Source organism: Gopherus evgoodei, chromosome 2, assembly GCF_007399415.2.
Source record: "Gopherus evgoodei ecotype Sinaloan lineage chromosome 2, rGopEvg1_v1.p, whole genome shotgun sequence".
NCBI lineage: Eukaryota > Metazoa > Chordata > Testudines > Testudinidae > Gopherus > Gopherus evgoodei.
In genome coordinates this window covers 296,354,717-296,424,862 of record NC_044323.1, presented here as the reverse complement: position 1 = coordinate 296,424,862, position 70,146 = coordinate 296,354,717, and the positions used below count along the sequence as shown (strand labels likewise).

Genomic DNA, 70,146 nt, shown 5'->3' with positions numbered 1-70,146 from the left:
TGCCGACCCCATGCCTAGGCCTGGGGAGATTCTAGACAAGCTGAGGGCGATGGAGAACTTGGCCCTGGCAGACACTGATAACATGTGCATCTTTAGCCAGACCTGGGAGGAACAGGTGTCCCAGGTGAAGAGGGGGCTGGGCTGCCTCAAGGAGGTGGGACTGACATTAAAAGCTGGTAAGTGCAAGGGGGGGTGGCAGAGGTGTTGTGTCTGGGCCACAAAGTGGGAAGCAGCTGCCCAAGCCCAGAGCTGGCAAAGGCCAAGATGGGGGCTCTTAACCAAGGGAGCCCGAATTGCAGCCCAGGGTGCTGGGAGAAGACCCCGTCCCAGTTTGAACCCCAGTGGTATTGGGGATAGCAAAAGGACTCACACCGAGGAATGGGAGAGATGCTGGGGCACCATAGGAACGTTGGTGGTTTCGAACTTCCCCAGGTCACTGGCTGAAGTGACCTCGCTCAGTTCGGTCTCGAAGGGGGGAGAGATGTGACAAACTGGGAAAGTTCTTAATGTTTTCTCTGAATACTGTGTTGGTGCCTCAGTGTCCCCATGGCAGTTCTTAAGTATCTGGCAGAGCAAAGGGCCAGTGCATCTAAATGCCTGACCCTCTGTCTCCTAGCAACTGATGGCCTGGGCCCCCCCCCCTGCAAAGGTGCCAGCTGAAGGTGTTGGAGACAAAGGGATCAGGTGACCTCCTGGCCCGGGAAAGGGGCTGAGGAGAGAGGAGGGGCTGGGAGGGGTTGTTAGTCTGGAGTTGGCTGAGGTCGAGGAGTGAAGTGCAGATGTGGGGGGGGGCTGGCTCACTGCCCCCCAGAATGGACCCGGCCAGTCCGGTTCGCTGTATCTACAAGCTCTGTTTTAGACCCTGTTCCTGTCATCGAATAAACCTCTGTGTTACTGGCTGGCTGAGAGTCACGTCTGACTGCGAAGTGGGGGTGCAGGACCCTGTGGCTTCCCCAGGACCCCGCTGGGGTGGAGTCGCTGTGGGAAGCACACGGAGGGGCAGAGGATGCTGAATGCTCCAAGGAGAGACCCAGGAGGTGAAGACGTGTGAGCTTCTTGCCCTGAACAAGTCTGCTCCAAGGGAGAGGAGGCTCCCCAAAGTCCTGCCTGGCTTGGTGGGGAGCAGTTCCAGAGCATCACCCGGGGACTCCGTGACACCTGGCCAGTGCATCCGAGTACAGATTGCTTTCCAAAGCGGTCACAGTGGTGCACTGTGGGATACCCGCCGGAGGCCAATACCGTCGATTTGCGGCCACACTAACCCTAATCTGACATGGCAATACCGATTTCAGTGCTACTCCCCTCGTCGGGGAGGAGTACAGAAACCAGTTTTAAGAGCTCTTTATATCGATATAAAGGGCCTCGTTGTGTGGACGGGTGCAGGGTTAAATCGGTTTAACGCTGCTAAATTCGGTATAAACGCGTAGTGTAGACCAGGCCTAAGGTGCCATAAGGATTCCTCATTGTTTTTGCTGATACAGACTAACCCAGCTACCTCTCTGAAACCAGCAGAGCTGCCTGTGTGTGTCTGGGGGCTGGGGGGGAACTGAGGGCTGGGATAGACGGGGCTGCAGATCGGGGTTGAGGGGCACCAGCAGAGCTTTGTGTGTGTGTCTCTTGTGTGAGGGGCGGGGGGAGCTGAGGGCCGGGATGGCCAGGGCTGCAGGTCGGGGATGAGGGGCACCAGCAGAGCTGTGTCTGTGTGTGTGTGGTGGGGGGGGGGGTGGAGCTGAAGGCCGAGATGTCCGGGGCTGCAGGTCGTGGATGAGGGGCACCAGCAGAGCTGGGGGGGGGGGCGGAAGGCAGGGTTCTGAGGGCCGGGATGACCGGGGCTGCAGGTCGGGGATGAGGGGCACCAGCAGAGCTGTATGTGTGTGTCTCTGTATGGGGGGGGAGCTGAGGGCTGGGATGGCCAGGGCTGCAGGTTGGGGATGAGGGGCACCAGCAGAGCTGGGGGGGGGGGCGGGGGATGGCGGGGTGCTGAGGGCCGGGATGGCCGTGGCTGCAGGTCGGGGATGAGGGGCACCAGCAGAGCTGTATGTGTGTGTCTCTGTATGGGGGGGGAGCTGAGGGCCGGGATGGCCAGGGCTGCAGGTTGGGGATGAAGGGCACCAGCAGAGCTGTGGAGGGGGTGAGTTGTGCTGAGGGCTGGGATGCCCAGGGCTGCAGGTTGGGGATGAGGGGCATCAGCAGAGCTGCATGTGAAGCCCACACAGCCCCTCCTACACTTTGCTGGTTCTAAGCCCTGCTATTCATCCCTCATTTTCGTGAGTGCTAAAAATACCCTGCAGGCCGGGCAGAGCAGGGAAAGTGCAAGGTCTTGGGACCGGCTCCCTCTGATCTATTCATAGCTCCCCCCACCCCCACCCCCCCAGCGATGTTCCTCTCCACAGCAGGGTCAAGAGAAAGGGCAGCTGCCGGGGCTCTCCCTGCCAGCCCTGGCAGGGTGCAGAGGGGAGTGTGAGCAGAGCAGTGCATTGTGGGTTAGTTTCCCATGGATGGGGTCTCCCCCATGGCATCGGGGCTCACACGCAGGTTCTGCAGGAGTCATCGCCTGACAGGAGGGTTCTGCCTGTTCCCATGACACTGCCACGGCCCGGCAGCAGGAGAAGCTGGTAAAGGAGCTGTGGGGCCTGGCCTGAGCAGGCAGCAGCCCTGGCACCTGCACAGTGTAACCCTGGTCCTCCAGGGGTTCCCGACTGAGAGAGGAACTGATGGGACATGGACGCTGCATCCCTGGATGGCGACAATCACTGAGGGGTGGTGGGCGGGGATCGAACCAGGTCCCATCAGGCACCGCCAGCCCCAGCGACAGGCCTGGCCCCTCCAGGAAAAGCCAGCAACTGCCTGCTCCCGTGCCAGGGGCGTTACAGTGCACAGCATGGGGCCGTGCCACACGCACAAACGGCTTTCTGGGGTGGAGAATCGGGGGCAAGGTTAACACTGGCCTGGCCTGGGCTGCCCCAATCTGGCTCCCTAGTCTGGGCTCCAGCTCCATTGAATCCAGGGCATCCAGAGTGGGAGCGCTGCCCCAACGCACCTGTCCCTCTGTCCCCCAAACCCACCCATCCCCCAACACACCTGTCCCTCCACCCCCCAATGCACTCTTCCCTCCATCCTCCAACAGCACCCATCCCTCTGTCCCCCAATGCACCCGTCCCTCCGTCCCCACCACAGCACCCATCCCTCCATCCAGGACTGTCATTAACATCCCGCAGGTGTGTGAGGCAGTTTGCAGGCAAGTCCAGGTGAATGGCCCTGCCCCAGGCTGCTGGCAGGCCAAGGGGTGTCCCCAGCTCCCACTGCCCCCACAGAGGCTGTGAAGGGTGGGGATGGTCCCCCAAGACCTCGCTCCAGACTCAGTCGATGAGCTGGTAACTCCGCGTGTCACTGCAGGTCACAGAGCTGCCATGTGCAGACATGAATTGGATCATCCCAGGCAGGGGCGGCTCTAGGCCCCAGCACGCCAAGCGCATGCTTGGGGCGGAAAGCCACAGGTGGCGCCCTGCCGGTCACCGCGAGGGCGGCAGGCAGGCTGCCTTCGGCAGTGTGATGTTATTAATATAAACTGGGACCATATAGAACATGGTTTGCAACCAAGGTCTTGTAGTGGCACCAAATCTTATGTAAAGGGGGTCATATAAGGTGCCTAAGACCAGGTTAGGGGTTGCTGGTTATGATTATACTGTCTGTATGTCTGTATCATTTTGTAGTTGAAGTTATAAGTATTGGCTCTATACTGTCTGTATTTCAACTTTGTGCTGTGATTCTGGGAGACATCCCAGACAAGTTGATGTTAGCTCTGCCTAGCCTGCTTGATGGCCCATTAAGGACCATCAGCTACACAATTGACCCATTGAGAGGAGGCAGATACGCCTTGTGACTCAGCAGGGTGTGCAGGGACTTGCCCATGTGACTCCAGACTCCATTTTGCTGTAATTTTCCACAGTAAGAACAAAGAAGTGTTCTTACACCTGGAAGAGCCTATGTAGGGCTGATGCCTCATCTCCATCTTGTCTTCAATCCTGCTTCCTACCTCTGGAGGGACTTTGCTACAAACTGAAGCTCTGAACAAAGGACTGAATGACCCATCCCAGTGGGGGATGTTCTCCAGAGACTTGATTTGAACCTGCAGTTTACTCCATCACTGCTACAAGCCTGAACTAAGAACTTTGCCATTACTGTATGGAATTGATTCCATTTAACCAATTCTAGCTCTCATCTCTACCTTCTTCCCCTTATGAATAAACCTTTAGATTTTAGGTTCTAAAGGATTGGCAACAGCGTGATTTGTGAGTAAGATCTAATGTGTATATTGACCTGGGTCTGGGGCTTGATTCTTTGGGATCGAGTGAACCTTTTCCTTTTATTGGGGTGCTGGTTTTCATAACCATTCATCCCAGGACGAGTGGGACTGGTGGTGATACTGGGAGACTGGAGTGTCTAAGGAAATTGCTTGTGTGACTTGTGGTTAGCCAGTGGGGTGAAACCGAAGTCCTTTTGTCTGGCTGGTTTGATTTGCCTTAGAGGTGGAAAAACCCCAGCCTGGGACTGTAACTGCCCTGTTTGAGCAATTGGTCCTGATTTGGCACTCTCAGTTGGGTCCTGCCAGAACCGCATTGTCACAGGTGGCATGCCTGCGGAGGGTCCGCTGGTCCCGCGGCTTCGGCAGACCTCCCGCAGGTGTGCTGCTGAATCCATGGGACCGCGGACCTCCTGCAGGCAAGCTGCCGAAGGCAGCCTGCCTGCCACGCTTGGAGCAGCAAAATACCTAGAGCCGCCCCTGATCCCAGCGCAGGAGCCATCCTCCTCCGGCATTGCATGGCACCGCGGCTTTTCCACCCCTGGCATATGGGGGGTGAGCCTGGGGCAGTGCCCGCCAGTCCTCAGCTCCCACCTGGCCTTCGAGGCTGCTGATGTAATTACAATGGCCCCGAGGCAGCTTGAACGAAGCCAGGGGACCAGCCTGGCACAAGCTGCCCAGAATCGGAGGCTCCCTGGCCCTGAGCTGCACTGTGTGCTCCCGGTATTGCTGAGGTCCTGCTGCCACAGAGGGGAGAGCCAGGGTCTCAGCTGGGATTTCCCAGGGGCTTTAATCCTAGGGTCTCCCCCGTGCCTGTCGGGGCCTCCTGGCAGCATGAGAAAGGTGTTTTAGGGGAGATGTGGGGGGAGGAGCCAGACCTTTCTCCATCTCAGCATCGTGCAGGGCCCAGCCAGGGTGTCCCCAGTCCCAGCAGGCTCCCGGCTCTGGCCTGTAGGGCACGGCCTCCTGGCCTGTCCCCGTTGTTCTGCGTGGCCTTGGCAGCTGCTCTCTCCCCCCCAGCAGGAGGCGGCGGGGTGCTCTTCTTTCCCAGCTCTGGGATGCACGGGGCACTGCCCTGTCTGGAGCAGCTGCTCAGCGCGGTGGAGGGCAGGCAGAGGTGGGACGAAGTGGCAATGTTCTGGCTGTGTCTGTGAATGCTGAGTGGGGAGTATTGACCTGGGAAGGCTGCAGGGGAGTTTTGCTGGAACGGCCTTGCGGAAGGGAGCAGGGCCAGCGCTTCCATTTAGGCAGCCTAGGCAATCGCCTAGGGCGCCAGGATTATTGGGGGGCGGCATTTTGCCAGGGGGGGCGGCAGGCGGCTCCGGTGGAGCTGCCTGTGGAGGGTCTCCTGGTGCCGCGGCTCCAGTGGAGCTGCCGCAGGCATTTCTGCGGACGGTTCGCTTCTCCCACGGCTCCAGTGGACCTCCCACAGGCACGGCTGTGGCAGCTCCACTGGAGCCGCGGACTAGGGGACCCTCCACAAGCACGACTGCGGCAGGTCCACCAGAGCTGCGGGACCAGCGCGCGGGGCGGCGAAATGGCCATGCGCCTAGGGCGCTAAAAATACTAGCGCCGGTCCTGGAAGGGAGGACACCTGAGCATGTAACAGAAAACCCAGGATGGGGGTTGGAGGCCAGGTAACACCTCTGCCTGAGATACTGGACAAAGGCTGGGGGAGGAGCCGGGGGGAGGCTGAGTGAGAGGCTGGGGGGAGTTTCAGTTTGGAGCTGGCTGGGAAATGGAAGGGAGCGCCCGGACGGGGCTTGGGCTTCCCAACGGAGCTGTGGCCTCCCTGGTGGCCCCAGATGGACCTAACTAAAGGGGGTCCTGTTGTCTGTACCAGCAAGACCCATTTTGGACTGTGTCCCTGTCGTCTAAATAAATCTTCTGTTTTACCGGCTGGCTGAGAGTCACAGTGAATCGCAGGAAACCGGGGGTGCTGGGCCTTGACTCCCTCACACTCCGTGACAGGGTAATCGGACTGACGGGAGCCTTGCAATCAGCCAGACCAGGACGCAAATATTTAACCCCCAGAAAGCTGGAGATCCCTGCTACCTGGCTTATGGGACATGGAGTCCTAGACATGGCGGGGGGGGGGGAAGGCCTTTAAATAGCCCCCACCCTAGGCTGGCTTCGACCCCACGCTAGGTCAGTATAATACACAGCCCGCTGTTGGGGTGGATGCGTGTCGTGCTGCGCATCTCCCAAAGGCCACAGAGAGCTCGCTGGTGAGGGCAGAGGGGTCCAAGCAGAGCGGGACGCCGGCTGTGGGAGCCGCCATGGGGGCCAGCAGCATTGAGCGAGTCCTGGCGTCACCGACCATTCAGATCTTTCAAGGCCCTGTCAGAGACACAGCCAAGGAAAGCAGGTTGCGGCTGCGAGGGATGATGTCCTGAGATAAGAGCTCTAAATATACCAGGCCATGGGGGGACAGTGGCGGCCTGCCAGGCCTGGCTGCTGGCTGGTGCCCAGGATGGGATGGATCCGTTCAGCCAGGCCTTGGGCACCCATGTCACCTCCACAGGCTGGCCAAGAAATGAACCCTGCTGTGATGGAAATACATGTGGCCTGCACGGCTGCTTCCACTAGCCATGGTGCCAGGCTGGCCAGCACCCTCTGCCAGCCAGATGCCACATGGGCAGGGAATCTAGTCTGCAAGCCAGGGTGCGGAGGAGCATGGGCAGGAGGCAGATGCACAGTGCAAGGGACTTGGCTCTCCCACACAGAGAGAACATAAGACAGAAGCTGTAAACCAGAGGTCAGTTCAGAGTTTAATATCCAGCAGACTGCTCACGTCTGAACAACCAGACTGGATCAGACCCAGGGTCCATCCAGCCCAGTGACCTGTCCACCATCAGCGCCCAGTGCCAGGTGCCCCAGAGGGGGTCCTCCCTCCATTCCCCCCAATGCATCCCTCTCCATCCCCCCAATGCACCCCTCCCTCTGTCCCTCCAACACACCTGTCCCTCCATCTCCCCAGACACCCATCACTCCATTCCCCCAACACACCTGTACCTCTGTCCCCCCCAACACCTCTGTCCCTCCCTCCAAGACACCTGTCCCTCTGTCCCCCAATGCACCCATCACACCATCCCCCCAGTGCACCCATCCCTCTGTCCCTGCAACACACCTGTCCCTCCATCTCCCCAGACATCCATCACTCCATTCCCTCAACACACCTGTCCCTCTGTCCCCCCCAGCACCTCTGTCCCTCCCTATGTCCCCCAATGCACCCATCACACCATCCCCCCAGTGCACCCCTCCCTCTGTCCCTCCAACACACCTGTCCCTCCATCCCCCCAGACACCCATCACTCCATTCCCCCAACACACCTGTCCCTCCCTCCATCCCCCAGTGCACCCCTCCCTCTGTCCCTCCAACACACCCGTCCCTCCATCCCCCCAGACACCCATCACTCCATTCCCCCAACACATCTGTCCCTACGTCCCCCCAACGCCTTTGTCCCTCCGTCCATCCCCCAGTGCACCCATCCCTCTGTCCCCCCAACACACCTGTCACTTCATTCCCCCAACACACCTGTCCCTCTGTCCCTTCCAACACCTTTGTTCCTCCCTCTGTCCCGCAATGCACCCATCACTCCATCCCCCCAATGCACCCCTCTTCATTCCCCCAGTGTACCCCTCCCTCTGTCTCTCCAACACGTGTCCCTCCATTCCCCCAGACACCCATCACTCCATTCCCTCAACACACCTGTCCCTCTGTCCCCCCCAACTCCTCTGTCCCTCCATCCATCTCCCAGTGCACCCCTCCCTCTGTCCCCCCAACACCTCCATCCATCATGTGTGTGTGTGTGTGTGAGAGAGGGAGAGAGAGTGATACAGCCTGGCATGTGTGGTACAGCCTGTGAGTGTCTGGTACCTCCAGGAGGTGCCTGGTACACCTTGCAGGTGCTTGGTGCAGCCTGGAGTTGTGTGATACAGCCTGGCGTGGATGATGCTGCCTACGAGTGCACTGTACAGTGTAGGGTTTTGTGATACTATCTGGGGGTACGTGGCACAGTCTGCAGGAATCTGGTACAGCTGGAGGTGCCTCGCACAGGCTGTGGGGGGGCATGGCACAGCCAGCAGGGTCTAGGGGGATCTGTGCGCTCAGGCCCAGCCCAAGTGATGCAGGCAGGCCCCCTGATCTGGTCCCCAGAGACCTGTGACCATGTCTTCTCATTCTCCTTTTCATCCGCCATTCCCCTGGCCCTCAGCTCCAGCCTGCAATCTGGTCACCCACAGATTGTGGTGGGTTATAAACAACACACGTGATGTAATTCTTCTCCTTTGCTCTGCGCTGATTGTTTCCCTTGTTTCCTATGGGGGATTCGCTTGGTTTTCCTATGGGTTGCATGCAGAGGGGGTGGGACTCAGTTTCCCTGGGTGTTACAGGTTTAACGAGGTGAGGGGAGAGGGAGTTTGTTGGTACACAGGACCGGAGAGGGAACTAGGGACCCCAGCCGATGGCCTGGAGGATGGAGACCCCAGCGACTGGTTACCTGGTGACCCAGCACAGGAGTCACAGCTGGTTCTGGCCAGTGGGAGGACAATGGGCTGTGAAGAGAGGACCCCGGTGACCTGACCAGCCAGTTCCAGCCAGAGGGGGCCCAGGAGACCCTGTTAACCTGGAGAGAAGACAATGGACAGAGGAGGCTTGGTGCTGGGGATATCCAATGCTCAGCTGGGAAGCAGGAGGTTCGGGGCAGGAGGGTGGGAGCAGGCAAAGCCCACCTGGCTGCAGGGGGACTGGGATGTGCTGGGCTGAGGGAGGCCAGGCCTGAGGCCTGAGAGTTTCCTGTGCTGGGTTCAACTCTCAATAAAGCCTCCTGTTTTGCGCTGGCTGGGAGTCACTCTGGGCTAGAGAACAGGGGGCATCAACCCCTTCGGGGGTGAGGATGCCCGGGGGTCCAGAGTGAGGAGACTCCCTGGGGGGGCCTACACCAGAGACAGACGCGCTAAGGCTCAGAGAGGTGCAGCTCCAGGAGGTGGAGGGGCCTGACCCCAGGAGAGAGTGGCCCCCCAAGAAGGGCTGTCACATTGAAAGGGGTTCCCCCACAGACAGCAAGGGGCCAAGAGTGGGCACAATCTGTGAGTCCATGACACCGATACAGCCTCAGCTGGAGGATTGTCTCCAGTTCTGGGTGCTGCATTTCAGGAAAGATATGGACAAACTGGAGACAGTCCAGAGAAGAGCAACAAAAATGATAAAAGGGCTAGAAAACATGAGCTCTGAGGGAAGGTCAGGGCCACCCAGAGGATTCAAGGGGCCTGGGGCAAAGTAATTTTGGGGGCCCCTTCCATAAAAAAATAAGCTGCAATACTATAGAATACTATATTCTCATGGGGGCTGTCATAAACAGATGGTTAAGGGTTAATGCCTCTTTTACCTGTAAAGGGTTAAGAAGCTCAGTAAACCTGGCTGACACCTGACCAGAGGACCAATCTGGGGAGAAGATACTTTCAAATCTTGGTGGAGGGAAGTCTTTGTTGTGCTGTTTGTTTTGTTCTTTGTTCGCTCTTGGGGCTAAGAGGGACCAGACGTCAATCCAGGCTCTCCAAATCTTTCTGAATCAGTCTCTCATGTTTCAAACTTGTAAGTAACAGCCAGGCAAGGCGTGTTAGTCTTATTTTTGTTTTCTCACCTTGTAAATGTTCCTTTTTGCTGAGAGGATTTTACCTCTGTTTGCTGTAACTTTGAACCTAAGGCTAGAGGGGTTCCTCTGGGCTATATAAATCTGATTACCCTGTAAAGTATTTTCCATCCTGATTTTACAGAAATGATTTTTACCTTTCTTTCTTTAATTAAAAGCTTTCTTTTTAAGAACCTGATTGATTTTTTCTTGTTTTAAGATCCAAGGGGATTGGATCTGGACTCACCAGGAATTGGTGGGGGAAGGGAGAGGGGGATGGTTAAATTCTCCTTATGTTAAGATCCAAGGGGTTGGATCGGTGTTCACCAGGAACTTGGTGAAAAAGCCTCTCAAGGCTGCCCAGTGAGGGGAAGGTTTTGAGGGGACAGGAAGTGCTCCAGACACTGAAATTTCTGGCTGGTGGCAGTGTTACCAGATCTAAGCTAGTAGTTAAGCTTAGAAGTGTCCATGCAGGTCCCCATATCTGTACCCTAAAGTTCAGAGGGGGGGAGGAACCTTGACATGGTGAGCAGCGGGGAGGGATTTTTTAGGAACCAAAAGCCAGTAGGATTTTTTTTCTCTCCTTTCTAGCTGCCTAGAAAGCAGCCTGAAGGCAGAGGTGTTAAGGGTTTTTAACAAGGGTCTTTGTTAAGAGGAGGCTTCAAGCTGTGAGCCAGCAGCCAGCAAAGGGAATTTACAAGCTGAATTGTTTTCTTTCTTTCTACCTCTCGGGTATAGCTAGTTAGAAAGTCTCCGTTAACCAAGCAGCCCTGAGCTGAGTGAGCTGCAGGGGGGTGTGGCCAGCACAAGAAAGCAGGAACATGAAATCCAGTGGCGCAACTAACAAACTAGAGCTGGCTAGGCTGGAAGCAACAGAGAAAGACAATGAACATAAGAGACGGATGGAACTAAAACAATTAGAAATTAATGCAGAAATAGCCAGAGAAGAAGCGGCCCACAAGAGAGCTACGGAGATGAAACAAAAAGAGATGGAGGAAAAGGAAAAAGAGAGAGAAAGAGAAGAGAAAGCCAAAGAGGCTAACCACTGGAGGGCTATGGAGATCCAGAGGGAGGCCCACCAGCAGGCCCTGGAGTTAGCAAGGGCTAAGCAGGATGTACCAGCCAACCCTAACAACCCTTCTCCAGGTACTGTTTCCCATCCCAGAAAATTCCCCACCTACAAGGCACAGGATGATACTGAGGCCTTCTTAGAAAATTTTGAAAGGACTTGCCATGGGTACAACATCTCTGAAGACCAGTACATGATAGAGCTGAGGCCACAGCTCAATGGACCCTTAGCAGAGGTGGCGGCTGAAATGCCTAAGGAGAACATGAACGATTACAAACTGTTTCAAACCAAGGCCAGAATCAGAATGGGGCTAACACCTGAGCATGCCCCTCGGCAATTCAGAGCCCTAAGGTGGAAACCAGATGTGTCATTTACCCAACACGCCTACCACATTGGAAAGAATTGGGATGTCTGGATATCAGGAGCAAGTGCTAACTCTCTGGAAGAGCTGTCCCTCCTAATGGAAATGGAGCAGTTCTTAGAGAGGTGTTCCTGAGGAAGTAGAAAGGTACATCCTAGATGGGAAGCCCAAAACTGTAACCGAGGCGGGGGAGATTGGAGCCAGATGGGTGGAAGTGGCAGAAAAGAAAAAAACTACTAGCAAGGGGAGCAAATATCAGAGGGGGCAAATAGACAATAAACCCTATCACCGAGGGCAACCCAAGACCCCACCTACAACCCCAGGAAAGCCCCAGACACCCTATTGTCCCACCTCACCAGTCTCCAGCAACCCACCTCGACCCAGTAACCAGTCAGCTGAGCGATGTTTTAAATGTAATGAACTGGGACATATAAAGGCCCACTGCCCCAAGAACCCAAACCAATTACAGTTCATTACACCACAATCACACCAAAGATCCCCAGACACAGATGCCTCTCAAATACCCTCGGAGTGAAGGGAAAACTTTAGAGTGGGCGGAAAGAAGGTTATCGCGTGGAGAGACACGGGGGCACAAGTGTCAGCTATCCACCAATCCTTAGTGGACCCCAAATTCATCAACCCAGAGGCCCAAGTGACAATTCACCCATTCATGTCAAAATCTGTAAACTTGCCTACAGCTGAACTGCCTGTCCAGTACAAGGGCTGGTCAGGAATGTGGACTTTTGCAGTCTATGACAATTATCCCATCCCCATGCTACTGGGGGAAGACTTGGCCAACCATGTGAAGCTGGCCAAGAGGATAGGAATTGTCACACGCAGCCAGGCCAAGCAAGCTGCCACACCCACCCCTGTTTCTGAGCTGTCCACAAGGGCCCCGTCTGTGTTACCAGAGACCCAGAGGTGGTGGAACCGGATCCCCTGCCAACGACTGCAACAGCCATAGTGCATCCAGTCCCAGAACCGGAACTGGAAAAGCAACCAGCACCAGAACCATTGCCAGCACTGACGACTGCGCTTGTAAACCCATCTACAACTCCAAAGCCAGAGGGCACCAGCAGGCCTGAACAGGCAGAACCAGTGGACAACCCTACCCAAGAGGCTCAGCCAGAGCCTGAAATATCACATAGTGCACCAGCGGAGAGCGGTTCACAATTAACGAAAACAACCCCATCACCTACATCGCTTCCAGAGGGACCAAGCCCAAGTCCACAGTCTAAGGAAGAACTGGTGTCTCCAGCTTCAAGGAACAGTTCCAGACTGAGCAGGAAGCAGATGACAGCCTTCAGAAAGCTTGGATGGCGGCACAGAGCACCCAACCGCCTCTCAGCTCTTCTAACAGATCCGGTTTGTTATAGAACAAGGACTTTTATACAAGGAGACTCTTTCTGGTGGACACCAGGAAGACTGGCATCCTCAAAGACAGTTGGTGGTTCCAACTAAGTACTGGGAAAAGCTCTTAAGCTTAGCCCATGATCATCCCAGTGGCCATTCTGGGGTGAATAGAACCAAAGACTGTTTGGGGAAGTCCTTCTACTGGGAGGGAATGGGCAAGGACGTTGCTAATTATGTCCGATCTTGTGAGGTGTGCCAACGAGTGGGAAAGCCCCAAAACCAGGTCAAAGCCCCTCTCCAGCCACTCCCCATAATTGAGGTCCCATTTCAGCGAGTAGCTGTGAATATTCTGGGTCCTTTCCCAAAAAAGACTCCCAGAGGAAAGCAGTACATACTGACTTTCATGGACTTTGCTAACCAATGGCCAAAAGCAGTAGCTCTAAGCAACACCAGGGCTAAAACTGTATGCCAGGCCTTAGCAGACATTTTTGCTAGAGTAGGTTGGCCCTCCGACATCCTTACAGATTCGGGAACTAATTTCCTGGCAGGGATCATGAAAAATCTGTGGGAAGCTCATGGGGTGAATCACTTGGTTGCCACCCCTTACCACCATCAAACCAATGGCCTGGTGGAAAGGTTTAATGGAACTTTGGGGGCCATGATACGTAAATTCGTAAATGAACACTCCAATGATTTGGACCTAGTGTTGCAGCAGTTGCTTTTTGCCTACGGGGCTGTACCACATCCCAGTTTAGGGTTTTCACCATTTGAACTTGTGTATGGTCACGAGGTTAAGGGGCCATTACAGTTGGTGAAGCAGCAATGGGAGGGGTTTACGCCTTCTTCAGGAACTAACATTCTGGACTTTGTAAGCAACCTACAAAGCACCCTCCGACACTCTTTAGCCCTTGCTAGAGAGAACCTAAAGGATGCTCAGGAAGAGCAAAAGGCCTGGTATGACAGACATGCCAGAGAACGTTCCTTCAAAGTAGGGGACCAGGTTATGGTCTTCAAGGCGCTATAGGCCCATAAGATGGAAGCATCATGGGAAGGGCCATTCATGGTCCAAGAGCACCTGGGAGCTGTCAACTATCTCATAGCATTCCCCACTTCAACCCTAAAGCCTAAAGTGTACCATGTTAATTCTCTAAAGCCTTTTTATTCCAGAGACTTAAAGGTTTGTCAGTTTACAGCCCAGGGAGGAGATGACGCTGAGGGGCCTGAAGGTGTCTACTACGACGGAAAAAGTGATGGTGACGTGGAAGAGGTGAACCTCTCCGCAACCCTTGGACGTCTGCAGCGACAGCAGATCAAGAAGCTGTACACTAGCTTTGCGCCAATGTTCTCAGCCACCCTAGGGCGGACTGAATGGGCATACCACTCCATTGACACAGGTAATGCTCACCCAATTAGAACCCCATCCTACCGGGTGTCTCCTCATGCCCAAGCTGCTGTAGAACAGGAGATCCAAAACATGCTACAGATGGGTATAATCTGCTCCTCTACCAGTGCATGGGCATCTCCAGTGGTTCTAGTTCCCAAACCAGATGGGAAAATACGCTTTTGCGTGGACTACCGTAAGCTAAATGCGGTAACTCGTCCGGACAACTATCCAATGCCACGCACCGATGAGCTATTGGAAAAGTTGGGATGGGCCCAGTTCATCTCTACAATAGACTTAACCAAGGGGTACTGGCAAGTACCGCTAGATGAACCCGCCAAAGAAAGGTCTGCCTTCATCACCCATGCAGGGGAGTATGAATTTAATGTGCTTCCTTTCGGGCTGCGAAATGCACCCACCACCTTCCAAAGACTCGTAGATGGTCTCCTAGCAGGATTGGGAGAATCTGCAGTTGCCTACCTCAATGATGTGGCCATTTTTTCTGATTCATGGGCAGAACACCTGGAGCACTGCAAAAAGTCTTTGAGCGCATCAGGCAGGCCGGACTAACTGTTAAGGCTAAAAAGTGTCAAATAAGCCAAAACAGAGTGATTTACCTTGGACACCAGGTGGGTCAAGGAACGATAACTCCCCTACAGGCCAAGGTGGATGTTATCCAAAAGTGGCCTGTCCCAAAGTCAAAGAAACAGGTCCAATCCTTCTTAGGCTTGGCCGGATATTACAGGCGATTTGTACCACACTACAGCCAAATTGCTGCCCCACTAACAGACCTGACCAGAAAGACACAGCCCAACGCAGGTAAGTGGACTGATGAGTGTCAGAAGGCCTTTAACCAGCTTAAGGCAATACTCATGTCTGACCCTGTGCTAAGGGCCCCAGACTTTGACAAACCATTCCTAGTAATCACAGATGCATCTGAGCATGGTGTAGGAGCAGTTTTAATGCAGGAAGGACCAGATCAAGAATTTCATCCTGTCGTGTTTCTCAGCAAGAAACTGTCTGAGAGGGAAAGCCACTGGTCAATCTGTGTAAAAGAATGCTACGCCATTGTGTATGCCCTGGAAAAGCTACGCCCATACGTTTGAGGACGGTGGTTCCAGCTACAAACTGACCATGCTGCGCTAAAGTGGCTTCATACTGCCAAGGGAAACAACAAAAAACTTCTTCAATGGAGTTTAGCTCTCCAAGATTTTGATTTCGAAATTCAACACATTTCAGGAGCTTCTAACAAAGTAGCTGATGCACTCTCCCGTGAGAGTTTCCCAGAATAAGCTGGTTAAAAATTGTCCTTGAAATGTGGAAAATCTTGTAGTTTTACATAATTAGTAAAGGTGCATGTGTTTTACTAATCTGTTTATTCTAAAGTTCTAGGAAGAAATCACCACCAGTGTGGTTCCACACTGTCTGAGATTTGGGGGGCATGTCATAAACAGATAGTTAAGGGTTAATGCCTTTTTTACCTGTAAAGGGTTAAGAAGCTCAGTGAACCTGGCTGACACCTGACCAGAGGACCAATAAGGGGACAAGATACTTTCAAATCTTGGTGAAGGGAAGTCTTTGTTTGTGCTCTTTGTTTTGGGAGTTGTTCGCTCTTGTGACTAAGAGGGACCAGACGTCAAACCAAATCCAAATCCAAATCTTTCTGAATCAGTCTCTCATGTTTCAAACTTGTAAGTAACAGCCAGGCAAGGCGTGTTAGTCTTATTTTTGTTTTCTCAACTTGTAAATGTTCTTTTTTGCTGAGAGGATTTTACCTCTGTTTGCTGTAACTTTGAACCTAAGGCTAGAGGGGTTTCCTCTGGGCTATATAAATCTGATTACCCTGTAAAGTATTTTCCATCCTGATTTTACAGAAATGATTTTTACCTTTCTTTCTTTAATTAAAAGCTTTCTTTTTAAGAACCTGATTGATTTTTCCTTGTTTTAAGATCCAAGGGGATTGGATCTGGACTCACCAGGAATTGGTGGGGGAAGGGAGAGGGGGATGGTTAAATTCTCCTTATGTTAAGATCCAAGGGGTTGGATCAGTGTTCACCAGGAACTTGGTGAAAAAGCCTCTCAAGGCTGCCCAGTGAGGGGAAGGTTTTGGGGGGACAGGAAGTGCTCCAGACACTGAAATTTCTGGCTGGTGGCAGTGTTACCAGATCTAAGCTAGTAATTAAGCTTAGAAGTGTCCATGCAGGTCCCCATATCTGTACCCTAAAGTTCAGAGGGGGGGAGGAACCTTGACAGGGGCCCTGTGGGGCCCGGGGCAAATTGAGCGGCCCTGGGGAAGGTTGAAAACTTTGGATTTGTTTAGTCTGGAGAAGAGAAGACTGAAAGGGGACATAATGGTTTTCTTGTACATTAAACGTTGTTACAAGGAAGAGGGAGAAAAAATTGTTCTTGTTAACTCCTGAGGACAGGGCCAGAAGCAATGGGCTTAAATTGCAGCAAGGGAGGGTGAGGTTGGACATTAGGAAAAACTTCCTACCTGTCAGGGCGGTGAAGCACTGGAATAAATTGCCCAGGGAGGTTGTGGAATCTCCATCCTTGGAGATGTTTAAGAGCAGGTTGGACAAACACCAGTCAGGGATGGGCTAGATAATAAGAGCATAAGAACGGCCAGACAGGGTCAGACCAAAGGTCCATCCAGCCCTGTGTCCTGTCTGCTGCCAGTGGCCAATGCCAGGTTCCCCAGAGGGAATGAACAGAACAGGGAATCATCAAGTGACCCATCCCCTGTCGCCCATTTCCAGCTTCTGGCAAACAGAGGCTAAGGACACCATCCCTGCCCAGCCTGGCTAATAGCGGTTGATGAACCCAGCCTCCATGAACGTATCTAGCTCTTTGTTGAGATACTTGGTCCTGCTCTGCACAACTAGCTCCTGACATGGCTGGGGTCACCCCAAGGCAGTTCCAGTTCTTGCCCTGCTCCCCCCAGCCACCCCTAGATCTGTCCTTGCTGCTGTGTGTGTGAGCGTGAGTCTGGGAGTGTGTCAGTGCAAGGCCGTGCTGCTGGGTGTGCAGACAAGGCTGGGTGTGCCCACGGACTTGTGTGTGTTGTGTATGTGTGTGTACCCTGTGAGGGTACCCATGTGCTGTGTGTGTGTTCACTGTGTGTGTGTGTGTGTGTGTGCTCTGTATGTGTGCATGCAGGTGCTCTCTGTGTGTGTGTGTGAGTGTGTGTGTGTGTGAGATCTGTGTGTGAGTGCGGTGAGTGCTCTGTGTGTGTGTGAGTGTGTGTGTGTGTGTGTGTGAGATCTGTGTGTGAGTGTGGTGAGTGCACTGTGTGTGTGTGCATGGTGTATATGTGAAGTGTGATGTGTGTACGCTCTGTGGGTGTGTGTGTGGCTGTGTGTGAGTGGGCGCGTGCCCTGTGCGCGCACACACACACACACACACACACACACACACACCGGGGCTCTGTTGACACCTCCCGGCCCAGTGGAAGCCCAGAGCCCCGCAGTCACCGGCCGCCTCCGCCGCGGACACGGGCCCCACCTGGCGGCCGGATCTGTAACTGCAGCTCCACACTAACGACCTTGACAAGCGCCGGGGGGCTGGCGAGGGGCAGGGGAAGGGGCCGGGCGAGCCGGGGCTCGGGGGCGTTGGACCGGCCGGAGGGCGCTGGGGAACCCACCCCACACAGCTCCAAATGCCCCTCAGTCCCCACCTGCAGCCCCCAGCCCAGCCCTGGGCTCCTCCCCACCCCCAGGTCTGCCAGTGCCCCTCACTCCCGACCCACAGCCCCATAGCCCATCCATGGGCTCTCCCTCACCCCCAGCTCTGCCAGTGCCCCTCACTCCCGACCCACAGCCCCATAGCCCATCCATGGGCTCCTCCTCACCCCCAGCTCTGCCAGTGCCCCTCACTCCCGACCCACAGCCCCATAGCCCATCCATGGGCTCTCCCTCACGCCCAGCTCTGCCAGTGCCCCTCACTCCCGACCCACAGCCACAGAGCCCATCCATGGGCTCTCCCTCACCCCCAGCTCTGCCAGTGCCCCTCACTCCCGACCCACAGCCCCATAGCCCATCCATGGGCTCTCCCCCAGCCCCAGCTCTGCCGGTGCCCCTCACTCCTGACCCACACCCCCCTGCTATCCCAGCCCTGGGCTCCCCCTCACCCCCAGCTCTGCTGGTGCCCCTCACTCCTGACCTGCAGCCCCCTAGCCCATCCCTGGGCCCCCCCCCACCCCCAGCTCTGCCGGTGCCCCTCACTCCCAACCCACAGCCCCCTAGCCCAGCCCTGGGCTCCTGCCCACCCCCAGCTCTGCCGGTGCCCCTCACTTCCGACCCGCAGCCCCCTGCTAGCCCAGCCCTAGGCTCTCCCTCACCCCCAGCTCTGCCGGTGCCCCTCACTCCTGACCAGCAGTCCCCTAGCCCAGCCCAGGGCTCCCCCCACATATCTGCCACTGCCCCTCACTCCCGATCCGCAGCCCCCTAGCCCAGCCCTGGGCTCCCCTCCCACCCCCAGCTCCTGCCGGTGCCCCTCACTCCTGCCCACAGCCCCCTAGCCCAACCCTGGGCTCCGCCCACCCCCAGCTCTGCCGGTGCCCCTCACTTCCGACCGCAGCCCCCTGCTAGCCCAGCCCTAGGCTCTCCCTCCACCCCGCTGCCCCTCACCTCCCTGACCAGCAGCCCCCTAGCCCGCCCAGGGGCCTCCCCCAACATATCGGCCACTGCCCACATCCCTCCGACCCGCAGCCGGCCTAGCCCAAGCCCTGGGCTCCCCCTCACCCCCAGCTCTGCCAGTGCCCTCACTCCTGACCCACAGCCCCCTGCTATCCACCCCTAGGCTCTCCCTCATCCCCAGCTCCGCCTTGTGCCCCTCACTCCTGACCAGAAGCCCCCTAGCCCAGCTCTGGGCTCCCCCCACATAATCTGCCAATGCCCCTCACTCCCGATCCGCAGCCCCCTAGACCAGCCCTGGGCTCCCCTCATCCCAAGCTCTGCCGGTGCCCCTCACGTCCTGACCCACAGCCCCCTAGCCCAGCTCTGGGCTTCTCCCCACATATACTGCCACTGCCCCTCACTCCCGAACCCACAGCCCCCTAGCCGCAGCCTGCGGCTCCCCCCACCCACAGCTCTGCCGTGGCCACCTCACTTCCGCCCACAGCCCCCTGCTATCCAGCCCTGGCTCCCCTCCACCCCCAGCTCTGCCGGTGCCCCTCACTCCCAACCCACAGCCCCCTAGCCCAGCCCTGGGCTCCCCTCAGCCCCAGCTCTGCCGGTGCCCCTCACTCCCGACCCGCAGCCCCCTAGCCCAGCCCTGGGCTCCCCCTCAGCCCCAGCTCTGCCGGTGCCCCTCACTCCCGACCCACAGCCCCCTGCTAGCCCAGCTCTGGGCTCCCCTCCACCCCCAGCTCTGCCGGTGCCCCTCACTCCTGACCTGCATCCTCCTGCTAGCCCATCCCTGGGCTCCCCTCCCACCCCCAGCTCTGCCGGTGCCCCTCATGCCTGACTCACATCCCCCTAGCCCTGCCCTGGGCTCCTCCCCACCCCCAGCTCTGCCGGTGCCCCTCACTCCTGACCTGCAGCCCCCTAGCCCATCCCTGGGCTCCTCCCCACCCACAGCTCTGCCGGTGCCCCTCACTCCCAACCCACAGCCCCCTAGCCCAGACCTGGGCTCCCCCCCACCCCCAGCTCTGCCGGTGCCTCTCACTCCCGACCCACAGCCCCCTAGCCCAGCCCTGGGCTCCCCTCCACCCCCAGCTCTGCCGGTGCCCCTCACTCCCGACCCACAGCCCCCTAGCCCAGCCCTGGGCTCCCCTCCACCCCCAGCTCTGCCGGTGCCCCTCACTCCCGACCCACAGCCCCCTAGCCCAGCCCTGGGCTCCCCCCCACCCCCAGCTCTGCCGGTGCCCCTCACTCCCGACCCACAGCCCCCTAGCTCAGCCCTGGGCTCCCCCCCGCCCCCAGCTCTGCCGGTGCTCCTCACTCCCGACCCTCAGGCCCTGCCAGCCCAGCCCTGAGTCCCCCCTGGCCCAGCTTGGCAGTGCTCTTTGGCCCTGACCCACAGCTCCCTGCTCCCCACACCCCAAGGTCTGCAGTGCCCTTGGCTCCCTGACACTGCACAGGCTACACAAGCCATTCAGAGCTTTCTCCGGCTGTCCTCAGCTCTCTGGGCTTGGCCATCTGCCCTAGAAACACACCTGACCCGAAGCACCCGATTACAACACGAATGCTTGTCCCAGAATCACTGGTAGGGGAGACAGGCCTATGGGACTTGGTGCTGGGTTACGGAACGTGATCCAGGTGCCGTCTACACTACAAGCTGCAACTGTGTTGTGACCAGCGCCCCCGATCCAGCTGTATCTGCAGAGCAGATGGGGCCATTGTCCAGGCTGTAATGAAGAGGGACTTCAAGCCCTTGTGGGTCCTGCTGGCCTCACTCCCCCTTGCTCGGGCACTCCCACAGACACATACATGCCCACGTGGCCACGTCCACAGGTGTGTGCAGACACACCTAAATGCTCACACCACAGTTACCAACTTTCACCTAGTAAATAAGCACCCGACTTTCACACTAACACAAAAATCAAGCTAATCCCATTTCAAAACCAGCCAATCGCTAAGAACCCCAACATTTTGTGTGACTAGATCCCCGGGCGTGTAGTTTGGGACTGGTGGGCCGCTGTGCACCCTGACTCTCTCCCCCACTTGCCCCTGCTTGCCGGGAGCCAACCAAAGACTAGAAGTAACAAGGTACACCCAGCAGCAAGCTACAAGCCAAAAACTAGCCAATAAGCAACTCACAAGCCAATTAAGGCAAAACCAAGCCCAATTTCTGTGTTTTTTCTTGCGGGTTTGGCATGTCTGGCTCACACACCGGTCATTGTGTCGTCCCGTCCCCCCCCACCAGCTGTGGCCATTCGGGACCCCCTGGCTGCCAGAGGCCAGTGGGGGACAAGGACTGAACAAGCCTGAGCAGCAGAACTCCTCTCTAGACACCGTCCCACCCCTGCAGAGAGAGAGAGAGAGAGAGAGAGAGAGAGAGTGTGTGTGTGTGTGTGTGTGTGTGTGTGTGTGTCTGCGGGGTGGCCAGCCAGCACCAGGCCAGGCAGGTTCATACACCTGACGGCTCCAGCCACATCCTGAGGCACCCGCGCAGGTCCCTGCAGAGCCGGGCTGGCCGGAGAGGCAGCCAGGAGATTACGGGTACGGGGCCTAAGCTGGTTAATAAGTGTCTGTGGCTGATGCAAAGTGAGAAGGGTTAATCCTGTTTCCTGATTAGCGCAGGCAGCCCCAGCTGGAAGCCCAGCCCTGCACCCAGGCGCTGGCTCAGACATGGGTGAGCTGGGGCACTGGGGCGCTGAACAAGGAGGATGTCTCCAGTCCCAGCCCCTGGAGGTGCCTTCACCCATCGCCCCCTCCGCCCGGCCTGGGAGAGTTTAAAGGCTCTGGCTGGAGGGAAGGCCTCAGAGGAGCCTGGGCAACTGAGCTGATGTGCCATGCGACTGGCTGTGAGCCACGGGGAGCAGCCAGGCAGCATTAGGAGGGGGCGAAGTCAGGGCTTAATTTGTACTGAAAGTGGAGCTGGGCTCAAACAGTCGTTATACTTTCTTAACTGACCCAGCAAACCCAGCAGTGCCGGGGCTCTGGACCACCAGGCCCGGAGGTGCTGGGCTCTGAACCAAATGGATGGAACTGGCAGAAAGCAAGAAAGCTACTGTCAAGGGGATTACCCCAGGGGGCACACAGACCATAAACCCTACAACCGAGGACAGCCAAAGACCCCACATACCACCCAAGTAAAGCCACAGACACCCTACCCTTCCACCTCACCAGTCTCCAGTAACTCACCTCGGCCCAGTGACCCATCAGATGGAAGATGCTTTAAGTGTAATGAACTGGGACATATAAAGGCCAACTGCCCAAAGAACCCAAACCAAGTGCAAGTCATTACACCACCATCACCCCAAAGATCCCCAGGCCCGGATGCCTCTCAAATACCCTTGGAGCGAAGGGAAAATTTGAGAGCGAGCGGAAAGAAGGTTATTGCGTGGAGAGACACGGGGCACAAGTGTCAGCTATCCACCAATCCTTCGTTGACCCCAAATTCATCAACCCAAAGACCAAAGTGACAATTTACCCCTTCATGTCACAAGCTGTAGACTTGCCTACAGCTGAACTGCCTGTCCAGTACAAAGGCTGGTCAGGAATGTGGACTTTTGCAGTCTATGACAATTATCCTACCCCCATGCTACTGGGGGAAGACTTGGCCAACCAGGTGAAGCGGGCCAAGAGAGTGGGAATGGTTACACGTAGCCAAACCAGGCAAGCTTCCAGACCCATTCCTGTTCCTGAGCCGTCCACAGGGGCCCCGTCTGTGTTACCAGAGACCCAGACAGAGGTCGTGGACCCGGATTCCATGCCAACCACTGAAACAGCCACAGCACCTCCAGTCCCAGGTCCGGAACTGGAACAGCAACCAGCACCAGCAATTGCAACCACATCTTCAAACTCAACGCCAGTGGGTGCCAGCGAGCCAGAACTGGCAGAAGCAACAGACAGCCATACCCAAAAGGCTCAGCCAGAGCCTGAAATACCCTCAGGTGCACCAGCGGAGAGCGGTTCACCAGCAATGGAAACAACCCCATCACCTACATCGCTTCCAGAGGGACCAAGCCCAAGTCCACAGTCTGAGGAAGAACTGGTGACCCCAGCCTCAAGGGAACAGTTCCAGACTGAGCAGGAAGCGGATGACAGCCTTCAGAAAGCTTGGGCGGCAGCACGGAGCACCCCACCGCCTCTCAGCTCTTCTAATCGATCCCGGTTTGTTATAGACCAAGGACTTTTATACAAGGAAATTCTTTCTGGTGGACACTGGGAAGAATGGCAGCCGCAAAAACAGTTGCTGGTTCCAACTAAGTACCGGGGGAAGCTCTTAAGCTTAGCCCATGATCATCCCAGTGGCCATGCTGGGGTGAACAGAACCAAGGACCGGTTGGGGAAGTCCTTCCACTGGGAGGGGATGGGCAAGGATGTTGCCAAGTATGTCCGGTCTTGTGAGGTATGCCAAAGAGTAGGTAAGCCTCAAGACCAGGTCAAGGCCCCTCTCCAGCCACTCCCCATAATTGAGGTCCCATTTCAGCGAGTAGCTGTGGATATTCTGGGCCCTTTCCCAAAAAAGACGCCCAGAGGAAAGCAGTACGTACTGACTTTAGTGGACTTTGCTACCCGATGGCCAGAAGCAGTAGCTCTAGGCAACACCAGGGCTAACACTGTGTGCCTGGCCCTAACAGACATCTTTGCCAGGGTAGGTTGGCCCTCCGACATCCTTACAGATTCAGGGTCTTATTTCCTGGCAGGGACCATGGAAAAACTGTGGAAAACTCATGGGGTGAATCACTTGGTTGCCACCCCGTACCACCATCAAACCAATGGCCTGGTGGAAAGGTTCAATGGAACTTTGGGGGCCATGATACGAAAATTCATCAACGAATTCTCCAATAATTGGGACCTAGTGTTGTAGCAGTTGCTGTTTGCCTACAGGGCTGTACCACATCCCAGTTTAGGGTTTTCACCATTTGAACTTGTGTATGGTCACGAGGTTAAGGGGCCATTACAGTTGGTGAAGCAGCAATGGGAGGGGTTTACGCCTTCTCCAGGAACTAACATTCTGGACTTTGTAAGCAACCTACAAAGCACCCTCCAACACTCTTTAGCCCTTGCTAGAGAGAACCTAAAGGATGCTCAGGAAGAGCAAAAGGCCTGGTATGACAGACATGCCAGAGAACGTTCTTTCAAGGTAGGAGACCAGGTTATGGTCTTGAAGGCGCAACAGGCCCATAAGATGGAAGCATCATGGGAAGGGCCATTCACGGTCCAAGAGCACCTGGAAACTGTAAACTACCTCATAGCATTTCCCAATTCCTCACTAAAGCCTAAAGTGTACCATGTTAATTCTCTCAAGCCTTTCTATTCCAGAGACTTACAGGTTTGTCAGTTTACAGTCCAGGGAGATGATGCTGAGTGGCCTGACGGTGTCTACTATGACGGGAAAAAAGACGGTGGCGTGGAAGAGGTGAACCTCTCAACCACCCTGGAACGTCTGCAGCGGCGACAAATCAAGGAGCTGTGCACTAGCTTTGCCCCATTGTTCTCAGCCACCCCAGGACGGACTGAACGGGCAAACCACTCCATTGATACAGGTAATGCTCACCCAATCAGAACCCCACCCTACCGGGTGTCTCCTCATGCCCAAGCTGCTATAGAACGGGAGATCCAGAACATGCTACAGATGGGTATAATCCGCTCATCTACCAGTGCATGGGCATCTCCAGTGGTTCTGGTACCCAAACCAGATGGGGAAATACGCTTTTGCGTGGACTACCGTAAGCTAAATGCGGTAACTCGTCCGGACAACTATCCAATGCCACGCACCGATGAGCTATTGGAGAAGTTGGGACGTGCCCAGTTCATCTCTACAATAGACTTAACCAAGGGGTACTGGCAAGTACTGCTAGATGAACCTGCCAAGGAGAGGTCAGCATTCGTCACCCATGCGGGGGTGTATGAATTCAATGTCCTTCCTTTCGGCCTTCGAAATGCACCCGCCACCTTCCAGAGGCTGGTAGATGGCCTACTAGCTGGACTGGGAGAATTTGCAGTTGCCTACCTCGATGATGTGGCCATTTTTTCAGACTCCTGGCCCGAACACCTACTACACCTGGAAAAGGTCTTTGAGCGCATCAGGCAGGCCGGACTAACTGTTAAGGCCAAAAAGTGTCAAATAGGCCAAAACAGAGTGACTTACCTGGGGCACCAGGTGGGTCGAGGAACCATAAACCCCCTACAGGCCAAGGTGGATGCTATCCAAAAGTGGCCTGTCCCATGGTCCAAGAAGCAGGTCCAATCCTTCTTAGGCTTGGCCAGATACTACAGGCGATTTGTACCACACTACAGCCAAATCGCTGCCCCATTGACCGACCTGACCAAAAAGACCCAGCCAAATGCCGTTAAGTGGACTGATGAGTGTCAAAAGGCCTTTACCCAGCTTAAGGCGATGCTCATGTCTGAACCTGTGCTCAGGGCCCCGGACTTTGACAAGCCATTCCTAGTAACCACGGATGCATCTGAGCGTGGTATAGGAGCAGTGCTCATGCAGGAAGCAACAGATCACAACTTCCATCCTGTCGTGTTTCTCAGCAAGAAACTGTCTGAGAGGGAAAGTCACTGGTCAGTCAGTGAAAAGGAATGCTATGCCATTGTGTACGCCCTGGAAAAGCTACGCCCATATGTTTGGGGACGGCGGTTCCAACTACAAACTGACCATGCTGCACTAAAGTGGCTTCATACTGCCAAGGGGAACAACAAGAAACTTCTTCGTTGGAGTTTAGCTCTCCAAGATTTTGATTTTGAAATTCAGCACATCACAGGAGCTTCTAACAAAGTAGCTGATGCTCTCTCCCGTGAGAGTTTCCCAGAATTCAGTAGTTAAAAAGTGTTCTTAAAATGTAGAAGTCTGTTAGTTATATACTTAGTAGTATATGTAAAGGTGCATGTGTTGTATTAATCTGTTTATTTTCAAGTTCTAGAAGGAAATCGCCGCCAGTGAGCTTCCCCACTGTCTGCAATTTGGGGGGCGTGTCATAAACAGATAGCTAAGGGTTAATGTCTCTTTCACCTGAAGCACCTGACCAGACGACCAATCAGGAAACCAGATTTTTTCAACTCTGGGTGGAGGGAAGTTTGTGTCTGAGTCTTTGTTTTCTGTCTGCCTGCTTTCTCTGAGCTTTGGAGAAGTAGTTCTGTTTTCTAATCTTCTGTTTCTAAGTGTAAGGACAAAGAGATCAGATAGTAAGTTATATGGTTTCTTTTCTTTGGTATTTGCATGAATATAAGTGCTGGAGTGCTTTGATTTGTATTCTTTTTGAATAAGGCTGTTTATTCAATATTCTTTTAAGCAATTGACCCTGTATTGTGTCACCTTAATTCAGAGAGACCATTTGTATGTATTTTTCTTTCTTTTTATATAAAGCTTTCTTTTAAGACCTGTTGGAGTTTTTCTTTACTTCAGGAAAATTGAGTCTGTACTCACCAGGGAATTGGTGGGAGGAAGAAATCAGGGGAGATCTGTGTGTGTTGAATTTGCTAGCCTGATTTTGCATTTCCTCTGGGTGAAGAGGAAAGTGCTTTTGTTTCCAGGACTGGAAACGGAGAGGGGGAGTCACTCTGTTTGGATTCACAGAGCTTGTGTCTGTGTATCTCTCCAGGAGCACCTGGAGGGGGGAAGGGAAAAAGGATTATTTCCCTTTGTTGTGAGACTCAAGGGATTTGGGTCTTGGGGTCCCCAGGGAAGGTTTTTCAGGGGGACCAGAGTGCCCCAAAACACTCTAATTTTTTGGGTGGTGGCAGCAAGTACCAGGTCCAAGCTGGTAACTAAGCTTGGAGGTTTTCATGCTAACCTCCATATTTTGGACGCTAAGGTCCAAATCTGGGACTAAGGTTATGACACCCCCTCCGCCCAGCCTGGGTGAGTTTAAAGGCTCTGGCTGGAGGGAAGGCCTCAGAGGAGCCTGGGCAACTGAGCTGATGTGCCATGCGACTGGCTGTGAGCCACGGGGAGCAGCCAGGCAGCATTAGGAGGGGGCGAAGTCAGGGCTTAATTTGTACTGAAAGTGGAGCTGGGCTCAAACAGTCGTTATACTTTCATAACTGACCCAGCAAACCCAGCAGTGCCGGGGCTCTGAACCGCCAGGCCCGGAGGTGCTGGGCTCTGAACTGCCAGACCCAGAGGTTTCGGGAAGCTCTGAACTGCCAGGCCCAGAGGTGCTCGGCTCCGAACTGCCAAACCCACAGGTGCCGGGCTCCGAACCGCCAGGCCTGGAGGTGTCGGGGGGCTCTGAACCACCAGGCCCAGAGGTGCCGGGCTCTGAACTGCCAAACCTGGAGGTGCCGGGCTCTGAACTGCCAGGCCCAGAGATGCCAGGGCTCTGAACTGCCAAACCCGGAGGTGCCGGGGCTCTGAACTGCCAAACTCGGAGGTGCCGGGGCTCTGAACTGCCAGGCCCAGAGGTGTCAGGGGGCTCTGAACCGCTAGTCCCAGATGTGCTGGGGCACTGAGCTGCCAGGCCCGGAGGTGTTGGAGGGCTCTGAACTGCCAGGCACAAAGGTGCTGGGGCACTGAACTGCCAGACCCAGAGGTGCCAGGGGGCTCCGAACCGCCAGGCCCGGAGGTGCCGGGGCTCCGAACCGCCAGACCGAGAGGTGCCAGGGCTCTGAACCGCCAGGCCCGGAGGTGCCGGGGCTCCGAACCGCCAGGCCCGGAGGTGTGGGGGGGCTCTGAACTGCCAGGCCCAGAGGTGCCAGGGCTCTGAACTGCCAGGCCCAGAGGTGCCGGGGCACTTACCTGCCAGGCCCAGAGGTGCCGGGCTCCGAACTGCCAAACCCAGAGGTGCTGGGGCTCCGAACTGCCAGGCCCGGAGGTGCCGGGGCTCTGAACTGCCAGGCCTGGAGGTGTCGGGGGGCTCTTAACTGCCAGGCTCAGAGGTGCCGTGGCTCTGAACTGCCAGGCCCAGAGGTGCTGGGGCACTAAACTGCCAGGCCCAGAGGTGCCAGGCTCTGAACTGCCAAACCCAGAGGTGCCGGGCTCTGATCCACCAGACCCGGAGTTGTGGGCTCTGAACCGCCAGGCCCGGAGGTGCCAGGGCTCTGAGCTGCCAAACCCAGAGGTGCCGGGGCTCTGAACTGCCAGGCCCAGAGGTGCCAAGCTCTGAACTGCCAGGCCTAAAGGTGCCGGGGCTATGAACTGCCAAACCTGGAGGTGCCGGGCTCTGAACTACCAGATCCAGAGGTGTTGGGGGGCTCTGAACTCCTAGGCCCAGAGGTGCCGGGGCTCCGAACTACCAGGCCTGGAAGTGCTGGTGCTCCGAACCGCCAGGCCCAGAGGTGCCGGGGCTCTGATCTGCTAGGCCCGGAGGTGCTGGGGCTCCGAACCGCCAGGTGCAGAGGTGCCGGGGCTCTGAACCGCCAGGCCCGGAGGTGCCGGGGCTCTGAACCGCCAGGCCCAGAGGTGCCAGGGCACTGAGCTGCCAGGCCCGGAGGTGCCGGGGTTCTGAACTGCTGGGCCCAGAGCTGCTGGGCTCTGAACCGCCAGGCCCAGAGGTGCCGGGGCTCTGAATGGCCAAGCCCGGAAGTGTCTGGGGTCGGCCCTGACAAGCCCTGGCACTAATGAAGCCCTGGGCTAAGTTCTGCAGCTGTGGGGTCTGAGGCTGCTGGGGTGAGAATCTCAGTGTGGGGCACCTGCCATGCTGGGCAGGGGGAGGATGCAGGCTTCTACCGGGGGGGGGGGGGGGCAGAGGGCGTGCCCCGGACATTTTGCCCCCTCAGGGCTTATTTGGGGTCACTGAAATCTGGCCCTGAGGAAGGGAACATTGTAATTCTCCCAGAGAGAAATTCGGCCAGATGCCAGGGAGACATGAGGGATATCTGCAAAGTCCCATGAAATAGTTCCTTTCCTCAGGTTGTCAGGGTCTCATACTGAGCCAGCACCCTGTACCACAGCGCCTCCTTGCACTGACCTGGGGAATTGGGGCCAGCAGGGACCGAGAGTGGGAGACCAGCCACAAGTGGGCCCCATGGGGACGAGAAGCTGCCATCACAAGGGGCAGTTGCAGGGCAGCTGAGCCTGACGGGCCCCAAATCTCAGCAAGCTCCCAAAGGCAGGGCCCAGAGCCTGGGCTGGGAAGAGCACGTCTCGCCCGCCCCCCGGCTGTGGGAGGGGGGCCGCATCACTAAATGAGGGGCAATGAGCGAGCACGAGGCCTGACTGGGCGCAGAAGGGAGACCAATTTGATGGTCTCAGCTGCACCCATGCAGAGCCATAGCCCTGGCCCAGAGTCACTGCCCAGCTCTGAGCACTGGGCCTGGGGATGGGCACCACAGAGCCTAGCAGTGGCACATGGAACCAGCCTCGAAGGACCATGACTCACCGATCAAGCAGGGACCTGACCCATGGGTCTGAGAGGTCACAGAGCCCAGCTGGGACATGGGAGCTTCCTGGCGTCCCCCAGATGCTGGCTCTCTTCCCTGCCTCCCAGAGGGGTGTCACGGAGTCCCTGGGCGATGCTCTGGAACTGCTCCCCACAAAGCCAGTCAGGACTTTGGGGAGCCTTCTTTCCCTTGGAGCAGACTTGTTCAGGGCAAGAAGCTCACACGGCTTCACCTCCTGGGTCTCTCCTTGGAGCATTCAGCATCCTCTGCCCCTCCGTGCGCTTCCCACAGCGACTCCACCCCAGCATGGTCCTGGGGAAGCCACAGGGTCCTGCACCCCCACTTTGCAGTCAGATGTGACTCTCAGCCAGCCAGTAAAACAGAGGTTTATTCGATGACAGGAACAGGGTCTAAAACAGAGCTTGTAGATACAGCGAACCGGACCCCTCGGCTGGGTCCATTCTGGGGGGCAGTGAGCCAGACCCCCCCACATCTGCACTTCACTCCTCGTCCCCAGCCAGCTCCAGACTAACAGCCCCCTCCAGCCCCCTCCTCTCTGCTCAGCTCCTTTCCCGGGCCAGGAGGTCACCTGATCCCTTAGTCTCCAACACCTTCAGCTGGCACCTTTGCAGGGGAGGGGCCCAGGCCATCAGTTGCTAGGAGACAGAGTGCCAGGCATTTAGGTGCACTGGCCCTTGCTCTGCCAGATACTTAAGAACTGCCATGGGGACACTGAGGCACCAACACAGTATTCAGAGAAAACATTAAGAACATTCCCAGTTCGTCACATCTCTCCCCCCTTCGAGACCGAACTGAGCGAGGTCACTCCAGCCAGTGACCTGGGGAAGTTCGAACCCACCAACATTCCCATGGATGCCCCAGCATCTCTCCCATCCCTTGGTGTGAGTTACACCAGGACAGTCCAGTCTCATGCCCTCCCTTAGGTCAGGTGTGCTTGATGGCACTCGCAGGCCGCATGTGGGAAGGTTTATGCGGCTTGAACCCTTTTGCCACCTCAATACCCCTGGGGTTCAAACTGGGACGGGGTCTTCTCCGAGCACCCTGGGCTGCGATTCGGGCTCTCTTGGTTAAGAGCCCCCATCTTGGCCTTGGCCAGCTCTGGGCTTGGGCAGCTGCTTCCCACTTGTGGCCCAGACACAACACCTCTGCCATCCCCCCTTACACTTCCAGCTTTTACCATCAGTCCCACCTCCTTGAGGCAGCCCAGCTCCCTCTTCACCTGGGACACCTGTTCCTCCCAGATCTGGCTAAAGATGCACATGTTATCAGTGTCTGCCAGGGCCAAGTTCTCCATCCCCCTCAGCTTGTCTAGAATCTCCCCAGGCCTAGGCATGGGGTGGGCATCGGACACTGTGATGGCTTTAAGCTTCTGATAGCCCCCACAAAACCAGATCATCCTGTCTCCCTTGGGGATCAGCCCCACGGGTGAGGCCCATGGGCTGTAAAACGGCTGGATCACATCTAAAGCCAGCATGTCCTTGACCTCTCTCTCCAGGTTCTGGGCTGCTTTCCCAGTGACTCTGAACAGGGAACACCTGATGGGGAGATTGTCTCCCACCTCAGGGAAGAGATCCCCCAGGGGGTCTTCCCCCTTCTCCTCCCAATCCTCCCCTGTCAGGTCCAGGGGTCCCCTCACTCTCCTCCCATACAGTGCCTCGAATGGGAAGAACCGTGTGGATTCCTGGGGCACCACCAGCTGCCCCCCCCCCCAGTTCTACTTCCCCTTGGGGAGCCCATTCCCGGTACAGGAATCCTTTCTCCTGCAGGACTCTGTCCCTGCAGCCTTCCCCAAGGGGGTTTGCAGCACTGTGGCCAGCAAGTTCCCTCAGCTTCTCCAAGGAGGGATCCTTCTGCAGCTCGGTCTGGGATTCAGCAGCTGGGGCAGGGAGTGGGACCTGCTCCCTCTCGCTGGCTGGGCCTGGGGTCACAGCCCCCCTGAGCCCTGTCCCTGGTAGCTCCCTCCCTGCTGTGTAATCACTTCCCAGCAGCACGTCTGGACCAGGCAAACCTGGTTGGCAGCCAACCTGCCCAGCCTGGGTGTCCCCCCACTCAGCTGGGGTCTCAGCTCCCCCCGGACGAGGGTCTTCACGATCGGGTTTCCCATCAGGGGATCGGAGATGGATGGGATGGGAGCAGAGCCCGAGTGGGGGCTTGCTGTCCCAGTGGGGGCAGGCAGCGAGCTCTCTGCTCTGGTCACAGCATCAGAGCCAGCCTGAGCCCCTTCTCCGATGTGCAGGGGGGCAGGGAGCATCTCTCCCTCCCACTCAGCCCCAGGGGCGTGGTTACAGGTAGGCAGGTATCCTGAGCCCAGCAACCCCTGCCCCCTGCCAGCCAGGTCGTTTGCATTTTCACTGACCATTTCCATCCTAGCCAATTGGTTCCCTGGATTTGAATTCAAACCCTCAGCCATTACAGGAGCAGGGCCTGGATCCTGTCCCATGGGGAGACAGTCACCCCCCAACAGGGCCTCCGAGCCGATATCCTGGAGAACTACCAGCCAGCCCAACCCCTCCTGGGTCTGCACAGGGATCCGGGCCATAGGCAGGGCGAGGGGCTTCAACCCAGGGACCTTCACCCAGGTCCCACAGCCCCTTAGCATCTGCGGCTGCACCACCCCAGTTCTCTCTGTCCCAGGGTCTCGCCACCCCAGGTGTGTTTCCCCACTGACCCCTGGGCAGCCCCCTATGTCTCTCCGCTCCACCATCACCAGTCCATGCTGCTGCTGCTTCTCCTGCAGCTTTTCCTCAGGCTCTTGCTTTCTCTCACGGTCCTCTCGCTCTCTCGGGCTCTGCTCCCATCCCATCCATCTCCGATCCCCTGATGGGAAACCCGATCGTGAAGACCCTCGTCTGGTTGGGGACCAGACTCTCGGGGATGCCTGGCTGCTGCTCCAGCTGCTCCCAGATCCTCTTGTAGCCCCAACTGAGTCAGGAATCTGCTCCTCAGAGCGGTCCTCCTCCTCCAACTGCACGATTAACTGTGCCTTGGTGAACATCCCCATACGTAACCCTCTCTTTGTCCACAGCATCACAATATCCTTCTTAAGGAGATGGTGATAGGCCATCACTTCACCGTTCCCAAGTGGGTCTGGACTCACAGACCTGTGTGCTCTTGACACCCCCATGGTTTCCAGGAAGAACCCCTGGTGTGCCAGCCCTTCTTGTGATCCCCACCTCTTTGCCAGGGTTGAACTGCAGACTCCTCCACCCTTGGGACTGTTCCTGCAATCCCCAGGGGAACCCTGCTACTGCAAAATCCTTCTCTCTCTCCCAGGGTCGATCGGCAAGCTCCTCCGACCCTGAGACTGCTCGCTGCAGTCCTCAGGGGGACCCCGTTATTCGAACAGTCCTACTCACTGGTCACACACTCCCAGAGGTTAACCGCCCCCTGAAACCATCCCTCTTCGAGCCTTCAGCACGCCTGGTCCTCATTATCCCTCCTTTGTTTTACTGCTCCTCACTCACTTACTGCAAGCAGCACCATTCACGGGGTGCATTATATCCCATCGCTGCCACCAGTTGTCACAGAGTCTCCGGGCGATGCTCCGGAACTGCTCCCCACCAAGCCAGTCAGGACTTTGGGGAGCCTCCTTTCCCTTGGAGCAGACTTGTTCAGGGCAAGAAGCTCACACAGCTTCACCTCCTGGGTCTCTCCTTGGAGCATTCAGCATCCTCTGCCCCTCCATGCGCTTCCCACAGTGAGCCTGCCCCAGCGGGGTCCTGGGGAAGCCACAGGGTCCTGCACCCCCACTTTGCAGTCAGACGTGACTCTCAGTCAGCCAGTAAAACAGAGGTTTATTCAATGACAGGAACAGGGTCTAAAACAGAGCTTGTAGGTACAGCGAACCGGACCCCTCAGCCGGGTCCATTCTGGGGGGCAGTGAGCCAGACCCCCACGTCTGCACTTCATTCCTCATCCCCAGTCAGCTCCCGACTAACAACCCCCTCCAGCCCCTCCTCTCTGCTCCGTTCCTTTCCTGGGCCAGGAGGTCATCTGATCTCTTTGTCTCCAACACCTTCAGTTGGCACCTTTGCAGGGGAGGGGCCCAGGCCATCAGTTGCTAGGAGACAGAAAGTCAGGCATTTAGGTGCACTGGCACTTTGCTCTGCCAGATACTTAAGAACTGCCATGGGGACACTTAGGCACCAACACAGTATTCAGGGGAAACATTAAGAACATTCCTAGTTCATCACAAGGGGTCCCCTGGGGTCCTTCCTGGGCTCTGTCTCCCTCATGGGCAGGCTGTCGGAGCGATGCTCCCACCCCAGCAGCCTGTTGTGTCCAGAATCAATCCAGTCTCCCTCTCCTGAAAGCTTATTGAGGGCCCACCTCTGCTCAGCCTGACACTGCGGGTGTGAGTGTGTCCCCCTCTAGTGATGGCAGCCAAAAGCCCAGTCTGAACCCCAATCCCAGCACAAGCCCCTTTGCTCCCGTGGGCGAGACCGTGTTCCTGGAACCGCATGTCCTGAGCTCTGTCCCCACCGTGGTGTCTGCACCCCCCAGTCCCACAGTCTGCAGCCCAGGCTGCCATACTCTGCCCCCCCAAGCCATGCCCCCAGCCCTGGGATCAGGCACCCACCCTCTCGGCAGCTTTGGGACCCCAGCCATAGTATGAACTCCCCTCTTTTCTCCCCAGCTCTGCGAGGCAGGGCTGAGTGCCAGGAACACCTGAGCAATGACACGTTCAGCTGTCTCCACGTGACCTGCCTGGACTGGCAGAGCCACTGTCCTGAGCTCTCAGGGTCTCGCACAGCAGCCTAGTGATGCCAACACCGGGGGGACATGGACAACAGTTTGTTCCCACAGACACAGGCGACGAGACTGGTTTTAAAAAGGGCTGGACGAAGAGCAATAATAATGGTTGAGCAACTACAGCAGAGGACTGGGGCTCAGGACACCTGGGTTCTATTCCCAGCTCTGCCAGTGACTTGCTGGGTGACATGGGCAAGTCTTTGCCCCGATCTGTGCCTCAGTTTCCCTGTAGGTGCAATTGTTAGTGCTTATGTAACGCTCCACCAGTCAGGCACAAAGCCAAGGCTCCTGCCCCAGAATGTAAACCCCGCAGGAAGCTCTGTGTGAGTCCCAGCAGTGCCTCCCACTGCACAGGAATCCCAGCCTGAGCACTGAGGCATTCAGGAATTGAGGAGGACTCCGCGTGCCCATGGTCACCATGGAGAGTTTTCATTAATGACCTTGTTCTGTGGTAAATAACATTCCGGTTCCCCCCGCAGCACTGTTTGCTATCGCTCTCTGCAGCATAGCAGGTGCCACATACGCAGAATTCCTAGCCCAAGCTACGTTTGAGATATACAGCGGCAAAGCCAGATGATCTCTCTAATGGTGAACCCCAGCTGTTTCACCAGTTCCGGATCTCACAAGTGTTTGGTTCAATCCACCTCCAACTTGGGGGCAAAAATCTCTGGACGGAGACTCCGTATGTAAATCGAGGGAGAAACAGAGCTTCCTGGAACACAGCAGAGGAGGTTAAAATTGGCTTTCTACTGAAAATTGTCTTGGAGGCCAGTACCACAGCCCCATACTCACCAGAGTAGAATTTGCCCAAGCCGTGGGAATTAACCGCCCCGTGTGTGATCACTAAAGAGCCCCAAAGGGCAAGGTCTCTTGGGTACATCTCCTCTGACTCCAGAAACCCAGGGCTTTCTACCAGCACATGGGGGCATTGGGGTCAGCCCTGACTGCAAGGGGCAGGCATGCCTCCTCCACCCCTACCCCACGCCCCCCAGTCGGGACCATGCCCTAGCACTGCACTCTCTGTAGCCTAGACAGGGGGGCTGGAACACGTTGTGCAGTGGGGGTGCTGAGAGCCATTGAACCAAACTGTAACCCCTGGATATGATAGAAACCAATTGCAGCCGGGGAGGGTGGGGTGCAGCAACCCCCCAGCACCCCTAGTTCCAGTGCCTCTGGCCTGAGAAGTCCCGTGGGCAGAGTGAGGAAGGAGAGTGGCCCAGCCCCACAGGCTGGGTTGTGCTCTGGGAGAAAGGCTCCTTCTGCATAGCCAGGCCTGATTTCCCATCCAGCGCATCTGCAGTGTGTTGAGCCAGCAGTTCTGGAATGAGCTGGCTCCCAACCCAGCCAAACCACCGACTTCGGCGATGTAATTGCTGCTGGGAGCCTCTGCTGCAAACCCCGAGTCTCCTCGTTCGGGGGGAGGGAGCGCAACTGGCCCAGGGCTGCGCCCTCCATGCGGGGTCCTAAGAGGCCCAGCCGCACTGGGCTCGTGGCTGCTTTAATTAGTTCAAGGGCTGGCTTCCAGCAACAGCTGAACAGGCAGGGTGGGGGTCCGCCTGTGAGTTCTGCATGCGGCACATTACAGGCCTCGCTGAGGCAGTTGGACTGATCGTGTGCACGCGCGGGAGGGGCTGCAAAGAACAGGATGTGCCTGATTTTCCCTCCGGGGTTTGTTAAATCGATTGCAGAAGAAAGTGCTGAAATAGCGGTACAGACACTCTCCTGTGTGTCACCGAGCCTGGAACAGGGGCCAGAGACTGCTGACTCCAGGCATCTGCCAGACACTGAGCTCTGGAGGAAGAGGGGTGCGGGGTGGGGACTTGCTAGCTTCACCGGGAACCTCCCCACCCTGCACAGAGCCTGCCCGCCTTGGGCTTGCTGCAGAAGCAGTGAGGCTCCACCAGCACTTTTGGGGGAGGGGCAAGGCTGTGGAGCAGGAAAAGGGTCATTCCTAGCGGGGGAGGCGCTGGGGTATGGAGGGGTTCAGGTATAGGCCTGAGCATTGAGAGATGTGAGTTCTAGTCCCTGCTCTGCCAGTGATTCGCTGTGTGACCTTGAACAAGTCCCTTCCCCATGTCTCAGTTTCCTCATCCATATAACAGGGGCATGCTCACTTAGTAGGAGCATTGCCAGCAGATGGAGGGAAGTGATTATTCCCCTCTATTCGGCACTGGTGAGGCCACATCTGGAGTATTGTGTCCAGTTTTGGGCCCCCCACTACAAAAGGGATGTGGAGAAATAGGTGAGAGTCCAGCAGAGGGCAAAAAAATGATTAGGGGGCTGGAGCACATGACTTACATGGAGAGGCTGAGGGAACTGGGGTTATTTAGTCTGCAGAAGAGAAGAGTGAGGGGGGATTTGATAGCAGCCGTCAGTTACCTGAAGGGGGGTTTGCAAGAGGATGGATCTAGGCCATTCTCAGTGGTGGCAGAACAAGGAGCAATGGTCTCAAATTGCAGTGGGGGAGGTCTAGGTTGGATATTAGGAAACACTATTTCACTAGGAGGGTGGTGAAGCACTGGAATGGGTTCCCTAGGAAGGTGGTGGAATCTCCTTCCTTACAGGTTTTTAAGGTCAGGCCCTGATTTAGTTGGGCTTGGTCCTGCTTTGAGCAGGGGGTGGGACTGATATTCTATGATTCTGTGACTTACATGGGGGTAGAGGAGGGCACTGCTAGGCTTAATGAATGAATGCTTAAAGACCTTGGTGTCCAGTGCCTTGAACAGACCTGTACTGCCCCTTGCCAGGTATGTTTCCTGCTCCCTCACCTGTGCAGATGCCCTTTCCCCAGCTGTGTGCAGAGGAAGAGGGGGGGCAGAGCAGAGGTGCCCAAACTCTGCCCAGCTCCTAGCTCTCTGGGCAGCTCTCCAGAAGTCTGAGAGCTGCGTTTGATTTACGTCCATAACACTATGTGCTGTGATTCCCTCAGCCCTCACTAAGACAGGTCAGGCCAGGTCAGCACCTGAATGGGAGCTGCTACAGGGAATGGGGGGAGCCATTCAGTAGGGAGTGCTCTCCCCTCACAGGCAGTACCAACCCCCAAACCCCAGCCTGATGCTAAGGGGTGCTGTGCTGCTACAGGGGAGATGGGATTGAAACCACCACTCCCGGCCATTTAAAGATACCGTCACCCCCCACCCCCCTTTACACAGAACCCAAGGGGTTAACCCTGGTTTCTCCATCACATGCCATCTGGGGAGTTATTCCACCCCTAACATCCCTCTGCATGTTCATCTGGATACAGGGTTCTTCTTCACCTCACTCCTCTGCTGAGCTGTCACAGTTGGTGAACAGCTGCTGCAACACACCCCAGAGGTGGTTGCATTTCCAGGCTGTTTCGGGGAACCCCCAAAGTATTTCCTGTCTCCCTTACAGGCTGGCGCTGAGGCTGAATCAGTGAACAACTAGAGAAGTGCAGGGGGCTGACTGAATAATTATTAAAAAATGGAGCAGGCTGCAGCCACCTCACCTTGAACTCACACCGATGGGTGCAGAACACAGGGTGAGCTCTACTGCAGCAGAGCATGCTGGGATCCGCAGTCTCCAGGGGCAGCACTTGTCTATCCTGGATGAGGGAAGCTGTGGGAGGATGCCATGGGGTATCAGCTCACTGGGCACCGGCTCTCCCCGGAGATGCTGAGGGCTCTCGTGCCCTCGATACCAAGCCAAGGGCTGCCTTTCTCTCTGCCTTCCCTTCTGCCTCCATGCACCGTTTTGGCACAGCCGCCCCAGCTAGGCCATGGAAGTTCTTCAGGCAGATCTGCAGGCCTTGGGCTGCTGCCTGGATACTAATGGAGGCTGGAGACGGACCAGTGCTGACAGAGGCCACATCAGCTGACCTAGGCCAGCCACAGGTGGCTGCAGAGAGAACATCAGGCTTCTGGTTACAAAGTCAGGGGAACAGGACAGCAGGGAGCAGCGGGGGCTAGTGGGACCATCTCATCTCCCAGCCATAGTGCTGCGTGCGATAGTTCCCCGCAATCCCACCCCGGGCAATGGTCTGCTGCTGAAGTAGCCTAGCAGGGCTTAATTTGTGCCTCCGGCCCTGGCAGTTCAGAGCCTGACAGCTCAAGGCCTGGCAGTTCAGAGCCCCGGCACCTCTGGGCCTGGCAGTTCAGAGCCTGGCAGCTCCAGGCCTGGCAGTTCAGAGCCCCGGCATCTCTGGGCCTGGCAGTTCAGAGCCTGACAGCTCCAGGCCTGGCAGTTCAGAGCCCCAGCACCTCTGGGCCTGGCAGTTCAGAGCCCTGACACCTCTGGGCCTGGCAGTTCAGAGCCCTCCAACACCTCTGGGCCTGGCAGTTCGGAGCCCCAGCATTTCTGGGCCTGGCGGTTCAGAGCTTCCCGAAACCTCTGGGTCTGGCGGTTCAGAGCCCCGGCACCTCTGGGCCTGGCGGTTCGGAGCCCCGACACCTCTTTCATTACAAATTAAGCCCTGTTGCTCAACCTTTGACTGGAACCCAGAGCAGGCTGGGGGAGGAGGGAAGGTGTGCGTCAGCACAGTGCTAGGGGGTGCTGTGCTGCTGGGGGCAATACCACAGGGCAGAGCTGTTACTGATCCCCTCCAAAACCCCACCCTGTGCCTCTCCATCCCCCACCCTGTACCCCTGCTAAACCTCACCCTGCTCCCCTCCATCCCCCTAACTGCCCCCTGCTCCCCCATCCCCATAATTGCCCCCTACTCCCCCCATGCTGCTCCCCTTTCATTCCTCCCTGAACCACTCCACCCCCCCCACAATCCCTTTTACCCCCCAACCTGCACCCCTCCAATCATCCCCTTCCTGATTCTTCTCACTCCCCTCCCCCTTCCCTTTGCCACCTTCATTCCCAGCATCCCCTCCCCCTTGTCTCCCCTCCCCTCTCCGCGGGGCGGTCCCTCTTGCTCTCCGGCTTCACAGGGCCCTCCCCGCACGTAGGACTGGGACCAGCCCAGCCCAACACAAAGGCAGCTCCCCTCCTGTTGCATCTGCCTGTGGCTGGGTCTCAGGAGCGCGGAGCTAAGGGGGCGGCCTGGCCCCCCTCCCTCTCCAGCTACGGCAAGGAACAACCAGCGGGAGCCCGCAGGTCCCACCCGGGCTGCGCTGACCCCTCCCCAGCCCAGCTCCGAGCGCGCAGCCTGCGCCTGCCGGGAGCGCTGCGCTGCGCTGGGCCCGGCACGGGGCAGGCCGCGGGGCCAGGGACAGGAGGTTAGAAGGGAGCCGAGCCCCCCGGGGCTCCCTTCCGGCCTCACTGCCCCCCGCCCCGAGCACCCAGGCGCACAAGGGGGCCCCGGCCCCGGCCCGCGGGCCAGTCGCTTCCCCAGCCGGCGGGAAGAGCCCAGCCCCGCAGCACGGCGCGCCGAGCTCCGCCGGGAGCTGTTCTGGACCGGACCGGACGGGGCAGGGGGCGCTGGAGGCTGGGCCCGGTTCTGCCCATCGCTCCCTGCGCAGGAGCGCAGCCCAAGGGGCCGGAGCTCGGCCGGAGCCCCTAGCTCGGGGGTCTCCCGGAGGACATGGGAGCTGCCATCTCCGAGCCAGGCAGCGGGGGCCGATTCGGCCCGACTCCTGCCCCCCTCCGGTAGCCCAGCGTGGCGGGCAGCCTGCGCCCTCGGCGCATGTTCGCTCACTGCCGGGGGTGCGGGGCTGGGCGGAGAGCGCCGGCCCGGGCTGACTGGGGGTCCGGAGAGAGGCGGGGGAGGGGCGGAACGGGGGCGGGGAGGCCCCGGCTCCTTCACTGCGCTGCGCCGCTCGCTAGCCATTTAACCCGGTATTTTGAAATAAAATATTCATGAGAACCGCGGTAGCCCCGCCCAGCCAGGCGGAGCCAGCGAGGGGCACAGACCAGCCCCTCCCCCCCACACGTGTTGGAATTAATTTGGTGCTATTTCCATTGACTTTTACACACCCACCCTCCCCCCCAGACTTCCCCCCATACACACACAGACCTCGCCACAGAGCTCCCTCCACATCTCCCCACTCCCACCCCACACAGACCTCCCCCCACAGCTCCCCTCATACGCAGACCTCCCTGACAGCTCCCCCACCCCATACACACACAGGCCTCCCCCTACATACCTCCCCCCGCTCCCACACCTCCCTGCATACCCCAAACACACCCATCTCCCCCAGCCCCCCACCTTCTCCCCCACAGCTCCCCCACCCCATACACACACAGACCTCGCCACAGAGATCCCTCCACATCTCCCCACTCCCACCCCACACAGACCTCCCCCCACAGCTCCCCTCATACGCAGACCTCCCTGACAGCTCCCCCACCCCATACACACACAGACCTCCCCCTACATACCTCCCCCCGCTCCCACACCTCCCTGCATACCCCAAACACACCCATCTCCCCCAGCCCCCCACCTTCCCCCCACAGCTCCCCCACCCCATACACACACAGACCTCCCCCTACATACCTCCCCCTGCTCCCACACCTCCCTGCATACCCCAAACACACCCATCTCCCCCAGCCCCCCACCCCCCAGCTCCCCCACCCCATACACACACAGACCTCCCCCTACATACCTCCCCCTGCTCCCACACCTCCCTGCATACCCCAAACACACCCATCTCCCCCAGCCCCCCACCTTCCCCCCCACAGCTCCCCCCCCCATACACACACAGCCTCCCCCTACATACCTCCCCCCGCTCCCACACCTCCCTGCATACCCAAACACACCCATCTCCCCCCGCCCCCCCCCCCCCCCTCCCCCACCCCATACACACACAGACCTCCCCCTACATACCTCCCCCTGCTCCCACACCTCCCTGCATACCCCAAACACACCCATCTCCCCCAGCCCCCCACCTTCTCCCCCACAGCTCCCCCACCCCATACACAGACCTCCCCCCACAGCCTCCCAACAGACCTCCCGCCACATCTCCCCCACTCCCACCCCACACAGATCTCCCCCCACAGCTCCTCTCATACAGAGACCTCCCCCCACTACTCCCCCATCCCCCCCACGCAGCTTCCCGCCTGCTCACTCCAACGAGGCCGGTTGGCTGGACAAGCCGGTACTTTGCCAGGAGGCTCTGGGAGCTGTTTCCTCCCCACATCCGCCCGTGCACGCCCCGCCCCCACTGCCCCCTGAGTAACGGGGTCCCCCGGCCCCGCCCGGGGCGATCCGGAGCTCGGCGCGTTGCGAACAGGTAGCGCGACCTGTTGAGCCGAAGCGGAGCCGCGGGGGCCAGGGGCAGCCCCCGGGGGCTCCGATCCCCCGGAGCCGGCTGGCTGCAGGAGGCCGCTCCCCGGCCGGGTCCCCGCGGGCGGCTCCAGGGTGGGGGGCTTTGTCCTTTCCAAGCCGGTCCCAGGCTCCCGCGCTCCCGGTCCCCCGCCGGGTCCGGCCCTGGAGCGCCGCGGCCTTTGTTCGCGCAGAACAATTCCGGGGCCTTTGTGGGCAGGGGCGGGGGAGGCTCAGGGTCGCGCCGGCCCTTTTGTGCTCCGGCTCCCTGGACCGGGGCCGCCCCGGGACAAATCGGCTTCGGCCTGGGCTGGACTCCAGCGCCAGGCGCTGCAGAGCCCTGAGCCGGCCCCGGCGCCCGCATGGCGGGCAGCGGCTGCTCTCCGGGAATTGCCTTTGTGTCCCGGGGCTCGCTAAGATGGAGCCCGGGCACTTTGTACCTCGCCGGCCGGGCCCGGAGCCGGGCCGGGAGGGGGGCAGCCTCCCCGGGACCCTGAAGGGCCTGGCTCCGGCTTCGCCGTGTCCCGCTAGCCGCGGCCAGGGGTGCTCGGAGCGCGGGGAACGGCCCAGCCCCTCCCCCGCACGCAGCCCCCGGGCCAGGGCAGAGCCAGGCCCAGCCTCAGGCTGCTGAGCACAGAGGAGGGGCTCACCCAGTGACCCTCACCCCGAAACTGCCCCCCCAGCAGCTGCCGGGGGTGGGTTCTAGCTCCCAGCTGGGGCGCTGCTGTGAGTCGCTGGGCTTTAAAAACAAAGCGACAAACAAAAAACCCTCTCTCCAGAGTCCATTTTATTTTGTTTTCTTTTTATTGTGAATGCGCCAAGAGGCCTGGTGCCATTGTGCTTACTGGGACATCATTCAAATACTGGCTCAAAAAATTTCCCGGGGAAAAGTCTCCAGAAACAGGTTTAGATTCTTTACAGCTTGTAAAAATCATGTAAATTTCCAAATGGTATTTACAAGGCATTCTTGCAATATACAGTTCCCTTTTTAAGTACAAAAACAGAGGTCTATCTAATACAAGTTCCTTCTACCTGAATTCTATTAAGTTTTATTTTTATTTTGTGCTGCTTTAAGTTAGTCATAAAATGGAAAGACTAAAAGAGGAAGTGCTGTATAGGTAAAAAGATTAGGAGCATCCACATGGCTTTTACAAAATAAGGTGATGGCATGTTTTCCTGCCAAGGGGGTGTTTAGTTCTTTGTGGGCTCTCTGTATGTGTGCGTCTGTGTGTGTGTCGGTCTGTCTGTGTGAGTGTGTGTGTCTGTGTGAGTGTGTGTGTGTGTGTGTCTGTGTGTGTCAGTCTGTCTGTGTGCGTGTGTGTGTGTCTCTGTGTGTGTCGGTCTGTCTGTGTGAGTGTGAGTGTGTGTCTGTGTGTGTGTAGAAATTTTGAACAGCTTGTCCAAGTATATCTATATTTTTCTCCAGATGCTTGAAATCTTTTTTTTTTTTTAATCCTTAAAGCCAAGGTGGATGTTCCTTCAAGATTTGCTAGAAAAATGTAACTAAAATGCTTGCAGTTCCCCTGGTTAGCACCACAAGCCTATAATCCTAAAACTACAATGAAGTCAAAGGCAGGCAGTGCATACATTAGAAGAGAAGGAAGAATCGTCATATAGTCTATTACACTACATTGGCATAGTCCCTGATATTCGTTGCTATTAAGAATATTGGATTAAAATGTACCTGATTTCTCAGTAATACTATTTGTCTTAAAAATAACATGCATTACGTTAATTATTGCTCTATAAGTTCAGTATCGGACTCCTAAGGAGACATATTGCCCTCAAATATACTAGCTAAAGTTTGGCAAATAAAGAAATAACCAAGGAACTCAACCCAGTGATCAGAAAATTGGCATAGATTGAAAGAGTTTTTTGCATGCAAAAATTCAAAGTGTTAGAAAGGTGGCAACGAAAAATCGGTTCGTTCTTTCTTTTTTTCTTCAAAAAAGTGACGCAGACTTTGGCATAGCAAGGAGATATTGGCAACCAACGGAGAGGAGGTTGGAAGTAAACAACCGAGCAACTCAGTTCTGAACGCAAAATAAATCCGCTGAGGAGCTGCCCCAAAGAAACACAGGAATCAATAGGGGGCCCGAGTGTATATCTCGAGAGAGTAAAAAATCTGCGAAATAAACAGAACACCCCAACCCGGACACGTACGAAAATAGAAATAGACACTTAAAAAAACCCGTTGAAAATAACTCAACTGAAAGGTCCCATAGAGCCTCGCGCCCAGGGATTGTTCCGGATTGTTCCCTTGGAAGGCGACGCGTTGCGCTCGCTGACTGCGGAGCACGAGTTTCATTTGCGGTTGGTTGTTTCCTTCGCTTCAGGAAGGTTGGCCCTGCGGAAAGCCAGGCCGATGGAGCGACACCGGACGCCCTTGCGGCTGGGGCCCGGCAGGCAGAGTCAGTCCCAAAGGTCCGTGCGAGGAGCAGCCGGAGAGCGGAGTCAGTTCCCAGGGGAGGAGCGGGGGATCTCGGTTGCTGTGCTCTGTACTGGAGTTCGGGGGCGGAGAGATGGGGGGACTCCGAGGAGGGTCTGGACGAATTGGAGAGGGGCACCCCGGACTGCTTGGAGAGGTGGGAAGGGGGGACCCCACGAAGGATTGAAGAGGTGGGGAGGGGCTCCCAGAAAGTGGGAGGACGACCCCGCCAGGGACTGGAGAGGGGAGGGGCTCCCGGAGAGTGCTCGGAGGGGGCCCCGCCAGGGACGTGAGGGGGAGGGGCTCTTGCAGGGGGAGAGGACCCCGCCAAGGGGGGAGGGTTTCTTGGAGGGGAGGGGCCCTGCCAGGGACGGGGGGGGCTCTCGGAGGGGGCCCCGCCAGGGACGGGAGGGGGGCTCTTGGAGGGGGCCCGCAGGGACGGGAGGGGGCCCGCAGGGACGGGAGGGAAGGAGGGGAGGGACTCCCGGGGAGTGCTCGGAGATGGGGGAGGGGCCCCGCCAGGGACGGGAGGGGGGCTCTTGGAGGGGGCCCGCAGGGACGGGAGGGAAGGAGGGGAGGGACTCCCGGGGAGTGCTCGGAGAGGGGGGAGGGGCCCCGCCAGGGACTGGAGAGGGAGGGGTAGGGGCTCTCGGAGGGGGGGGGGCCGCCAGGGACCGGGGGGGAGCTCTCGGAGGGGGCCCCGCCAGGGACGGGGGGAGGGGATTTCGGAGAGGGGGGAGGGGGCCCCGCCAGGGGACGCCCCCGGTCACGGCTCGCTGGGGCTGAGCGGCTGGACGGCCCCCTTGAAGCAGGCCGACTCGTAGTGCTTGTTGAGATAGGACTTGAGGGCGAAGGTCTTGCTGCAGCGCTTGCACTTGAAATGCTTGAAGGCGGAGTGGGTCTGCATGTGGGCGCGCAGGTTGGAGCGGTCGGCGAAGGCCTTGCCGCAGTGCGCGCAGCCGAAGGGCTTCTCGCCCGTGTGCGAGCGCATGTGGCCCTGCAGCAGCCAGGGCCGGCTGAAGGCCTTGCCGCAGATGTCGCACTTGTGCTTGAGGTCGTGGGTGAGCAGGTGCATGGCCATGGCCGGCATGGACACGTAGACCTTGCCGCAGGTCGGGCACTTCTTGGCCATCTTGCTGTCCAGGCTGCGGTGCGTCTGCTTGTGCCGGCTGAGGTTGGAGGAGGTGGCGTAGGTCTTCCCGCACTCGCTGCACCGGTGCCGCTGCAGGCTGCGCGCCCCGCTCACCGCCTTGCGCCGCGACCGCCCGTCCGTGATGAAGAAGGCGTCCACCGCGTAGCCCTCGCTCACCGCCGCGTCGCCGTTGATGTAGCCGGCCGCGATCTCCGAGTGCGGGCTGTCGGGCTGGTCCGAGTCCGCCGCGCCATAGTCCCCGTGCGCCCCCGGGTAGATCGGCTCCGGCGAGGGCACCTTGATGGCGCTTTCGCCTTCATAGACCGCGGGGGTGATGTAGTCACTGATGTACCCTGCGGGGGAGGGGGACACGGAGAGGCTCGTTACATCGGGGGTGAGCCGGGGAGGGAAGCTGGGGCGCGCCCCGGTGAATAGATGCAACAAGCCGCCCTGCGAGGGGCCCCCCTCAGCTTGCCCGCGGCAGGGGAGCCGGCTCCGGGATGAAGTGCGGGGCGATGAACCAAGAGCCGGCTCGCCACTGTCATGCTAATGGCCCTGGCGTTTGATGAACCTCCCCCGCCAGCCACCCTCTTCATCATTCCCCGAGATTCCCGCTCGCTTGGCCGGCTGCTGGGCGCAGATAGGCGGAGTGCGGGGGGGGGGAGGCTGGGGAGATGCGGCAGCCGAGCGCTGCTCCTGCTCCTGCTAATTGGGGACTGCAACTCCGAGCGCTCATTAAGATTCCTCTGAATGCAACGCGAGGACACGACTGCGATGTGCCCCTCCCCCGCCCCCCGGAAAGCCCCACAGAGGTGACACCTTCCTCTCCGGGGAACACTCAAGGTCAGGTCTGCGGCTGAGCCTAGAGAGGGAGGCCCGGGGCATGACCTCTCCTTCCCCCCAAAGCCTTTCAGCCAGTTCCCTCCCGTTATGCAACACGCTGCAGACATGCTGCAGTCAGCACAAGCCAGGAGCCAGCGAAGTGAGCATCGCCCCTGGAAAGCAGCGCCTGGGCTTGGGGCAGCCTCTCTGAGCCGGGTCAGTCCGAAAGGAACTTTCCGCCCAGAGCTTTATCCACCTCGGGCACGAGTAACGGACCGGCGCCAGCCAGGGGGGCAGCCCGCGGCCCGGGGGCGCCTGGAGCTGCTAACAGTTGTCCTTGAACTTGGCTAGTGGCAGACAAAAGGGCCTTCCAAACAAAACCATTTCTGCAGCGGTGAATTCCGACCCCTCTCCCCTCCCCCAGCTGGGATTTTCCCCCCACCCCTGCACCGCTTCGGTGCCTTCTTGTTCTCCGGGGCTAATTTTAGTGCCGGGGAAGGAAGGACCAGAGCCATTGGGTTGCATTAAAATGTGCAGAGTCAACAGCCTCGGAGAGGCAGAGCCCTGCTCAATATGGCTCATCGCGGGCTACATTCCAGGGATGGAGGCGGGCGGCCCAGAGGAATGCGGCCCCGAGCGCAGCTCAAACCGCAACGCAGCCCCAGCGCAGGCCCCGACCGCCCCGCTCCCTAGCCAGCCCAGGCAGGGGTGTCACATCGCCCAGCCCCGGCCCGGCCCGGCCCGGCCCGGCTCGGCTCGGCTCTTTACCCTTGTCATGGAGCCGCGAGCTGAAGTCTGTTCGGGATCGGCCGTAGGAGCTCTCTAGATCCGCCGAAGAAAAATCATCGAGTTTGACCTTTTTGACCAGGAAGGATCTTGGCATGGTTTCTAGCCGCGGCCGAGGCGGAGGAGCGCGGCAGCTGGCCGGTTGCCGCTGGGTCAGCTATTGGGGGGAGGGGGGAGAGAAACGGATCCCAGCAAAAAATCTTTACAAAAACGCCCGTTAGAAAAAGGCTCCCGGCGCTATGGCTTTGTGGCTTGCTGGGTGGTTTTGCTGGCTCAGCGGTGCAGCCCCCAGCCCCGAACCCCGCTGCTGAGCTACCCAGTCCGCCTGCTGCGATCGGCCCTTGTTCCAGCCCCAGATCCAGCGGCTTTTGTGCAGCAGAGGAGGCGGCCGGCTGCCCAGGCCCGTCCTGTCGCCCTCCAGCGCGGTTCAAAAGCCCACCCTGAGGTCCAGGGGTCACCAGCCCGGAGCTGGCTCCTCAGACATCGCCCGCAAGTTCAGCACTGGACAGCTCCCGGCGCTCGGGAGCGGCTCCAAGCTTCGGTTCCCGGCTCCCCCTCCTGCGCCGTGCGCTGCAATGCTTATTGTTCTGCTCGGGGCCGGCCGTTGTTCCTTGTCAGCACTGGACAGCTCCCAGCCTCTGCCGCAGCCGCTGTGGAAGGTCCTGAATTTCTGAAGACTCTGATCAGCTGTTTGGATTTATAATGCAGCGATCAGGTGGTGGACGGAAATGGAAGCGCTTAATTTAATCCATCAAAAAAAAAATCTCCCGGGAACAGCAGTGAGACTAGATGATTTAGTGACGCTGTTGTGAGTCGCCTCCTGCCTGGGCTTTCTGCGAGTGAGATCAAAAGGGAGACAAGAAGAAGGGAGACAGGGTGCCCTGCTGAGGTCCAGAGGCTCAGGCCTGTCTTTGCCCCCCCGGCCCCCTCCCCGGGCACCCAGGCGGGTTCCCGAGGGGCAGCTCCGGGATCCTGGGGGCGGAGCGCCGCCCTGGCGCGGCCGGAGCTAATGAGAGGCTCTTTCTTTGATTTATCGGCGGGGGAATCAGCAGGACCTGTGGGCTCTGTGGTGCAAGAAAAAGCTACATGTTCACTTTTTAATGAGGAGAGTGCCAAGCTGGCGCGTCCTTTTGCTCCAGCTGGTTTGGGGAGGCAGTGCGGTGCAGTGGTTGGAGCAGAGGCTGGAGCAGGACTCCTGCGTTCTTTCCCAGCTCTGGGAGGGGAGTGGTGCCTAGTGGTTAGAGCAGAGGCTGGTCATCAGGACTCCTGACATTTACCCCCAGCTGTGCGAGAAAGTCTCGCCTAGCGGTTAGAACAAGGGGGATGTGAACCAAGACTCCTGGCTTCTGGTCCTGGCCCAGCTGTGTGAGAGTGGGCCCAATGCTTCATTTCTCTGGGCCTCCACTTCTCTAAAGGTGTGGATAAGCGACACCCCCACATCCATGCTGTGGGGTCCCATTAATTCCCGCTTGCAAAATCCTTGCAGATCTTCCATGGAAGCTGCCCAACCAGTGCGCAATGTGGGCAGCGTTATGAGTTTGTCCCAGCTTGCACTCCGGCCATTTCTATACAATTCCATTGATAGCGGGTTAAATCGGGGAGGGTCCGTCCGGTGGTTTTAATAGCTCAGTCCTTACTCGGCCAAGCCTCCCGTTGACTCACGGCCAGACCTCAGGAGGTGACCCGCTGTTAGTTCCCCTCTGAGCCCCGCCAGGGTGCTGGGAACGCGCAGTCCCTGCGCGCAGGAGGTTGCAGTCTCAAGGTTTGATCGATGGAAATAAATCAGAAGACAAGAGACCCTGGGATTTGAAATCCCTCCGCACCCCCACCGCAGGGGTCCAGATCCTGAGCACCTGCCACTCCCATTGGGGCCGAAACATCTGCCAGGGACAGGGTCCCTTCCGGGGGCTTTGCCTGGCCTGGAGTGGCCAGCGAATCACCGTTGGACTCTCCCCTCCCTCCCCCGGCAGGCCAGGAGCCGCCTCCTGCAGGGTATCAAGTTAACCCTCCAGGTTGCAGTTGAATCCCCGTGAATCTCTGTGTGATCCCTGCTGCTGCCCTGCCCTGAGTTCGAATGAGCAGCCGCGCTGCGAAGCCCAGGGCCTCGGGAGCCGGGCATTTGTGCGGATTTTCCACCCTCCCTCTTTACCCCCAGCAGATTGATGTGACTGCAACCAAGCTAACAATCCGCAGCCGCCTGAAGTTTACAAGTCACCCTCTTACATCACGTCCTCCGGGCCAATGGCGTTCGGCTCATGCTAATGAGGCGCGCAGGGGAGCAGAACCCCCCCCCCATTCCTTTAGGAGACATATGTCCCTAATTAACACACACCCGGGCACGGGCCTGCTCCTATTGTCCTACCCCGGGGCGGGCTCTTCAGCGACCCCCCAGCCTCTCTGCACCCCCATGGACTTCAGCAGAGGGGAGCGGTGTCCCCCCCGGGGGCCGGGACCTGCCGGTTTGTCACTCTCCATCCACACGCAAACGGTGCAGGGGGCACACAAAGATGTGTGCATCTGCCTGCACCTAGGCTTGGATGTGTGGGTCTGTGTCACACACACAAACGCACACGCACACACTCACAAACACACTGACACTCACGCACTCACACGCACTCTCACATCCACCCACCCACACTCACACATACACACACACTCTCACACACATGCACGCGCACACACGCTCACACGTGCGCGCGCACACTGTCTCTCACACACACATACATACACACTCTCTCTTTCACACACACATATGCGTGCACACACACTCACATACGCACGCACACACACTCACATACTCTCTCACACACACACACTCTTTCACACACACTCACATACACACACCCACACTCACACACGCTCACTCACATACACACGCTCACACACACATACATACACACACTCACACTGTCTCTCACATGCACACGCAGAAACACTCACACACTCACACTGTCTCTCTCACACACACTAACATGCACACACATTCATACACACACTCACACACACACACACTCACATATACACACTCACACACACTCTCTTTCACAGACACGCACACACTCTCTCATACACACTAACACACACTCTCTCACACACACTCACACACACTCTCTTTCACACTCACACTCACAATCTCTCTCACACACACTCACACACACATGCTCTCTCTCACACACTCACTCTCTCACTCTCACACACACTCACTCACATACACACTTACACACACATACTCTTTCTCACACACACTCTCGCACACACACTCACACACACACTCTTTCACACTCACTCTCACTCACACACGCACACACACGCACGCACACACTCACACACACGCACATACACACACACTCTCTCTCTCTCTCACACACACACACACACGAGTGCATGTGATTTGCAGGTGAGGAGAGGAAAATCTGACCCCAAACAACCCGGCGAGTGAAATCCGAACTCTTGCCTCGCTGGGAAGGTTCTTTCGCCAGACAGAAAACGGATCATTCTTTGCACCGGATTTTATTTCATCGGCGTTGAAGTTGGGCTCACATCTGACTTCTCTTGTCATGTACAAACCAGACCCCGGCCCAGAACCGGTTCCCTGCTCCACCCTGAGCCCGTTCCTGGGGTGTCACCGGAGCAGAACCCCCCTAAGGGGGGTGTTTCCGCAGCAGCTCCCTTGACGGCAGCTCCACTAAGGGGCTGCGGATCCCAGGCCCCTGTAACCCTGGCGCCTCCTGTGGCTCCTACCAGTGGGGTCAATCGTATCCCCGCTCCCCCTTGGCCAGCCGCCCGGCTGGGGGGCCCTCCGCGCCCCCCTTCTTCCGGGGGCTGCTGCCTGAAGGGTCTCGCGAGCGGGAAACTGAGTCCCGACTGAAGCGAGGCGCGCGGAGGGGGCGCACCGAGGTTCCTGGCCGGGGAGGACCGCTGCTTCCTGCAGCCGCCGGCTGGGCAATGCGAGCTGCGGCCGACACCGTGTCCCTGAGCTCCGCCGCAGCTGGCGCCAGCGCGGTCCGGTTCTCCCCAGGGCTCCAGCGGCTGCTCGGTTTGATCTGGTGACCGGACTACGAACTTGCTGCAAGAATGTCCCCCAGGCGCAGGGAACACCCCCCCCCCCCGAGACCGCTTTCCAAGGCTCCTAAGACCTCCCCAGCCTCCGGCGGGGCGGCGGCTGGGCCCGGGGCGCGGCATCTGGAGGGGAAGGAAGCCCACGCCCTGGAAAGCGTCCAGGGGAAAGGGGCTTAAAGCACCAGGGAGGGCTCAGCGAGCACCTGCTCTTCGACATATCAGCGCGGAACAGGCGGGCTGGGCGGGGGAGCCGCATTTACACTACAAACGTGCGCCGGGAAACACACGGGCGGGGCCCCGAGCCCCCGGTGCGACAACCCGGCTGAGAGCCACAACCCGGGGCACCCGAGCACAGGCGCACACCCCACACCAGGCACACCCAGGCAGAGCCATCCCGGATGACACACACACACCAGCCCCTGAGCCCCCCAGCTCCCCGGGCTGCCCCCCAGCCAGGGCCCCGAGTCCCCGCGCGTCTGCCCGGACGCAGCGCGGTGCAGAGCGGCCAGGGAGAGCGCCCAAGCGGGGCTCGGCGGCCCGTTAGGCAGGTAAGTACGGTAATTGAGCGCGGGCTGCTGCCGAGAAGTGCTGATCTCAGCGAAACGGGGAAGAAAGCTACAAGCTCCCTTCATTTGCATAATAACAGAGCACGAGGCAAAGCGGCACTGAAACGTCTTGTCTGCTGGTAAATCAAAGCGCTTCATTAGCATTTAATTCTCACTCTCGCGGGCTGGATGGGAAGGCGAGCGCTCCAGCGGCCCCGGAGACCCTCCCCAGGCATCCGTGCGAGCCACAGCCCGGGGCGGGACGGGACGGGACGGGACGGGGGGTCGGCCCTGCTCAGCCCAGTGTCAGTCTGTGCAGCCGGGCTGGGCCACACCCTCCCTCGCCCAGACCCGCCCCTGCCTCCAGCTCCTACCGGAGCTAGTGGCCAGAGTCCCGCCGGCCGGGCCGGGGCTTTGCCCAGAGCTTTGCAGGGGCAGGGGAGACAGGGGCCTCGGGGGACCTGGCTTCTGCTCCCGATCGTGCCACTGACCTCGGGCCCATCCCCGCCTCCTTGTATGGCCCTGCTTCCCCCCTCCCCCGCCGCCTTTGTCTGCTGAGCAGGGGAGCAGCGCCTGGCTCTGGGCAGGCCAGTTAGGCCTTTCTGGCGCCGCTCTAATGGTCCCTGGTGTTAGGGTGACCCCATGGCCCGAATTTATAGGGACTGTTGGGCCTTTTTTTATATAGGCTCCTATTACCCCCCACCCGGTCCCGATTTTTCACATGTGCTGTCTGGTCCCCCTCCCTGGTATAAATCAGGAGTGACTCCTTGCAGTCAGCCAGCCCCAGGCTGGTGTAAATGAGAGCAAGCCAGCCCCCCGCCCCCCCGCGCGAGTGGCTCTGGCCTGCCCCTCCCCCTGACACCACGGCTCCTCTCCCAGAGGGAGGTCTGAGTTAACTTCCTTTCTGTTCTAAGCACTTGATTTTGGCCTCATCCCGAGGAGCCCTTTCTCCGCCAGGGCACTTGTGCTTGAATATGTTATTAACCTTATTGTCAGGTCCTGCCGCCGAGCTCGAGCTGCATTACCATCCATGGCCCAAGGGCTTCTGCGACTCCAGTGCAGCTGGGACCAATTCACCCCAATCCCCCTCCCTCCCCTCCCCTCCCCAGCAGCTCAACCAGCAGCTCCAGAGAGGAGGGGATCAGAGACAGCGCCTTGGAAATCCTGGGGAGGGGGTCCCCTTTCTTCGGGCACTGGGACCCTGCAGCGCTTCCAGTGATGTGACAGCCAGAGCCCAGATACCGTGGTGAGGGGCCCTTAGAGCCGGAGTCCCACGTTATCGGCCAGCCGGCGTATTCCCGTTTTGCTTCCCCGAACAGGACCGAGGACCTCCCAGCAATGCCGCCTTATTCCAGTGACCAGGGCAGGGCAGTCCTTCCTTCTGGTCAAGGTCCGAGATTCTCGCTGGAGGTCCAGACTCCCGTGAAAATGGCAACAGTCGTGATCATAGAAAGTAAATAAAAAGACTCTGGGGTCCATTCAAAAGTGTCCGGGATCCAGATCTCGCCCCAGTCCACCTGCTGCCGACCCCCGCAGTCCCCTTTGGGCAGAGCAATTCAGCAAAGGCATTTAAACAAATGGTGCCAGAGCCAGGGGAGCTAACGTGATACAAGCAGAGGGGACAACAGAAATGAGCCAGGGCAAAGCCAAAGGCGTTTAGGACAAACTGCTGCACCCTGGCATTGACCCACCAAGGAGCTGGGCTGGATTTTGTGCAGAGCCCCAAACCCGCTGGCTTGTGTGCCAGCCTCTGTGTGTCTACAGTGCAGCTACCCGGCCCAGTGAGGTGAGATGGAGGGAGGGAGCCTGCTAAACAAATGAAGAAAGCAGGCTGTGGATTGAAGCAAAAGCTTTTGAAGTCTGGTCTCCTGATAAAAAGGCTGCACAAAATAATCAGTGTGTTAACTAAATGGGCTCCACTGAAGAAGAAGGAAGAGGAATGCCCCTTGGGGTATCGTTCTGCCTGCGATATTTTAATCATGGATTTTTATTCCAGGATCTTGCCGTGGTAAATGCAGTCAGAAAGCTGGGCTTCCTTGTGTCTCCCAGGCAGGTATTCAGCCCTAGATCCACCGAAATTTGGGATTCTGCTTCTGTTCCAGCAACAGATCTTTCCGGGGCATGTTGAAGCTCTCCTTGCTTTCTGAAGTCTACACCCTGAGCACAGGGACAGAAAGTGGCCCCCCGCACAGGCCCAATGGGCAGCACACGGAGCACGGCTCTGAAGTCAGCTCAGGCTGTCAGGAACACTCCGTTGTCTCCATGAGCTAGTCTGGTGGCCTGCCTGACACAAGTTTGTTGGGCCTTGCCCCATTTCTGAGGGTGGTGTGTCAACATCCCCAAACTCCCCCCCCCCATAGGTACAAAGGCCCCTATCCTGGAAACATGTACGCAAGTGAGTTGTGCCCTTGCCCTTAGGGGTACTACTCACAAAGGTAACGTTACTCATGTGTGTAAGTGTCTGCAGGGTCAGGGCCTACATGTTGTGTTCTGCAGAGAGGGCGGTTTGGACCGAGGAGACTGACCTTTGTGGTAGCAGGAGACCCCTGTAGGCAGTGGGAGGCAGCCTGGCAGGGTGGCGATGGCATTGTACCTGCTCTGGATTCACCCAGACGTTGCATCCTCTGGTGCCACCCAAGGCCAGTGTTCACAGATCTCAGAGCAGGCCGGGGACTAACCAGAGGGAATAAATATGTGGCCCAGGCTGCATTCAAAGTACGTCCCATCATCAGCTAATTAATCTTTAAAAGGAGACACAGAGAATTCCCCACCTCCTGCAAGACTAGAAGACCCCGCTGTTCCCATCAGGAAAACAAGAAGCCAGCCCTCAGCTGGGCTAACTGGTGTCACATCCTGGACGGTAGCAGAATGGCCCCCACTGGCTTTAACTGTTCACAGATCAGTAGGATAAGGGAACAAACCCTGACAGACCAATGCTCCCTGGGGAGCAGGTGCTGCGAGCTCATGCAGGGCCTGTCCCGACGGGTGGAGCACCCACAGCCCCTGGAGATTCAGTGGGTGCTGATGGTGCTCAGAGCTTCTGGAACTCAGGTCCCTGCAGCCTCGCCATGACGTATGTCTGCACTATGGCCGCCCAGCTACAGCAAAGCAGCTCTGGTGCCCCTGGGCGCCAGGTTTGTATAAGTTTTGGTGGTGCCCAGAATGGGTCCAAGCAGAGCTGTCCTGTCCATAGGAAGGAATGGGGCAACTGTCCCGGGCCCTGCGCTTCAGGAGGACACAGGGACCTGGGGGGTAGTGGGGGGCCTGGCGCCAGTAGCAGCAAGTGACCTGGCCTCAGCCTACCTCGTTCCCCTCCACCCACCGGATCCCAGTGTTGCTCGGGGGAGGGGGCAGAAGCCAGAAAGATGTGGGGGTAGGGACAAGGGCTTGGGGGAAGGGGTGACTGGGGGTGGGGAGGGGGAAAAGCAGAGGTGGGCTGGGGCCAGGTCGCTTGCTGCTGCCGGTGCCAGGCCCTCCACTAAGCCCCCACAGCTGCCCTGGACCCAGAGCCATCCTGTCCATAGGACAGACCAGGGCAACCACCTGTGCCCCATGCCTTCGGGGACCCCATGCTTCAGAGAGCAACCTGGCCCCAGCCCACCCCTGCTCTGCCCCCTCCCTGCCCCCATTCCACTTCTTCCCCCACACCCTGCCTCGTCTCTTTCCAGCTTCTGCCCCCTCCTCCGAGTGACCCCGGGAGCCAGTGGGATGGGGAGGGGGTGGAGACCCCCGTTAGCCCCTCAGGCCACCCTGGACCCCACATCCCCCTGAAGCACAGGGCCCCCAAAGCCCAAACATTGGTGGAGCCAGGCCCACATTCCTAAACAGTGATGGAGCACGGGGCCCATGGGCCCATGTAACTCGTCGCCCATCGGGAGTGTAGACACTTCCTACATTGACTGAAGAGTTTTCCCTTCAATGGAATCAGTCCACTTTTCCGAGAGGCGGGAGCTGGGTTGATGGAGGATTCTTCAGTTGCCCTAGATGGATCTGGCCCAGGAGTTAGGACAGCCAAGCCACAGCACTCCGGGTGCAAACCTTCCCCAGCCCTGAGAGACGTCGCTAGCTCCATCAAATCTTTAAGACCAGGCCTGGGAGCCCACAGTCCAGTGCCTTGCAGGCAGTCTTCACCACGCAGCAATGCGCAGTGTGAATTAGAAATAGGGGAAGTGGGCAGAGCAGCAGATCCTGCAAGCCCCTTTCTCCCCGAGCTATTGTGGGAGCCCTAGTCCCAGCACCGGCTGATGGAGAGCGGAGCTGCTTTTACCGGGAACACTGCAGTGCATACAGGGCAACAGGTTCCAGCCACCCCTGTGGCCCACTGCTCAGCCGGAGATGGAGTATTGCATGCTGGTAGCTGTAGTCTTTAGGGGACAGATTTTTGGAAGACTGTTGGCAACCAGGTCCTGGGAGCCATGCTCTTCTGTGACTCTGACCCTGTGGATGGCAGCTCCAGGCTAAAGACAGGGCTGTTCTTATTGCTGGGTGAATGGCGGAGATAGTTCCCAGGTGCATCGTCAGCTAGAAGCCGAGGTTTGATTGTCCAATCCCTGTCGGCATGAATTTTCCATGGATTTCCAGGAGAGCAGAGTTCTGCTCATACTGAGGGACGGAAAACACATTGTAGGGTCATAGCAGAGATTTACATGGAATTCATTGCAGGGGGCAGACTCAGCAAACTTCTGCTATTCCCCTCAGCAGACCAGGACCCTGGCTGCCATAAATCAGTGTCACTCTGCTGGAGACCAGCAGCTCTGCTGGTTATACCTGCTGACCGGCTCTGCCCCAGACAGAGCTGCTGCTTTGCTGCTGATGGCCACAGTTTCTTGCTAGCAGGAGCTGTACTGGTGGGGACCACAGTGGGGATGTGTCTCTGGGCAGAGTCTCTCCTCTCCATTCACAACAGCTATTGCAACGAACGTCGTCGGTCTGGGGGCACTCATCTCAGCGTGGCAGCTCTGAGCTCTCCATACGAGCCTCAGCATCAGCCAGGACTCCCTTCAGCAGCATCCGGAGTTTCCCTAAACAACAATCTTTCAGACGTAACACAGAATGTTCATTGTGTGTGCTGGTGACCTGCAAAGATAGCTACAAATGCAGCTCACACAACGAATCAACACAAAGGAGGGAGAGAAGGGTTGAAATGATCCCCTGGGAGACACATGCACACTGGGATGCACTGCAGACCCCACTCTGCAGAAAAAGAGTCAACTGGAGTCAGAGAGAAATGAATGCACTTGGCTGCACCTAATGGGTGAGTGAAGCCAACTTGGGGCAGAGCTGGGTGGCTGATTTAAGGAGGCATCTCAGCCCGGGGGATGGAAGTGACTGAGGAACTTCAGGGGAGGTGGAAAGGCCAGGGTGACCACAGACCTTCTCCTGAGAAGGTAGCACTGGCAAAAGACTAGGAAAGACAGTGAGGGCAGGAGCAGAGGAAGATCCTGTGGTGAGGCTTGATCAAAGGGCCAGACCCCAGGGCAGTACCCTGGGGGTGCAGCTTCTGGGAGAGAGAGGGACACAGAGAGCCTGGAGTGAATCAGATGGGAGCTGGGTCTCCAGGGAGAAAGCTCTGGGAGGTGTTGCTCTGTCCAAGGACTGGAAAGAACTCTGTTGAGCCCAGGAAGGGGTGACCAGTCTGGAGGAGCAAGCAAGGAAGGGGCTGGAGGAATGACAGGCTGAGGGAGGAAGTGGTCCAGGGAGGCAGAGAGGAGGCTGAGGGAGCAGACCTTAGCTGCCAGCTACAGGGTCCCTTAGCTGGGACCCGGAGCAGAGCGAAGGCCGAGATTCTCCTACCGGCCACCGAGAAAGGTGGGGTGAAAGCCCCCTGAGATGAGCAGCATGAGGGCCATTGAACCTGGGGTCGGGCTGCAGACGTGGCATAAGGTCTTCGGACTATTGTTCCATGGGACACTCAGACAGGGTGAGACTGAACATGACCTGGCCGGTGGGTTGAGTCCTGAAGACAAAGCGGACCACGGCTGTGGAGGCAGCCTGCCACACCCTGCCTTGCCATGAAGAGGGGCATCACTCTTCTGCTCCAGCACAGCCATTGCTGTGTCAGTGGCTGGGCGAATGGGGAGGGGTACCAGGAAAATGGAAATTAAAACTGGCCTTATAATAGCAAATATCACAAGGGCTCTAACTCCTCCTTCTTCAGAGATAGACCAGACCCTTGTCTGTCTCATTGTTCTCTTCCAGTGCCAGGGGTCTGAGAGAAGTCTCTGAGGCTGGCGTGGCGCTAAGCAGTGCCTCAGTAGATCTCCCATAGAGGGTGCCTGCTCAAGGAACCCGGGCACTGCCAGTCGGGATCAGAACCCAGGTCCAACTAGACCAGTGTCCTGCACCAGCCCCAGAGGAAGGTTCAAGAACTCTGAAGTGGGCAGTCATGGGATCACCTGTCCCATCCTCTCCCTTCACAATATCTGCAGCACTAACAGGGGTCTGGAGTGAGTGATGGGAAAGGGATGGTGCAAAACCAGGCAACTGCGCAGTGCCTGGGGACAATCAGGGACCGAGCTGTTGGACATCTGGGCCTTTCATTGCATAGCCAGGGGTCAGTCAACTGCGGGCGCAGGCTGGCCTAGGAATAAGCCAGGACTCACTCTCCCAGCATATGCTGGGCCTGGTATTTCCTGAGCAGGTAGAACTGGATGTGGCCATCAGCTGAGCCATGTTCTAAGCAGAGGGAATCTTGGCAGCAGGGGATCTGCTCCAGGTATCCTGCGGAAGCTGCTGGCTTGACAGCCCTGCAGACTAAAGACCTGTTTATTCACAGGTCAATGGCAGGGGGAGTTTTTCCCACACTGGCCCTCAGATGTGGCCTGGAGGGGTCCCCGTAGGTGGCTGGAAAGTCTCATTCAGTCTCCACGGCCTGTTTGGTCCTTTGCCTTTCTTCAGCAAAGGTGTTGATAGGAGCCCACTGCATGGTGGTGGCTTTGGTGGTGCAGTCACTTGCCCACCAGGGACTGGATCGACATCTGCCCCTAACAACCCCACACTGCACATGGCAATGCCGGCTGGTCTCTAGGAGCCGGGCTGGCTCAGAGCTGCTCTCTCTAGAGGTGCATGCATACCCTGAACTTCTCTCCAGAGCCCCAGCGGCAGTGAATCAGAGCCGTGTTTCCGTCAGCATCAGGTATTCGCCCAAACCGTGCGCAGGAAGGGAAGGAATGAGAGGCTAAATCAGCGCCCCAGAGTTCTCACAATGTCATGAGCCACTCCACGGTGTACTGCCTCCTTCGACCTCTTCTAGCCTCTCCAGAGCATGGCAGGGCTGCCTGTGCGCCCCATGAAGGACAAGGTGCTACAGTGCCTGTTAGCCAGCAGAGGCCCAAAGTGCCTTGCAGATGTTTTACACTGGGATCACATCATCGGCAGCTGACATGCAGCCACTTCTGGGTGGGGCGTTAAGAGGAATCAGAGATAACTGGTCTCTAACCACAGCTGCAGGGGAGCAGGCAGGAAGACAGAAAGAAACCTCCTGAATTGGAATGTGGCTCTGACAGTGGAGTTGACAACCCCTGTCTTGGCGGGGAAAGCCCCCGAAGGATCTCTAGTGGTTATCAGTGGTCGACACTTCAATTTCTCATTTTTCTCTGAGGGATGGTGCCGCTGGCAGCCCCACAGTGGGGCTAGCACTGACTCCAGGGCAGAGCCCTCCACTGGGTCACTCACATGACTCCTGGAAGGAAAAATGTGCATTGTTCTGCTCAGGCTTCCAAAACTCTTCCAACCATTTCACTGAGAAGCTTTTGCATCTGCGGGCTTGGGTGCAGGGCTGTGGAATTTGGCCTTGCTATCAGGGAGGTGCTTTTCGCCACCCCCCAGAAAATCTGCCCAAATCTGGCCATGTTATAAGCTTTGGAAAAATCAGTTTGAACAGACTCGGTGGAGCTGAGTTAAAGGTTAGCAGCTAAATTCTCCACAGCCTCAGCTCTGTCTGCAGTGAGCACAGGCTGTCCCGCTCCCTTCACAGCTCCTGCCCGCACCCACGGAGCAGGCTCCAGCCCAGGATGGAGGGGCTGAGCGTGTCCCTTGCAGCTCACTGTGTCAGAACGGAGAGTAGGGGGCTGTCTCTGCTGTGCTCACTGCCTCACCTGCAGGGGTGCAGGCAGGGGGGGTGATGGAATAGCATGGCTGGAATGTGGTGGGGGCACGAACTGGGACAAGAGCCAGTGATGAGGAAGACTGGGATGGGTACAGGCCATGAGAAGCAGTGTCTGTAACCACTAGGAAACACTTCCACTGCTCCCCAGAGCCTGGAATGGAACCAGGTGCTCTGAGTCTCACCTTTCCTCTGCTGTCTGCCAATAGTTGTGAAGCCCACTGGCAAAGTGTGGCTCGTTCCTCCTGCAGTGCTGAGCCACATAAAGGATGACAACCTACTACTGCTGTCAATTACTCCATTAGCAGGTCTGGATGGTGGATCTAAAGGGTCCAGCCCTGCTGATCACCCATGTGGGTATCAATACGATGCTACGTGGTGGAATTTGTGTGGGTTTTGTTTGTTTGTCTTGGGCGGGTTTTTTTCGAGCACTCACAAATGAAGAAATGCTGGTTGCTCGTGCAGCTGCATGATGTGAATTGTACCTCGCAGACTTGACTGTCCATGGGACCCTGCCCCATTCAGCGCACAGGCGGGCAGGAGAAAGGGAGGATGGGACTCATCTACCACCCTGGGTTCAGATCGCTGCTCTGCTGTGCGCTTGTGTGACCTGGGACACGGAGTCTCTCTGTGCCTCCAGATGTAACATGGCACTGCAGTTCAATCGTATTTCAGTACATTAACGCTTGGGGGGTGCCCAGATACTCCAGAGATGGGGCTATTTCAGTGCACAAGCGAAAGAGCTAAGCTGCTTCTGCTGTGCGGGGAAGGAGGCTGGTGTCTGGGGGGGCCCTGCCTCATCCATTGCAGCCATTGGGAGGTGCATATTGAACAAGGCAGAGGGGGAAAGGGAGTCCCACACCAGAGGCAGTTAAATGCAGCTGTGGAGAACTGGATTCTGCCTCTGTCACGGAGCTGGTGTGTGGTGCATGTAGCTGGGCTTGGTCCTGCTTTGAGCAGGGGGTGAGACTGGAGATCTCCTGAGGGCCCTTCCAGCCCTGAGGTTCTCTGAGCCTATGGTTCTGTGACTCCAGTGTTCCCAGCTGTGGCACTGGCAACCTGACTGCTGGCACTTCCTCACTCCGGAGTGCTTGGCTTTGCTCTTCCGCGGTACTTTTCGGCTGTAATTCTGTATCCACCTGGATCTCTCTTGTCAGTTGCTTGAAGCAGGACTCAGGGCCCAAAGGAGGCCAGCAACAAGCAGGAGCTGAATCTGGGCTCAACAGGGGCATCGACACTTCTGCAGTGTGATGAAATTCGTACGGCAGGGCAGGCCCCTCCTGCTGGAAACAACAGTGGCCCTGGCGCCCCGTGACAGCGCCACGTCCTGCTTTAGTGACTCAGGCCAAGTTTCCCGTCCCCTGCATTATTTTATGGAGCCATAATGCAGCATCCCGGGTCTGCACCAGCTCTGCTTGGGCGCTGGGGCCTGACCCCCCCACCCCCGCGCTGGGCTAGTGCTGGGTTACACAGACACACACCGTTCATCAGGGGCACTCCCTGCTGCCCCAGTGCTGGGGCTGGTCCCGTCTGGGGTCAGATTGTCAGTTGCTGGAGCTGGTATTACAGCTCTGTGAAGGAGCTCCTGTCCCTTGGGACTAGGCTGAGACCCCCCCCAACACCCCTCCATTTGGGCTGGCCCGTGACCATCCCCCATTGTCAGCATCCAGCTAAGAGCAGGATGTGTAGCCAGGCCCGCCAGGTGCCCTGTCCCCTCCCCTCCCTCAGTTTGGTGCATTTGCCAATCCCTCCCCCTCGGAGCGGCTCCTTTTCTTTCTTTAAATGGCTCACCTCCCTCAGCTGCTGATTTCCAGCAGCTTTGCCTGGGGGTGTATGAAGTGGGGTGCTGGACCTGACCGATGGCTGTCCTGAGCCATGGCCTGCAGCTGACACCCTCCTGGCTCTGCTTTCCTCTCTCGCAGCCTCACGTGGCTGTTTCCAAAGTGGGAATTCTTCGTAACATTTAATGAAGCCTATGTGTGCCTCAGTTTCCCCTGTCCTTGCATTGCTACTTCATGGGAGAAAGGGTTCAGTCTCCTCTTGGGGCAGAAGAGGAGACATGGGGTGTGTGCGGTAACAGACTGCCTGAAGAGATTCCTCTGAGCCCAGCACTGAGCCTGGGGATCCTTGAGACAAGGCACATTTGTGGGGAGGAAACCAAAGGCATCTACCACCGGCTGCACCCAGAGCTCCCTCGTGTCCTGTGCCCTCCCACAAACCCCAGGGCGAACAAAGATCTGTGACCCAGGGGCTCTTCCTGTTGGCCAGGCACTGGCTGGATAAGGGGCCGATTGTGCCACCCCTTGCCCTGGCTCCTTGTTTTGTCACGGCCCTGAGGCAGGGAGGTGCCCCAGGCACTGGCCTGCGTCAGGCAGTGGAGTTCTCCAGTCTGGCAGCATTTTAGGCCCAGGTGCAAGCAATACAAAGGGCAGGTCACAGGGATCCTGGCCGCCACGGGCCTTCTCGTCTCCTGCGGGGAAGTTGCCTGGGTAGCAAAGCCCAGCCCAGCCCACGGGGAGGAAGATGAGTGCACCCACCCAGCTGTGCCAGGGCCCCAGGTTATATTTTAGTGCCTTGGCAAGGACTGCTGGGGACACAAAGGAGCTGACCCAGCCTTTTTTAGGGCCACTGACCCATAGATGGGGGTGATCGCAGTCCTGCACCTGTGGCAAGGCAGCAGGAGGGGCTGCCTCCCATCTCCCACCCTCACTGCCTCTCCTGTAGCCCCCACAGCACTCAGCAGCCTGAGTGCCCTCTGCGGTGCTCAATACAGGGCTGGGGCGGGGCTTGCCCTGGGAATGCCCTGGCTGGGGCTAGGAGTATTGGTACACAACAGCTAGTGCCACAGCCACGTGGCACCCCAGGAATACAAGCTGCCTCGGTGATCTTCCACCAACACTTTACTCCCAGGCTGGGCCTCCTTCCTGACCCTGCTGCCCTCGTCCATCCAGTATGACGGAGCTGGGACAATGCATTATTGCCTGCCTACCCGGCTCACCACCTAGCCCCCGACCCCAGTCCCATGGCTCTCTTGAGGAGCCCTGGCTGGAGAGCACCTGAGATGAACTGGGAATTTTTTGTAATATTTTTATGAAGCCTACGCATGCCTCACTTTCCCCTCCGTGCTGCATTGTTGCCCAGTGACTGAAAGGGGACTGCTGGCTCTCAGGACAGGCTCAGACGCAGGGGTGGATGGGGTCCAGATGTCTGAGCTCTTAGATCCCATATCCATGGAGCTCTTGAGAAGACAATGGCAGATGGACAACTACCAACCACGGACTCAAAGAGATATAGTTCGCGCCCCCCTCCCCAACAGGGGAAGCGGCCATTAAAGGCTGGCTCTGGGAAGTATGCAGGGGGACCCACACTGGGGGGTCTGATGAAGGAGATCAGACAGAGGGACAGGCAGAATTTGAACATGGGGGCTACTACAGCTTGGCTGGGCTCTGCCTACTCAGAATGGACTGGGCTTTAGCCTTCATTTCTCTGGGCTAACCAGGATCTTCCTGTGCCATGTGCCAGCCCGTGAACAAACCCCTCTGTATTGACAATGCTGGCTGAGAGGCCCGGAAGATGCTGGTGGAGGAGATGCACAGGTCTCCCTCAGGATCTGTCTCCATGGGACTTGCCGAATGGAGCTCACCATGGGAAGCAGGGGGCTGCAGGCCCAGAGGTCCAGTCTAGGGAGGCGGTGAAGCTGCATGGCTTATCCTAGAGCAGGAGTGAGCACCCCCCCCTCGTGGGTCTGGTATGGTGGAGGGTGTGATGGGTTGGATCACAGAACCCCCCTTGGGAGCTGCCACCTGATGTGCCAAGACCACCTCTGCCCCTGCCTTCCTGCCCCGCCAGCTTAGGACTTCTGTGCCTTGCCTGGTTTGAGCCAGACTCGCTATCCCGCTGCAAACCCAGCCCCAGGTCTGAACCAGGTCCCCTAACAGCTGCAGGCTCACCTGAAAGCAGCTCACAGAAGCGTTCTTGTCTTTAGCACTCAGATGCCCAACTCCCAACAGGAACTAAACCCACATAAATCCGTTTTACCCTGTATAAAGCTTATGCAGGGTAAACGCATGAATTTTTCACCCTCTATAACACTGATAGTAAGATATGCATGGCTGTTTAACCCCCCCCCCGGAGGTATTCATACTCTGAGTTAATTAATAAGTATAAGTGATTTTATTAAATACAGACAGTAGGATTTAAGTGGTTCCAAGTAGTAACAGACAGAACAAAGTAAATCACCAAGCAAAATAAAATCAAACACACAAATCTATGTCTAATCAAACTCAATACAGATAATCTCACCCTCCGAGATGCTTCAGTAAGTTTTTCCTCAGACTGGACCCCTTCCAGGCCTGGGCACAATTCCTTCCCCTGGTACAGCTCTTGTCCCAGCTCAGACGGTAGCTAGGGGATTCCTCATGATGGCTCCTCTCTGCCTTTGGTCTGTTCCACCCCTGTATATATCTTTTGCATAAGGCGGAGATCCTTTGTCCCTCTCTGGGTTCTCACCCCCCCTTCTCAATGGAAAGACTCTGGGTTAAAGATTCACATATCACTGCAAGACTTCATTGCCCACTTACCAGCACACACGTCTACAGGGAGACTTACAGGTACAACACACCCACCTGCAGACAACTGTCCCGGTTAATGGGAGTCATCAAGATTCCAAAGCACCATTAATGGCCCACACTTTGCCTAATTACAATAGGCCCTCAGAGTTATAGTTCATATTTCTAGTTTTAGATACAAGAGTGGCACATTTGTACAAACAGGATGACCACACTCAGTAGATTATAAGCTTTGTAATGATACCTTACAAGAGACCTTTTGCATGAAGCATATTCCAGTTACATTACATTCACTCATTAGCATATTTTTATAAACTCATATAGACTGCAATGTCCCAGAGGGGTCCTCCCAGAGACTGCTGCAAAGCTGGGGCACAGCACCACTCCTGTGGCTCTGTGACAGGTGGTGGCAGTGGTGGGGTGCTGAATTCACAAGAAGTATTTTACAATGTGACGTGCAGCAGTAAAGCGAAGGGAGTAAAAGGAAACAGCAAGAACATGGCGTGTAACCGCCTCCCCGAGAAGAACATCACAAACCTGCGCAGGGAGACGGGGCTACCCCTTGGGAAGCTGAACAAAGTGCAGCTGATTGCACAGCTGGAGAAGGATGATCAGGCCAAGAAGCAGGTTCCAGACCTCAGCGGGCTCCAGGAGGGCCCGAGTGTGACAGAGGCAGCAGCAGGGTGTCCTCCAGACCCAGTTCCGTGCCCAGCATGGGATTGTCACAACCTGGTTCCCTATGGATAGATTTGAAGGGGTGGAAGCTGGAGCCAAGAGCAAAGCAGCTAGTGGATTGCAAGAAGCCGTGAAAGCGGGAGCTGGAAGCGCAGAGGGGCAAGAGGACCCACTGTGGGGTAAGTGGGGAAAGACCCTGGGAGGCCCATTCTGCAGAGAGCCCAGATACCAAATTGTTGCCCCAGTTTAGGGGGAGGGGCTATAGAGCCCTACGGCTCTGCCTGTGAGAAGGCTTGTGATCTGAACCAGGCTGACCCTGCGGACTGGCTCCGCTGTCTCACCCTCTTCCTCGGTCTCAAAGCCCTGAAGGCGCCTGGCCAGATGGACGAAGTGGAGACTGGGGAACATGAACAGATCAAACAGGCTGTGCTGCTTACATTTCAATTGACACCTGAGGGTCACTGGAAAACGTGTCGGGGTGTGCAAAAGTCCCAGGGTGTGACCTGCATGGAAGCCACCACCCTGATGGGAGAGTCTCTCTGCAAAGGCAGTAGGGGAGTGAGCAGGGGTCACCACGCTGGAGGATTTGTATCCTGGCTGGATTGGAACAACTCTGAGATCTGTCTCCATGAGTTTCAAATGTGGCTAGTGGGCAGGCAGCCTAAGGAGCAGTGCAGTGCAGGCTGGTTGGCAGATGAGTTTGTGGACAGTAGGTCCAGGTATGAAAAGTGGGACTGGCCCAAGCATGGCTCCTGGGAAAGGGACTTGGGTAAACCCAAACCAGGGTCATAGAATCAGCGAATCTCAGGGTTGGAAGGGACCTCAGGAGGTATCTAGTCCAACTCCCTGCTCAAAGCAGGGCTAATCCCAACTAAATCATCCCAGCCAGGGCTTTGTCAAGCCTGACCTTAAAAACCTCTAAGGAAGGAGATTCCACCACCTCCCTACGGAACCCATTCCAGTGCTTCACCACCCTCCTAGGGAAATAGTGTTTCCTAATATCCAACATAGACCTCCCCCACTGCAACTTGAGACCATTGCTTCTTGTTCTCTCATCTGGTACCACTGAGAACAGTCTAGATCCATCCTCTTTGGAACCCCCTTTCAGGTAGTTGAAAGCAGCTATCAAATCCCCCCTCATTCTTCTCTTCTGCAGACTAAACAATCCCAGTTCCCTCAGCCTCTCCTCAAAAGTCATGTGCTCCAGCCCCCTAATCATTTTTGTTGCCCTCCACTGGACGCTTTCCAATTTTTCCACATCCTTCTTGTAGTGCGGGGCCCAAAACTGGACACAGTACTCCAGATGGGGCCTCACCAATGCCAAATACAGGAGAATGACCGTGTCCCTCGATCTGCTGGCAATGCCCCTACTTATACAGCCCAAAATGCCATTAGCCTTCTTGGCAACAAGGGCACACTGTTGACTCATATCCAGCTTCTCATCCACTGTAACCCCTAGGTCCTTTTCTGCAGAACTGCTGCCTAGCCACTCGGTCCCTAGTCTGCAGCAGTGAATGGGATTCTTCCGTCCTAAGTGCAGGACTCTGCACTTGTCCATGTTGAACCTCATCAGGTTTCTTTTGGCCCAGTCCTTTAATTTGTCTAGGTCCCTCTGTATCCTATCTCTACCCTCCAGCGTATCTACCACTCCTCCCAGTTTAGTGTCATCTGCAAACTTGCTGAGGGTGCAGTCCACGCCATCCTCCAGATCGTTAATGAAGATATTGAACAAAACCGGTCCCAGGACCGACCCTTGGGGAACTCCACTTGATACCGGCTGGTAGGTCATGGCTGATCTGGGGAGATCTCCTCCAAGGGACCTCAGAGACCTAAGACGTAGTAGCGGTAGGAAAACAGGGCATAGGTGGGTAAAGTGGCCAAGGCTAGATGAAATAAGGCTTGCTTGGGGCAGAGAGGCTGTGACATCCTCTATTCAACTAGGAAGGCAGCCCGTAGCTCAGGTTGCGAGAGTGAACGGTGTGACTGATGTTTCGGAGGGAAGCAGCCACACAGCCAGCTCTGTGGGACACAAGGGTGGTGATGGACGGGTTCCCACACCAGCTCCCCCACCACACATCCTGTTGGAGTCTCCTGGGCCATGGTGAGGTCTTTACACCGAGAGCCCGAAGCACAGGCCACCTGGGGAGGGGGCTCTGTCCTGGGGGGAGGGCAGCAGGTTGGTCCCAACAGGGGGAATGGGCTCCTGGCATATGCACAGCCCTGGGGTTAAGACACAGCTCTGGAGGGAGCCTGCCAATACGGGAGAGCACTCTGCACCGCTGCCACACTGGCCCCAGGCCACCAGAGCCCCAGAGACAGGGTTGGGTGAAGACCAAATGCCAAGGGGTCACTCCAGGCTGCAAGCAAGGCGGCTGGCACATGGAGGCCGGCGGGGTCACCCATGCCCTCCTCGCTTCCTGGCAGGAGGGGAAGGAGCCTAGGCAGGGGCCGGACCCCAGCCCCATTTCAAACCCAAAGGTTTGGGGCTGGCAGAGGGCTGCATGAAAACCCCTCCTGTGCCCCTGCTTGTGCCAGCAACCAGACCAGACCTGCGGGAGGATGTGAAACTGCTCTGGAAACCGGGACCCAAACCCAGCTCCAAACTCCCGCTGGCCGCATGCCTGGCAGGGCCAGCTCTGGCCAGGAGCGAAGCAGCGACTGCAGCTGCAGGCCAGGACCGGGGGGAGGCGCATTTGCTGGGTGTTCTCCAGAGGGGGCCCGGAGAAGCAAGAGGCAGTGGGTGGCATGGCGGGGACGGGGGCTCCCGGCCTCAGGCTTTGTTCTCGCGCCGGGAAGGGGGCTGCCAGTGGGGGCGGCAGACAAGGATCAGCCGCACCATTTGCATAATGCAGCCGCAGCCTCGGCTTTACCCTCCCAAACTTTCCCAGAGAATTAGGTTCCCACACTGCAGGGCCGAGATAAAGGGGGTCCGGCCCCTCAGCCAATTGGCTGGGCTGCCTGCCGCTCCCCGCACCCCCAGGGGACTGGTTATGACAAATAAGATTAATGTTCCCTCCATCACCTCGGCCTGGCCGGATAAAGGGAGCAGCCACGGGGTGATGCGTGAGAGAGGCTGGGTGCTGGGCGGGACTCAAGTGCACACGTGTATGTGTGAGCCCCTCCGTGCGCACGGTGCACACCCAGCGTGAGACGTGTGCACGCACTGCATGCATGTTCACCAGGAGGGTGTGCCGCGGGCAGGTAGCCAACGAACGTCGTGTGCGCACAGGTGCATGGACCAGCACTGTATGGGCCAAAGTCAGGCCTGGCAGAAGCTGGGATTTCAGAGGCAGTGCCCCGGCCCAGGGTTGGCCCCACGTCATGGCAGGATCTGGGGGGAGGGGGTGAATACGTGTGTGTGCATTACACACACCCGGCCCACAGATTTTCAAGGAGGTGCATGCCCAAGTGTGTGTATTTTGCACCCACGCAGGTGTGTAAACGCCAGACATGCACAGTGCTGGAGATTCAAGGCCTGTGTGTACATGCAGTGTGTGTGATCACACTGCAGGCAGCAACATCTATACCATGTGTAAATGGACACACATGCTCCACATGTGCTCTGCCAACAACCCTCAATCTGGACCCACAGCCCCCTGCTATCCCAGCCCTGGGCTCCAGCCCCCGCCAACACCCCTCAGTCCTGACCCACAACCCTCTGCTTCATCCCACAGCTCTGCCACTGCCCCTCACTCCCGACCCACAGCCCCCTGCTAGCCCAGCCCTGGGCTCCCGCCCCCGCCAACACCCCTCAGTCCTGACCCACAACCCTCCACTTCATCCCACAGCTCTGCCACTGCCCCTCACTCCCGACCCACAGCCCCCTGCTAGCCCAGCCCTGGGCTCCCGCCCCCGCCAACACCCCTCAGTCCTGACCCACAACCCTCCACTTCATCCCACAGCTCTGCCACTGCCCCTCACTCCCGACCCACAGCCCCCTGCTAGCCCAGCCCTGGGCTCCCCATGCACACAGCTCTACTGATCCGTCTCAGCCACAACCTGCTGCTCCCACAGCTCTGCCACTGCCCCTCACTCCCGACCCACAGCCCCCTGCTAGCCCAGCCCTGGGCTCCCGCCCCCGCCAACACCCCTCAGTCCTGACCCATAACCCTCCACTTCATCCCACAGCTCTGCCACTGCCCCTCACTCCCGACCCACAGCCCCCTGCTAGCCCAGCCCTGGGCTCCCGCCCCTGCCAACACCCCTCAGTCCTGACCCACAACCCTCTGCTTCATCCCACAGCTCTGCCATTGCCCCTCACTCCCGATCCACAGCCCCCTGCTAGCCCAGCCCTGGGCTCCCCATGCACACAGCTCTACTGATCCGTCTCAGCCACAACCTGCTGCTCCCACAGCCCCTCGCCCTTCACGCAGCTTAGCCTGCGCCCCTCCTTCTGACTCGGGCAGCGTCCTTTTCCTCCTTGGGGCCGTCCTTCAGCCCCATCTCCAGCCTCACTCAGTTCCTCACCCTGGGCCCAACCCCAGCAATCTTGCTCTGGCCTGCAGACGTGACCAGCCAGTTCCACCAGCTCTCACCTCTGCAGGTCAGGGTGCTCGCTGGCACTTCCAGGAAAGGGGCCAGGCTGGACTCAGCGGGCTCCAGGTGCTCGAGGGGCCTGGGCTTTGATGGTCTCGAACTCTTCCAGTGCCGTATTGGGGGTGGGGGAGGGGCGTGCCAATGGGCACCAGGGGAATCAAACAAATTAGCATTTTGATGAGAGAGGCGCAGAGCCCAATCGGGGACAGTTCCAGGAGGCTGCACCGAGGAGACGGCCTCATCTGGGCCAGGCTGGGCTCATTAAAATGCTTAACGAGTCAGGGAGATTCCTGGCCCCTCAGCTGCAGGGAACCCCTTACCCAGCACCACGGCAGCCTCCATGCCTCGCAGGCGCCCCTAGCATGGCAGCTGCCAGAGGGGGCTGCTGGGAGCCCAGTGCCGAGAGCTGGGGAGCCGGGTTTTAGGCTTGGGCTAAGGCAAAGCCTGGCCTGGGCCGGCCCAGCGTCCTGGCTCATGGCCACCCAGCAGCACACAGGAACCCAGCTGCCCAGCCCCACCGGGCCTCGCATGCGGAGCTCATGGGCTGCTCACACCCGCACACACAACCCCCCAGCCCAGGGCCGGCTCAGCCTCCCTCACGTCCTTCCCTGCCCACATGCATCCCCCAACTGGGCAGCGAGCAAAGCTCTCCTAGCACCCCCGCATCTCAACCAGCCCCCCCACTGCAAGGCAAAGTTCCACCTCCCCCCACCTACTGCAGGACTCCCTGGCACAGACCCTTCCAGCCCAGTCTCACCAACACCCCCCCAGTCTCTCCGAGCTGCTCGCCTGCCCTCACTGCTCCTCCAGCCAGACAATCCCACTCATCTGCTTCCCCAGGAGTCGGGCCTTGCTGCCCCACACTGAGCAGTGCCACAGGAGGTTCTGGCTCCCTCCTGCCCTACTGGGGGCACCTGAGGGACCTGCCTTCAGAGGCAGGGCTGCTCGGTGCCATGGCTGGGCCTGGCAGCCCATGGGCAGCGGTGGGGAGGGGCTGAGCTTCTAGACTTTCTGCCTGTCTCTCTGTGGGTGGCCGGGGTCCCAGGTTTGCAGCTCCCTGGACACGGCCCATGGAGAGACACCCCCTGCCCCCGTGCCCCTGGAGAGGCAGAAGCTGAGGTCAGCTGGGCCACCCCCTGTTCCAAGGACTGTGGGCTGGGGCTGGGGGGAGGGAATAGAGAGCAGCACCACCCTGTCCCTGGTGCATGCAGCAGGCAGGACCTGGGGGGAGAGCCCCTCACATGGGGCACACGCCTGTCCTGGGCAGAGCCATCTCCTCCCTAGCCGAGGAACGGAGCAAGAGGGCTGCCTTGTTCCCCCCAGCCCATGCAGTGTCGCTGCTGGCTCTCAGGTCCCCTGGGGGGGGTCTCCTCATCCTGATGAAATATCCTCCAGTCTGAGCAGCGCCCCACTCCTCCCTCCCCAGAGCAAGGTGGGCAGTGCTGGGCAAAGATGGCAGGTAAGCAGGCAGGCAGGTGCTGCTGCTGAGCTCTGCCCGGCCCAGAGGGTGAT

At 57.8% G+C, this 70,146-nt stretch overlaps 1 protein-coding gene across 1 annotated transcript; it reads right to left on the bottom strand.

Annotated features, from left to right (window-relative positions):
- Window positions 1-44,131: 44,131 nt before the first annotated feature.
- SCRT1 (scratch family transcriptional repressor 1) lies at window positions 44,132-46,798 on the bottom strand. Its single transcript, XM_030549623.1, has 2 exons — window positions 46,130-46,798; window positions 44,132-44,892 (listed from the first exon to the last, which is right to left on the bottom strand). Exons 1-2 carry the CDS (start codon window positions 46,242-46,244, stop codon window positions 44,174-44,176), a joined length of 834 nt encoding a protein of 277 aa, XP_030405483.1. The 5' UTR covers window positions 46,245-46,798; the 3' UTR covers window positions 44,132-44,173.
- Window positions 46,799-70,146: the final 23,348 nt, after the last annotated feature.

Excerpts from the sequence above, each read along its gene's own strand:
- SCRT1 (XM_030549623.1), bottom strand. The coding sequence starts at position 46,244 with ATGCCAAGATCCTTCCTGGTCAAAAAGGTCAAACTCGATGATTTTTCT. Across the intron at positions 44,893-46,129 it reads CTCGCGGCTCCATGACAAGG|GGTACATCAGTGACTACATC; the intron begins GTAAAGAGCCGA and ends CCTCCCCCGCAG.